The following is a 72089-nucleotide window of genomic DNA, read 5'->3' as shown; positions in this document are numbered from 1 at the left end:
ATATATGCTAGTCGCTTGCTGCAGCTCCACCTCATACCTTTACCTTACCCATAAGCTAAAATAGTCTTGATCGCGAGGGTGCGAGATTGCTGAGTCCCTGTGACTCACGGATACTTCCAAACCAGCTTGCAGGTGCCGATGATGCCATTCCAGGTGACGCAACCGAGCTCAAGGAGGAGCTCGATGAAGATCTTGTCCTTTGTGTTGTTTCCGTTTTCAGTTGATCAGTAGTGGAGCCTAGTTGGGACGATCGGGGATCTGTGTAGCATTTGGGGTAGTCTTCTTTTATTTTGGGTTCCATAGTCGGACCTTGATTGTATTTGGTTGATGTAATGCTTTATTCATGTATTGTGTGAAGTGGCGAGTGTAAGCCAAATATGTACCTTTCCCTTTATCGTATTACATGGGTTGTTTGCGAAGATTACCTCACTTGCGACATTGCTTTCAATGCGGTTATGCCTCTAAGTCGTGCTTCGACACGTGGGAGATATAGCCGCATCGAGGGCGTTACACACCATCACCAAGTTAGTAGAACTTCATGATGAACTATAATATGCAAGGGATAACAGAAACAATTCCCAAGCTTTTCGTGGTGCTGAAATCGACGAAGGTAGAAATCAAGAAAAACAGCAAGTGTTGATGGTTGACGAAACCACTAGTTTCAAGAAAAGGGCAAAGGGAAGAAGGGGAACTTCAAGAAGAACGGCAAGCAAGTTGCTTCTCAAGTGAAGAAGCCCAAGTCTGGTCCTAAGCCTGAGACTAAGTGCTTCTACTGCAAAGGGACTGGTCACTGGAAGCAGAATTGCCCCAAGTATTTGGCGGATAAGAAGGATGGCAAAGTAAACAAAGGTATATTTGATATACAGATTATTGATGTGTACTTTACTAGTGTTCGTAGCAACCCCTCGAAATTTGGTACTGGTTCAGTTGCTAAGAGTAGTAACTCGAAACGGGAGTTGCAGAATGAACAGAGACTAGTTAAGGGTGAAGTGACGATGTGTGTTGGAAGTGGTTCCAAGATTGATATGATCATCATCGCACACTCCCTATACTTTCGGGATTAGTGTTGAACCTAAATAAGTGTTATTTGGTGTTTGCGTTGAGCATGAATATGATTTGATCATGTTTATTGCAATACGGTTATTCATTTAAGTAAGAGAATAAATTGTTGTTCTGTTTACATGAATAAAACCTTCTATGGTCATACACCCAATGAAAATGGTTCGTTGGATCTCGATCGTAGTGACACACATATTCATAATATTGAAACCAAAAGATGCAAAGTTAATAATGATAGTGCAACTTATTTGTGGCACTGCCGTTTAGGTCATATTGGTGTAAAGCGCATGAAGAAACTCCATGCTGATGGGATTTTGGAATCACTTGATTATGAATCACTTGATGCTTGCGAACCATGCCTCATGAGCAAGATGACTAAGACTCCGTTCTCCGGAACAATGGAGCGAGCAACTGACTTATTGGAAATAATACATACTGATGTATGCGATCCGATGAGTGTTAAGGCTCACGGCGGGTATCATTATTTTCTGACCTTCACAGATGATTTGAGCAGATATGGGTATATCTACTTGATGAAACATAAGTCTGAAACATTTGAAAAGTTCAAAGAATTTCACAGTGAAGTGGAAAATCATCGTGACAAGAAAATAAAGTTTCTACGATCTAATCACAGAGACGGATATTTGAGTTACGAGTTTGGTCTTCAATTAAAACAATGTGGAATAGTTTCACAAACTCATGCCACCTGGAACACCACGGCATAATGGTGTGTCCGAACGTCATAACCGTACTTTATTGGATATAGTGCAATCTATGATGTTTCTTACCGATTTACCACTATCGTTTTGGGGTTATGCATTAGAGACAGCTGCATTCACGTTAAATAGGGCACCATCTAAATCCGTTGAGACGACACTATATGAACTGTGGTTTAACAAGAAACCAAAGTTGTCGTTTCTTAAAGTTTGGGGTTGTGATGCTTATGTGAAAAAATTTCATCCTGATAAGTTCAATCACAAATCGGAGAAATGTGTCTTCATAGGATACCCAAAGGAGACAGCTGGGTACACCTTCTATCACAGATCTGAAGGCAAGACTTTTGTTGCTAAATTCGGAAACTTTCTAGAGAAGGAGTTTCTCTCGAAAGAAGTGAGTGGGAGGAAAGTAGAACTTGATGAGGTAACTGTACCTGCTCCCTTATTGGAAAGTAGTTCATCACAGAAAACGGTTTCTATGACACCTACACCTATTAGTGAGGAAGTTAATGATGATGATCATGAAACTTCAGATCAAGTTATTACTGAACCTCGTAGATCAACCAGAGTAAGATCCGCACCAGAGTGGTACGGTAATCCTGTTCTGGAAATCATGCTACTAGATCATGATGAACCTACGAACTATGAAGAAGCGATGGTAAGCCCAGATTCCGCAAAATGGCTTGAAGCCATGAAATCTAAGATGGGATCCATGTATGAAAACAAAGTATGGACTTTGGTTGACTTGCCCGTTGATCGGCAAGCAATTGAAAAATAAATGAATCTTCAAGAGGAAGACGGACGCTGATAGTAGTGTTACTATCTACAAAGCTAGAATTGTCACAAAAAGGTTTTTGACAAGTTCAAGATGTTGACTATGATGAGAGTTTCTCACTCGTATCTATGCTTAAGTCTGTCCGAATCATGTTAGCAATTGCCGCATTTTATGAAATCTGGCAAATGGATGTCAAAACTACATTCCTGAATGGATTTCTGGAAGAAGAGTTGTATATGATGCAGCCGGAAGGTTTTGTCGATCCAAAAGGAGCTAACAAAGTGTGCAAGCTCCAACGATCCATTTATGGACTGGTGCAAGCCTCTCGAAGTTGGAATAAACGCTTTGATAGTGTGATCAAAGCATTTGGGTTTGTACAGACTTTTGGAGAAGCCTGTATTTACAAGAAAGTGAGTGGGAGCTCTGTAGCATTTCTGATATTATATGTGGATGACATATTGCTAATCGGAAATGATATAGAATTTCTGGATAGCATAAAAGGATACTTGAATAAGAGTTTTTCAATGAAAGACCTCGGTGAAGCTGCTTACATATTGGGCATTAAGATCTATAAAGATAGATCAAGACGCTTAATTGGACTTTCACAAAGCACATACCTTGACAAAGTTTTGAAGAAGTTCAAAATGGATCAAGCAAAGAAAGGATTCTTGCCTGTGTTACAAGGTGTGAAGTTGAGCAAGACTCAAAAACCCGACCACGGCAGAAGATAGAAAGCGAATGAAAGTCATTCCCTATGCCTCAGCCATATGTTCTATAAAGTATGTCATGCTGTGTACCAGATCTATTGTATACCTTACACTAATTTTGGCAAGGGAGTACAATAGTGATCTAGGAGTAGATCACTGGACAGCGGTCAAAATTATCCTTAGTGGAATAAGGATATGTTTCTCGATTATGGAGGTGACAAAAAGGTTCGTCGTAAAAAATTACGTCGATGCAAGTTTTGACACAAATCTGGATGACTCTAAGTCTCGATCTAGATACATATTGAAAGTGGGAGCAATTAGCTAGAGTAGCTCCGTGCAGAGCATTGTAGACATAGAATTCGCAAAATACTTACGGATCTGTATGTGACAGACCCGTTGACTAAAAATTATCTCACAAGCAAAACATGATCACACCTTAGTACTCTTTGGGTGTTAATCACATAAACTATGTGAACTAGATTACTGACTCTAGTAAACCCTTTGAGTGTTGGTCACATAACGATGTGAACTATGGGTGTTAATTACATGGTGATGTGAACTATTGATGTTAAATCACATGGCAATGTGAACTAGATTATTGACTCTAGTGCAAGTGGGAGACTGAAGGAAATATGCCCTAGAGGCAATAATAATGTTATTATTTTATTTCCTTATATCATGATAAATGTTTATTATTCATGCTAGAATTGTATTATCCGGAAACATAATACTTGTGTGAATACATAGACAAACTAAACATCACTAGTATGCCTCTACTTGACTAGCTCGTTAATCAAAGATGGTTATGTTTCCTAACCATAGACATGTGTTGTCATTTGATTAACGGAATCACATTATTAGGAGAATGATGTGATTGACATGACCCATTCCATTAGCTTAGCACCCGATCGTTTAGTATGTTGCTATTGCTTTCTTCATGACTTATACATGTTCCTATGACTATGAGATTATGCAACTCCCGTTTGCTGGAGGAACACTTTGTGTGCTATCAAACGTCACAACGTAACTGGGTGATTATAAAGGAGCTCTACAGGTGTCTCCAAAGGTAAATGTTGGGTTGGCGTATTTCGAGATTAGGATTTGTCACTCCGATTGTCAGAGAGGTATCTTTGGGCCCTCTCGGTAATACACATCACATAAGCCTTGCAAGCATTGCAACTAGTGAGTTAGTTGCGAGATGATGTATTACGAAATGAGTAAAGAGACTTGCCGGTAACGAGATTGAACTAGGTATTGAGATACCGACGATCGAATCTCGTGCAAGTAACATACCGATGACAAAGGGAACAACGTATGTTGTTATGCGGTCTGACCGATAAAGATCTCCGTAGAATATGTGGGAGCCAATATGAGCATCCAGGTTCCGCTATTGGTTATTGACCGGAGACATGTCTCGGTCATGTCTACATTGTTCTCGAACCCGTAGGGTCCGCACGCTTAAGGTTTTGATGACAGTTATATTATGAGTTTTGATGTACTGAAGTTAGTTCGGAGTCCTGGATGTGATCATGGACATGACGAGGAGTCTCGAAATGGTCGAGACATAAAGATTGATATATTGGACGGCTATATTCAGACACCAGAAGTGTTCTGGATGATTTCGGAGAAAACCGGAGTGCCGGAGGGTTACCGGACCCCCCCCCCCCCCGGAGAAGTAATGGGCCTCATGGGCCCTAGTGGAGAGAGAGAGGGGCGGCCAGGGTGGGCCGCGCGCCCCCTCCCCCTCTGGTCCGAATTGGACTAGGAGAAGGGGGGCGACGCCCCCCTTTCCTTCTCCCTCTCCCCCTTCCTTTCCCCCTCCTAGTAGGAGTAGGAAAGAAGGGAGTCTACTCCTACTAGGAGGAGGACTCCTCCTCCTTGGCGCGCCCTAGGACCGGCCGGCCTCCTCCCCTTGCTCCTTTATATATGGGGGCAGGGGGCACCCCTAGACACACAAGTTGATTCACATAATCGTTTTCTTAGCCGTGTGCGGTGCCCCCTTCCACCATACTCCTCGATAATATTGTAGCGGTGCTTAGGCGAAGCCCTGCGACGGTAGAACATCAAGATCGTCACCACGCCGTCGTGCTGACGGAACTCTTCCCCGACACTTTGCTGGATCGGAGTCCGGGGATCGTCATCGAGCTGAACGTGTGCTAAAACTCGGAGGTGTCGTAGTTTCGGTGCTTGATCGGTCGGGCCATGAAGACGTACGACTACATCAACCACGTTGTCATAACGCTTCTGCTGTCGGTCTATGAGGGTACGTAGATCACACTCTCCCCTCTCGTTGCTATGCATCACCATGATCTTGTGTGTGCGTAGGAATTTTTTTGAAATTACTACGTTCCCCAACAGCTCTATGAGTTAAGTATTTAAATAAAATGTTCTCATCTCTCATTTTTTTTACTTTAAAAGAATATAAGTTTCTATCGCCTGCTCCTCCTTCCGTCAACCTTAGGTACATCTCCTTCCCTCATTGTGTCCATGTTTTAATTTTGTTTCCATCAGTTTTTGTGAAAATTGCATAAACTACCTTGCCTCTTATTTACTTATGAATAAATTCTTTATTTTAATGGATAAGCCAATAAATCCTTATCAAATACTAGTAAGTGTTTATCACAACTCAAAAAATAAGGAGTGCTTATCAATAGGGAAACGCTAGCAATCTGCTGCTGGATAAGCGCACAACGTCCACCAGACATGCATCCTCATCCAACGCAACAATATCTGAAAGCTCATGTCCACTTGCTCTCTCTCGTTTCATTTCTTTTCCTCCCAGGATTTGGTCACTCTCTCCCCTTTTTCTCCATTCTTGTGTACTCACCGGATCGCACGCGGTGCACGACGCTCCTGCCATGAGAGACAGAGAGGGATGAGAGAATGATGAGGGCAAGGCGACCTGACTTTAGGTCCGGCGCTCGCCGATGGCAGCACGAATGAAGGGACTGGCGGCACCACTCCTCCCTCACCACCATGCGGCGCATCTCAAAATGCAGCAACACTTCCACCGTTGTAGGCGTCCTCGACCGGGGAGGGGGGGGGTCAGCTGCATCGTGCCCCAACAAGGGATGTTTTCGTTTTTGCAACAAAAGGCATGTTGCAATTGCAACAAGGCTCTTGTTGCAAAAGGGTCATGTTGTAAAAGGGCGATGTTTCAATCTTACAAAAAAATCTGCAACAAGACCTCTGTTGCAGAAAATACTACAACACCAGTCTTGTTGCAAGAAGGAGGGGGGTCGTGCGCATGAGCACATCAGACGGTCATTACGAGCTCCATCCAATGGCCAGGGAGACGACTGATTTTTCCCAGTTATCCACGGCTGACGCGTAGGGTCACCCTTATCAACATATAATCATATTTATTTTATGAAATGCACTCGTTGCACGACAATTTCTAGAGAAATATGGAAAACTCCTAACCCAGCACGAGGTGGGAAACCAATCTATTGGTCCTTAATGGGTGATGTGGACAGACAAGCCACCTTCCCCAAGTTACGGGAGCCGCGATCGGAGATGGACACCCACCTTCTCGCGAGACCGGCCCTGTCTCCCCTCGTGCGTGTGCTCTCTTAGAACCCCAGGACCCGGAAGCAGAAAGAAAACACTCTCCATCGATGATGTCATCGTGCAAACCCCAACCCAGTACCATCCAGGTGCCTTCCCCAAGTAACGGGCGCCGCGATCAGAGACGGACGCCCGCCTTGTCGCGAGACCCTGCATCCCCTCTCTTAAAACCCCAAGCCTCGAAGCAGAAACTTCTAGGCCATAGAAAATGTGACTTGCAAGTTGGGTTCAGTAATAGAATTATCAAAGAACCAAAACTGATGTTGATTGTACTTGGTTTGATTTGGCGCACATGAGATGTCCTACCGGTTTCTCAAATTAAAAATTGCATTGGTATAAACATTGAAATCTATTCATCATAGTTTTGATTATGATACTAAGACATCCATCATATCATAAAGAGAGACTAGTGCATTTGAATCAACTTCACGAGTCAGATTAGTTTGCCTCCGTATGGTATAACCTATTAGTATGTAGTAAGTTATAACCTATTAGTATGTGATGTAAACCTACGCTCCTGCAAACTAAAGCTCCATTCTTTTTAACAATCACCAGGGGAGAGCATCTCCACCTGAATATATTACTCAAAAAGCCCCAAGGAGCCAAAGTACACCAGAGAGTACAACGTGAGGAAAGAAACATGCGTCAAAGATAAGAAGGCATCTCTAGTTTGGTCTTTGAACCTATAGACCCAAAGCGTGAAATCATAGATTACATTTCGAAGAGTATCCAAAGTCGAGTGAGTCAGCGGGACACCTGGGCATTGCGAGATTCCCAATTTAGGCATTTAATAATTTTTAGATGTACTGTACTCCCTCGTTCCTAAATATAAATATTTTTTAGAGAATCAAATATAGGCTACATACGAAGCAAAACGAGTAAATTTAGACTCTAAAGTATATCTATATATGTAGTAAAGACTTGTATTTAGAGATGGAGAGAGTATGATTTACGGCGCCTGCTAGGCGTCATCCGGTTGATAACTTGCAGTTATAAGCCGCATTATCTACCGTCCGATATGATTAATCAAGGCCATCAGTTTGTATCCCCGCATCACAGCACGCCCACAGCCCCGCGACATTAACTGATACAAACCGTTCAATGGCAGACGCTACCGAGATCAGAGCGAGCAGCGCTTGCCGTCGGCCGCATGCAACACGGTCGGTGTCGTGGTGGAGCTGCAATGGAACATCGCCGGAGGTCGCCGCTGCTGTAATGGAGCATCACTTGGCTGACGGTGCCGTGGTGGAGCTGCAATGAAACATCACTGCGGGTCGTCGCTGCTACGGTGGAGCGTCGCCGGACTGTCGATGTCGTGGTGCTGTGATGAAGCATTGTCGAACCGCCGACGTCGGCGGTGCTTCATTGCAACCTCGCCGGAGCTTCCAACGACCGCCGCGACGCTTCACTGCAACCTCGCCGGAGCTTCACTGCAACCTCGCCGGAGCTCCAACAACCGCCGTGGCGCTTCATTGCAACCTCAGTCGTGCTCCATGGTAGCACCCCGACGGCCGTCGGCGAAGCTTCATTGCAGCGTCACCACCACCACGCGGCCGTGCTCCATCGCAGCACCGCTGCCCGCCTGCTCCGTCAAAGCTCCACTGCAGCACCAGACGGGTGCCGCGAAGCTTCACTGCAGCGCAACGCGATGGCGTCGAGGTGCTGCGGCGAATCAGGCGACCGCGATGGCGGATGTTGTGACACAACAGTGCGGCGAGCCGGCGATGGCGATGCTGCGATGCAGACGCGGTGGCGACAAAGCTCTCGAGGCCCGATGTTGTGATGCTCCTCTCCTCAACCTCCCCACTGCAGCATGTGCGGCGAGTGGTGACCCGCCTCCAACACCATCGTCTTCTGCAGCTCCGGTGGCCACACCGTACCCTCGCCCCCCTTTGGAGCAGCGATGCCCTGCGATGGATCTCTCACATGGGTCCTAGGATTTGTGTTGGAGCTTCGTCGGAGGGAGAGAAGGTGAGCAGGAAGGTTGTTGGCGCCGGCGGCATGGCTCCGGCGGTGGGTTGGACGGGATTGAGGGGTGAGAGAGAGGGGGAGGAGATGGAACAGAGAAGAGATGGGGATGAAGATAAGCGCTCTAGGGAAGACCAGATCCTTCGGCAAAGAGATAAGGTGGAGGACGCGTGGGCATGTGGGCCTGTGGGACATGTGGCGTGCTGTGAAGGAGGTTTACGAGAGATAGAAATCATCCGGTTGATTGTAAACGTTTTCCTTTACTAAAAATAGTAAGTATGCACGTACAACGCACCTCTTAATTGTCATCAAATAATTATTAAAATAGTTTATCATCTACTCCCTCCGTCCCATAATATAAGATCGTTTTTGAAGCTAACATAGCTTGAAAAAAGTTCTTATATTATGGGACAGAGGGAGTAGTATACATGTATTATTACTGATAATAATTTTTTTGGGATGGAAACACAACTAAATGACGAACAAATAAAGGGCATGCAAATAAGTTCAAGATCAATAAATTTATGTAACATATGATGCTAGTACCTAGTAATTAGGTATAAGCTATTTTTGTAGCCATATCATCTTGATTCTACCCTCTGCCCCATCATAAAAATTGACATCACACATGGCTGCAACAATTTCGACATGATGAGTACGTTGCCTCTCCTGTCTCATACATGCCCTTGTTTCGTCATATCATAGAAGAAAAACAGTTCCGTTATCAGTAAGATTGAAAAGAGTCAAGCCATATAGCAAATGGACAAGCTGATTTCTTCATCATGAAATTTTATGATTTGAAATAGTTACTAAATATGTAATGTTTAGTCCAGCAGCCAAATGTGCTTATACCCCTCAGTTGTATACATTTTTGCTTCACTCATGGTTCAGTGCCATGATGTCATAAAAGATATATTAGAAAAACTCGAATACATATATGTAGTAATGCAGCGTGTGGGAAGATGGATTCATGCATAATTAACAGATACCCAAAGCAATTATGAAAAAACATGAAAGGACGGATTAACCATTGTTACATCCCAAATTAGTGAGAATATTTGTAAATTGTAGAAGAAAAAGGTACAACTATCAAAATAAAACAAAACTTGAATCTTGGTTCATTAAAAAGTAACTTACCCTACAGTCTAATCATAGAACAACACATAAGTAAACAACTTCTTGTTTTCTAAAGAGGATGAATTTCATTGGCAGCATGTCTGAACTATCATAAGAAAATTAGTCTGAACTCCTAAAATTTGTTACTCAAGAAATCATCTGCAGGCCCCTGAAATTTTGCTATGCATTTTTTGGAAGAGAAGAGCACTATATCATATCCGCAGTACTGTGCAATAGTTTGTTTCTTGGGCCTAAACAAAAGCAAAACTTCCTCTAGACACTTGCCTGATGTAAGAGGGGAAGAAACTTTCATAATTTCAAAATGGAGGACAATTCACACTTGCCTTTTTTTGCAAACAAAGGGATTGTCTGTGTGGGCGGACTGGTGGAGACATCTTTGAAGAAAAACTCACCTCTATTTTTTTTACACAAAATGAAACTAACCGTGCACCTTAAATATGTGCAAGCTAGTTGTGTATTTCATCGATTGTTCAAGGAGAAGGCATCGAGGAAGGAACCTCCTTGATGATAATACAACCTAGTCAATCAGAAGATAATTCTTTTTTTATTTGGACAAGCCGCACTCACTCACAATTTCTCTCGTGAGTCACTGTCAACACGGAGTACGTGTATACAGTATTAACGAAAGAAAAACAATCTGGTCACTTCCCCACCGCCCCCTCGCATCTCCTTGCCGTTCCCCATTCTCCCATGGTCGCCCCTGCTCCTCCTCCCCTTAATGTCGAATCCGGTCGTGGAACTGGCCGTCGGAGGCGTGGGACTCGCACACCCCTGCTCTTCCCTGCTCCTTCATCGAATCCGGTCGCCGAAGTGACCGAGGCGGTGCTCGAGCTCGGCATGCTCGCCCGGACGCCGAGGCTCCTTTTTTTTCGATCAGAGGGGCCCCATGGCCCCCATTTTCATTACGAAAATGGAGTCACAACATACAAAGCAAGTTCCATACAAATTTAACATTTTTCGATGCCTAACATCTGCATCAGGAAACACTACTCATACATCTAGAGGCACTTCAACCGCACCTACAGGATGCTACAACAGAAGAACGCTCCAAAGCATCATCGCTACAAATGTTGCCTAATATTTTGCATCAGGGGAAATAAACTCCTACATCTGAGATACCAAAATCTGCACCTACAAGGTGCTATATCAAAAGAACAAGAGAGATAATCGTAAATGCTGCATCTGTCAACACTTGATCAACAGAGCCTCCGTACAGCTGGGCCCCATCCGTAAGCACGCTTGAAGACGTCCCTCGCTATCTGGGCCAACCTCTTGGTCACTTCCTTAAGAGTTTTTTCCACCCCTCTTTTCTGTAGCACACCCCAGGAATCCAACATATAACATAAAGAGACGATAATATCAGTAGGATCCCTAGGTAAAGAACTTTGAAAGCAGGATTTATTTCTTGCTTTCCAGATCGACCATAACAAAGCAGTCGTACCAATAGCTATAACCATTCTATCTTTCCCAGTATACTTAGGAAGCCAATTCTGGCAAAGGTCAAAGAATGACAGGGGTGTTTGGGGATTTCCCAAAGCACTCCCAACTACATTCCAAAGAAACCGAGCAAGAGAACAAGTGAAAAACAGATGATCAATATATTCATTGGCATCACAAAATTCACATTTGTTGGTGCCTTTCCAGCCTTTTTTACACAAGTTGTCCTTGGTCAGGATCCTTCCTTTGATAACTAACCATATAAAAGCTTTAATTTTCAAAGGTACCTTCAGTTTCCAAAGAAACTTAAAAGGGAACACTACTCTCTTTGCAATAATATATTGATAAAGAGATTTAACAGAGAACTGACCAGAGCTAGTCAAAAGCCAGTTGACTTTGTCAGGTTCCTCACTCAGAACAACCTGACTGCACATATCCAGAAGCTTATTCCACATATCCAGTGTCTCCCCATATAAACATCTCCTAAATCTAATGCAGTTAAAATCATGTTCAAATGCTTTAGCAACCGTAATGTTTTGATGAAAAGTAAGCTTGTACAAGCGAGGAAAAAGTTGACAGAGAGGCTTGTTGTGGATCCAAGCATCTTCCCAAAATCTAGTTTTATGCCCATCCCCAACAATTCTCTGACAACAGTTGTAAAAGATATCTTTAACACTCATGATACCATTCCAGAAATGAGAGTTGGCAGGAGATGACTCACATTGAGACAGAGTTTTCCTCTTCAAATACTTTGCTCTAATCATCTCCTGCCAATCCCCATCTTCATTCTCAAGTCTCCAGAGCCACTTACACAAAAGACTAATATTCTTGATATCTAGATTAGTAACACCCAACCCCCCTTGGTCTCTAGGTTGACAAACGTCAAGCCAGTTAACTAGATGATACTTCCTAACCCCCTCTCTTTCTTGCCAAAGCACCCGCGCTCGAAAGAAATTGATTCTTTTTCCTACTCCTTTTGGTAGACGGAAAAAGTTAAGTAAATGGCTAATGATGTTACTCAAGCAAGTTTCAGTGCGTATAAGCCTACCGCCCATAGATAAAAGACCCCCTTGCCACGCTGCAGCTCCTTTCTCTACTTTTTCTTCCGCTGATTTCCAATCCGCATTACAAAGTTTTTTATAATGAAGGGGAAGACCTAAATACCTAAAAGGGAAGCCCCCAATAGCGCAAGTAAAAATGCCGGCATAATCAGCTTGTTTCTCCAAAGCTTTACCGAAACAGAAAATTTCACTCTTTAAAAAATTAATCTTCAGACCGGTCAAATGCTCAAAAACACATAGAATAATTTTGAGGTTCCTAGCCCCCTCAAGGTCATCTTCAAAACAGAAAATAGTATCGTCCGCATATTGCAAAATATTTAGACCTCCTGCATACACCCTAGGCAACACTCCCTTGATAAATCCTTGTTCTTGCGCCCTTTGCACCAGGGTAGCAAGAACATCAGCTGCCAAATTGAAAAGCAAGGGGGAAAACGGGTCCCCTTGCCTCAAACCCTTCCTAGTAACAAAATACGGGCCGATAACATCATTAATAGTGATGGCAACCTTTCCATTACTAACGACATCTTTTGTCCATTGGACAAAACGTTCAGGGAAGCCTTTCATCTTTAGGACATCAAGCATGAAACTCCAATTAATTTTATCGTAAGCTTTTTCGAAATCAACCTTAAAAAGCACAGCAGAACATTTTTTTCTATGTAAAGAGTGGATAGCTTCATGAAGCATAAGTACATTGTCCAGGATGTAGCGCCCTTTTATAAACGCAGATTGAGCTTTGGAAATTGTTTTATCCGCAATTTTCATAGCTCTATTGTTAAGAACTTTTGTAAAAATTTTAAAAGGAACGTTCAGCATACAGATGGGGCGGTACATTTGAATCCTATCAGCCCCCTGCCCCTTAGCAAGCAAAGTGACTACCCCATAGTTAAGCCTTGAAATGTTAATCTTGCCCTCATAAAAGTCATGAAAAAGCCTAAGGAGATCGTTACAAATGAGGTTCCAGAAAAATTGAAAGAACTCGGCAGGAAAGCCGTCCGGGCCAGCCGCACTGTTGCGCTTCATAGAAAATAACGCATTTTTAACTTCATCCATAGTAAATTTGCAACTGAGCTCAACCTTATCCTCTTCTGACAACACATCATCAAGAGGGATACACAGAGATATAGGAGGTAAATCTACATGGCCAAATAAATCTTTATAAAAATTAGTTGCATATTTGAGCAAGTTATCATCCCCCTGGATGATCCCTTCATCCTGGATAAGTCGAAAGATTTTACTCTTACGCTTCCGACCACTAGCCTTAATCATAAAATACTTAGTGTTGCTATCCCCTTCTTTGATATCCCTCTCCTTCGAGCGTTGATACCATTTTATTTCTTCCTCTCTAAGAATTTTATTCAAATCATTTTGCAGACTATTTATATGCACATAGTCAGCTGCTGATACACCAACAAGCTCACACTTCTTATCAAGTATATCTAAAGCATTAATAATAAAACTCTTCTTTTTCCTGTAACTACCCTCAACATTAAGGTTCCAACCCTTGAGCCCGCTTCTTAATTTTCTCATAACAGCCTGCCACCAATCCAGGCTGTTTTTTTAGGAGCGATAGATTTCCAAATTCTAGAAACAACGGCCGGCAACTCATCTCTGAGAAGCCAGCATAGCTCAAATTTAAAAGGCCTGGTAGCTACAGCATTTACAACTCCAGTATGTACCAAAAGAGCAGCATGATCAGAGACACCTCTAACGAGTGTCCTGACCGTAACTAAAGGAAAATGTTGTTCCCAAGATGGGCTAACAAGAATCCTATCTAGTTTTACATACAAGGGATCGTCCTGGTTATTAGACCAAGTAAAGCTCCTCCCTGAGAGCTCTAACTCTTTTAGCCCCCAATGCTCAATGATGGAATTAAAGTAAAAAGACCAAACAGGGAGTTTTTTAGCTCTACTTCTCTCATTGATCCTCCTAATGATATTGAAATCACCACCAACAACAAGGGGTAATTTATCATGCCCTAACATATGAACAAAATCGATCAGAAAGTCCTTCTTGTCTTTGGTATGAGAAGCCCCGTACACATTGATCAAAGTCCACTTGAAACCCGATCTCTTATCCATAATGATCATTCTGGTAAAAAACCTAGTAGCAGTGCACGTGTCGACCTCAAACAGATCCTCTCTGACACCCATGAGGAGCCCACCCGAGGCTCCTATAGAGGGATGCCAAAGCCAGATGAAAGTAAATCTACCACCGATACTAGCTAACCATGGATCAGAAAAATCAGTTTTCTTAGTCTCCTGAATACAAATGAACTCTAAAGCATGCTCAGAAATGATTTCTTTAAGAAACCTTCTTTTTTCAGGTTCACCCAGCCCCCTAGCATTCCAGAAAACACCAGCCATAAAACAAATTACTTTTTTTTGGTACCACACTTGACCTTTGGCTTGACGCTGACTCCTCCAGCGCAAGTCTGCTTTAGTTTAGATTTATATAACGATGATAAAAGAATTAATTCATCTCTAAGCTCTTCATCGTCCTCAGATTCACATTCTGAGTCAGATACAAGGTTCCTAATGTTATCAGGGTCAAAACTTCCCAGTTTTGACTCCTCATCACTACCTTCCACATTAGTCTTCTTCCTCATATTTGCAAGAAATAAATCACTCCTAGTTTTTTCTAAGCTCTTGATCATAGAAATAGTGCTATCTATTTCCTCAGGAGTATTGCCTAAGCTAACACCAATGCATTGCGTAATGTGCGAAATAAAACTAGGTACTGTATTTAAAACAGTAGGTATATTGGGAGCAGTATTTAAATCTGTAGGAGCCATACCTGGGGTCTCCAGATTCTTCCTCCTCGCCATGTCAGTAGCTTTGTCCATAGTCTGCACCTCCTCTTTGTGTTTGTTCCTGACACTTCTTCTCCTCGCCGCCTCATCTAGAGCTGCCTTTTCTTTAGCCTTTTGAACCCTAACTTCAGCTTCCCTCAACTTTTGTTGCTTGGTAATATCAGCCTCCCCAAGATCTTGCAAACGCCGAGGCTCCTCCCTCCTCCTGATTTAGTAAACATCGCCGCCGCCGCCATGAGCCTCTCCACCCTCTCCCGCGCTCGTCCCAGTTCCAGGTTACTCTATCTCTCCGACCCCGCCGCCTGCTCCTCCCCGTCAATTCGGTTCATCAACAGGTGCATCACCTCACTCCGTGCAATGTTCGGACCCCTAGGGTTATCTGCTCGGGGGCCATGGCGTGTTCCACGCGGTGCTGCCTTCGCCGCCGCCGCCGATCGGCGGTGAGGGCGCTGGCTTGTGTCTCGTGGGTCGCTGCCTGACTTCCGGTCTGGGGAGACGGGCTTCATTGGCCAATAAATAGGGACGGGAAGGTCCGAGACTGGAGGTCCCTGGTCGCAAACTCGCAATCCCGGCAGCTATTCTACTACCAATCGAAAAAGAGTAAGCTTTCTTCCTAGTTTTGGGTTTCCTTTAATCCGCTTATTAGTTGGTGGCTGTGTTGACGATGCTATCCTTAATGGTTCAGTTTCATGAAGGAGAAGAAGAAGGCGCCGAAAGGGAATGGGAGCAACAAGTCTGAATGGACGGGTATGTTTTGATTGTGAGTTGCATTGCACTTTATTTTTATAGTTTGGGAAATCCTTGGGGTTGCCTATGGAACGTTTCCTTGATGTGATGGTTGGGCATATTTGTTTACTAAATCAAAGTTCCAGTTTACCTTCATCGACAACTCAAATATTTCTTACACGTCTTACCACAAGCATATATACTTCAAAAACATTTATTCTAAACCGGTTCATGATAGATCAACAAAACCTCGTTGACGCTCTCACCTAATAGGATATCTACATGAAAGAAGAATATCGTATAACTGCATAGTTCCAACAAGAAGACATTCAAATGCACCATTTTACACTCTGGAATCAGGAAGTGCAACTTCTTTAGTGTTTAGAATGGATCAGGTTACATGTTTTGTTTTCAATGTTAAATAAATAGTAAGCTTGCAAGTGCAACACATGTATTATCATGTGAAAACAATTAGCATTCATCATACAAAGATAATATATCAATAAAATGATGAAAATACATTGATGTACCAACATAAGAGAGGCAATAGAGATGTTTAAAAATGTTGTAACACACCAAAAAAAATTACACGGACTAAAACCCTAGTGAACATATTGCCAAACCTTTGTATTCAAGTTTTTCCTATCAAATAGGTAATGCCGAGAACCAATTTTTTTGTAATTACACACATGGGAAATTCGCAAAGAAGCGCATCATTCATCATAATCAACTCCATATTATTAGGGAAAATCTAAAAGGCTTGAAACATAAACCAATGCATCTATCCACAAAATAAGCTCTGCTTCATGACACCGACCAATGAGTACAAAGAATTGTTATGATCACACTAATAGGGCATCTTGCAATATAACAGAAAATCATTCAAGTCTATCATGTATATTTAGGAAAAAAGCAAATATTGCAATAACTTTTTGTGATGAAGTAATACAAAAGAGGTTCTGGAACATACTCCTTGGCTTCTTCTAAGGCTCAGTAGAAGCATGCTTGCTTGCATTCATTGCAATCAACCTTCCACTCAAATCCTTTTAACCAGAAGGGAGCTTGCTGCCCCAAACGAGTAGTAACAAACACTTTTCTGTTGGGAAATGTTTCACGCTGAAATATAATCTCAAGGAATCACTTTCATAGCAGAATTTTGTGTTCTAGTTTGATGAGGGATGCATTAGTTAAAATTTCAAAACAAGCTATTTCAGTTACACCAGTGTTCCATATTTTACTGTACTACTATTTTCTGCTATGTACTTTATTATAACGGTTTCCTTCACATACTTCCAGTTTGCAACTTCGGTTATACTAATGTTACAAACACAAACAAATAAAAATACTTGGTTGTACTTGAATTTTGTGTTGTTGTCCCTCCTTTTTCATTTATCTAAACTGCAATGGACTCCGTTATAAACACTGAAGCAGTGTACAAAGCTATCACTGAAGCACTATATAAAGCTATCACATTGCTATTCCATTTTTGCTGAAGTGTTTTTTCAACCACAACTTAGTTCTGTACTTCTTGTTAAAAATATCCACCCGGTGATTTTTTTTATATCTTCATAATAATACCTATCCTCTAATTGCTGGTGCGCTGTAGTGAGATTCAAATTTGGAGCAATACATCTTGCCCAGTTTCACCTGTGGAAACCCTCTTTTAAGGTCAAGATCCCTACAAAGATCAAAATGATAGAAGGTCCGGTGTGCTGGCGCTAATGCAGAGCGTGGCGCGGATGGGCTGGGTCCTCGGCCCATCATCCTCATTGTCTGCGCCTACATCACCTACTACATCGTTGTCCTCATCTCCGACTACTACCGCTCGCCGGAACCCATCCATGGCAAACGGAACTATACACCTGTACATGGACGCCGTCCGCTCCTGGCTCGGTAACAAATAATCCTGAAATTAACTTCTCCTGGCATGTATGGATGGACATTGGCAGCATGCATGCATGTCTATTGTTAGGCAGAATAAATGGGTCTCACACTCTTGATCATGTCCATGCAGGGCCTACAGATGTAGCTGTGTGTGGCAATGCACAGTACACAGTTGTCTATGCATCACAGTTGGCACGGGCATCATGTAAGCACAGGCAGTTTTACTATTTAAGCCTCTTTTGCTTCTGAATATCTGCAAATATTTTGTTCATAAAAGTCATGGACTGAAAGAAGTTCCTTGCCTTGAGAGTGCAGGTCTGTGGTGCCCAGCAACTGCCGCCATTAAAAGGGCCACGACGCGAACTGCAGCAGGATGGGGCGATGTACCTGGTGATGTTCCGCCTTGCCGAGGTCGTCCTCTCATAGTTCCCGGGCCTGGAGATCGGCCACCTTTGTCTCCATCATCGCCGTTATCATGTCCTTCACCTACTCCTTCATCGCGTTCTTCCTGAGTGTGCGACCTGCGCGCAAGGATAGGCCAGTGGCGGTGTACAGCCACTTGCATCGGTCGGCGGCCAAACGAAGGAGCGGTGGGTGGTGACCTGTGCGTAAGGAGAGGCCGGCCAGCGGCGGCGGGGGCGGAGGCCAACGCAGATCAATGGCGACAAGGGAAAAAAGGCAAGGCAAGTGTCGGCGGTGGCGGAGGAGGAGGGTCAGGCGGCGACCTGTGGGGCGGCGACCCTCGAGGGAGTAGGAGCATCCGGCGGGCAGAGGCAGGCGGCATGCGTCGCGGGGTAGTTGTTTTGAGGCGATCTGATTGCGATCAGTTTCCTGTTTTCATGGCTTGCGTGATCGTAGGGTTTGCAGAGGTGGGACGGCAGAGTTTTCGTCCGCCGAGGAAAATTGCTAAGCACAGTTTTGCCTGAGGGTTAGTCTAATCTTAATGGTTAGATCTAATTAAATAATCTGATCGTGAGGTTGTAATTGGTCCATGATGTTTTGTGTAGTTTAGGCTGGGTACATTTAGCAATGAATATGTTTGCTTGTTTAATAGTAGTATAGATAATTGTAGTTGGGGCCCTCCCAAGCCCCGGCCTATGGGCCGGCCCTGCGTGGACAGGCGGGCCACCTTCCCGGAGCCACGATCCGAGACGGACGCCGCCTTCTCGCGAGAGCCCCCGGCCTGCCGTCGTGCCTGTCCTCTCTTAAAACCCAACGCTCAAACCCTCTTCCAAAACATCGCTCCCACCGACGACGCCACCGCCCAAACCCCAGCCCTCCTTTTTGCCCTGAAATAGATCAAGCGTGAAAAACGTGGCCTGCTGTGCTGCAGGTTTGATTTCCCTGGAGGCGTATCCGTCCATCCATCGGCGCGTAATCTCGGATCAGCTTCTTCTCCTTCGCGCTTCATCCGCCCCTTCGTCGCTTGCTAGCTGATCCATCGGAGGGGACTCATGGACTGGAACTACGGCCCCGAGGAGCAGGTCCTGTGGCCGGCGTCGGTCCTCGCCGGCGTCCTCATGTGCGCCGCCGTAAGCTCTCCGCGCCCTCTCCTTTTTTGCTTTCTTAGTTCATCCGCTCTCCGTAGTTCAATCCTTGTGTTCATGGTTGCTCGAGCTCGGTTATTTGCGAGATTATTATTACCTACCTATATGCCGGTTGCTTTCCTGTTATCTGGGGGCCGTCCAGATCAAGTACCTCCGTCTTGTTAGGGGAAGAAGAGGCCGTTGGCGTCTTTGTTGCTGGCACAGTTAATGCAGGTTGCATCAGCGGCCCTGCAGTTTTGTCTGTAGCTATGCTTGCTGGTGAAGTTTGCCGCGTCAGTTGTAGCACTTGGCACAACTTACTAGTCAATGGTGCAGATACTTGTCAATCGTCGATGTCTCTTTTGGCAATCGAGACTGGCAGTGATGATACTGATACGTACCAACAGTTCAACTGTGCTAGTTGGGCAGACTGTGTTGAATACTTCCTTCTAGAACCGAGAGATATTTTGGATTTTAAAAAAAAAGACTGGGAAGTTCTAGCTCTTTTTTTTGCGTGGTTGCTATCTCGCATTGAATTTCTCTAGTTGGTCCAATGCAAATTACCAGTCAAGGGGAAGGTGCATCGGCATCAGATCAGCAGCAAGTGCGTGCGTAGACCGTGCTGTTTCGTGTTGCAGTGTTCTGGTCTGCTCTGCTCTGGCTCTTTGGTAACCAGGCCAGTATGTGATCAGTGCTACTACCTATTTGCAAAATTGCCCACAATTTGATGTTCTTGCCAGCCGATGGATTTCTTAAATTTTGGGTTTGTTGGAGAGATTGACAGTCTTGCACGTGTTCCAAAAAAAATACATTGAAGATAATCTGGGTCTCATTCTGTACAGGGGAAGATAATAAGTTTGGCATTGTACAGCATTTTGCAATAACAAAAACAAAAAAAGGAGTGCTAGAATTTGCTATATTAGACTCTCTCTCTCTCTCTCTCTCTCTCTCTCTTCCTGTCTTTTTATGCAGGACACCTTTCTTTTTCATGAACATTTGTACTTCCGTAGGTTATTGTGTGTACACGGAGTTGTTTCAGAAGTATTTGAATTTTTAAATATTTTTACTATCACGGTGGAGCTCGAAAGCCGAAATCCATCTCTCTTATTAGTACCTACTAGGCTACGTATCACAAAGTTTTGGCTTTTATTCCTGATGAAGCATACTGATTCTGAATTGAAAACTTTACTCCTCTAATTCTGAACTTGTCGTCTTACAACCTCTTATTTTTTGAAAGGATCTTACAAAAAACATTGTTCTCAGCTATTTAGTACATTGCATCTTGCTGCAAGAATTCATAATTTTGTCCTTGCAGGTATATAAGGTAACTAAAAAGGTTAGCTCATCGTGCTTCAAGTGTTATGATGGATTAAGTCCAATGCAAAAGCTTGAGTGGAATAATAGGTAATATTTACTTGGACACAACTTTATTGTTGTACTTGTACCTGTTCTTTATCACAGTTGACCTTTATTTTACTCAAGTCTAAATATGTGCAACTAACTGACAGGGGCTTCTCTACGGTCCATGCATTGGTTGCTGCTGCCGTTTCCTTTTACTTGGTCATGATATCTGGCCTCTTCAGTGAAGATGTCAATGGCATAATCATTGACAGAAAGTCATGGTTATCCGATTCCATGTTTGGGGTAAGCTACGCATTGCAACTGCATCTCCAGCTTTGCTTGGAGAGAGTCAAATTTGTTTCTCAGTCTGCAGTCTTTCAGAACAAATGGACATGAAATGCTCCTCTGCGTACATATTGATTTAACATACTGTATTACTTGTGCAGGTCTCGATCGGGTACTTTTTCACAGACTTGGCGATGATCCTATGGCATTTTCCATCTTTAGGTGGAAAAGAATTTGTAAGTTTTACACTATACTAGAGCACACATTATCTCTGAAGAAGATTAATGCGTGTTGGTTTCCTCCTAATCAGGAGTTTTTTTTTTTGACAAAGTTCCTAATCAGGAGTTGTTTCTATGTGATTTTGTTTCAGCTCTTGCATCACGGACTTTCCATGTACGCAATCTGTCTTGCTTTGTTCAGTGGGAAAGCACACATGTACATACTCATGGTCCTCTTCACTGAAGCCACCACTCCATTTGTGAACCTTAGATGGTAACATCTGATGCCACTAATACAGTCCTTCAAGAATTCAGGTTAAGATGTGTTGTTTCTGAAAGTTATTATGATTTGGTGCAGGTATCTGGATGTTGCTGGTCAGAAGGATCACAACCTTTACTTATACAATGGATTGGCTATGTTTGTCGGATGGCTGGTATGGTACTCGCTGCTCTCATGATTTAACATTATTGCTTTTCCTAAAGTCGTATGATTCATAAAACTTGCATGTTAGAATTCTCAAAAATCTAGTTAGTTTCGGTGTCGGCAGCCTTTACTGTCTCTGCCGTGCCACCGTACGCCCCTATCAACTTCGGCTCTGCCCTTTCTGTCTTTGTACAAGACTCAGATGCTCAGAGATATGTTCCTATTGAATGTCTCTGCCTTTTACCTTTTTGTTGGAAAATATATGCTTGATACGCTCCTCTTCATCGCAAGTCAGATGAAAATGCCAATTGTGAGCTGCAGGAGCGGCGCCCAGGCTAATGAGTTAACTTGAAGCATTTGTGACTAGATATGCCGCAAACTATTTATTCATTATCCTCTTTACTCTGGCATTAACACATCTTTTGTTGGCTTGCAGATTGCTCGGATAATCTTGTTCGTATATTTCTTCACTCATGTCTACTCCCATTATGATCAGGTATGCATGTCATCTACCCATGGACCAACTGAAATCGCACTTTTGCTAATATATATATATATATATATATATATATATATATATATATATATATATATATATAGCTTGAGATGTAGCTAAATTTGCTTGATCAGTATGATATACTGTATTAAAACATCATGAAAGTATATGACTGATTTAGTCTTCAGAAGATTCAGACAGTTCGATTGATGCAACTGAAACCGTTTGCTATTGCGAAAATTCAGACGGTTTGCTGATGACGTGCGCGCTGTACTTGTTTTTTCACAGGTGAAGTCCATCTTCGCCCTGGGATTCTACGGCATAATGACAGTGCCACCGACGCTGGCCGTGATGAACGTGTTCTGGTTCCGGAAGATATGTAGGGGGATGGTCAGAACCCTGTCGAAGATGAAGCAGCATACCGCAAACGGGAAGACGGATTAGAAGGAAGGATGATATAACTCTTCTTTTTTAGATCAAAAAAGATTGACTGTTGTTCCTTGTAGATAAAAGCTCGGCCGGTTAAATTTGAGGTAAAACCACGACACTTATTTTAAGATGGAGGAAATATGTTGGTGTCTGATTTTTTTTTTCTAGAGTATGCCCATGCAAAGAATTGTGGGATTGGTCATTGATGTGAGAGGTGATGCACATAGTATTATTCTTTTTACTTTCGTGGCTGCTCGCGGCCACGCGAAACCAACCCGTCGTCGTTGCTGAATCTGTGAAAGGGTATTCCTTTTTCCTTCGCCAACGTGAAAGGCTATTCAGAGGTGGGGTGTCGCACCAAGCACTCTCACATCGCCGGGCCGATTTTGTTCGTGCCGCGCAACGGACGCGTCGGGCTGGTGTCGACCGCGTCGTGGACGCACGCGAAAGCGTTCGTTTGCGCCGCGGACAGCGTTGCCGCCTTTGCTCTCCGTTCTTGGTCGTTTCCCCTCCAGATGGCACGCACTGCTCAGCAGAGCCCAAGGCCAACGGTTCTCACGTCACGCAACGGCCGAAGCAGTGCGGCGCACTCACGCAGAAACAACAACTGGATGCGCCATCATTCGGACGGTCTTTCACGTGCACTGCCATTGTTTTCCTCGTGCTCGGGGTCGAAGAAGACGTACCTGCCTGGTGCAAAATAACAAAAATCTGTTTTAAGTTGCACTTTTTACCAAAATAAAGTTGCACCTTTTAGTCGAGTATGTCTCTGCTATATTTTTCTATACTATACTCCCTCCGTCCGAAAATATTTGTCGGAGCATGGATGTATCTTGACGTATTTTAATTCTAGATATATCCATTTTTATCTCATTCCTCCGATAAGTATTTCTGAACGGAGGGAGTATTTAGAAAATAAGCCAGGCGAAACTTTTTGTCAATCTTTTTTTTTCTCCCACCACGTCCCTTCAGTTGGTTTTCTTTCAACCGTTTCATGTTTGGCTGGGACTTCCCGATACATCGTTCAATCACATTAATTTACTTATCTTTGAAACCAATTTCACCTTATCTATACTATCTCTACTATTTAAAAAGAACACAAGGTTTTCACTTCACCTTTCTTCCCATCATCATTTCGTCCAACCTTTCATGTAGTATATGATAATCAATCACCTTAATTTACTTACATTCTTAACCAATTGCATTTTAATTTACTTATCAAACTTCTAATCAAAATATAAGGTAATTCACGGGCAGAATTTGATGAACATTTATTTACACAATCGCATTATTATTGACAGGTAAATCACAAGCTAATGTATTAGAATATTTATATCTCGTTGCAATGCACCGGCATTGTTCTAGTTTTAGAAAAATATAAGTAATTTTCTTTTCCCGCGAACTCTTCATCAACCACTTTCCCCCTCTCACCATGTCCCTCCACAGATTGTTTATTATCCAGTCATTTTTATTCATTTCAATTTGACCGCACCATCCCAGTATGCCGCTCAATCACATTAATTTACTTACCTTTTGCACCAGTTTCATCTTAATTTAATTACCAAACTTCTCATCATACAATTTATTCAGACAATTTTTTATAAACATTTATTCAGACAATCACATTAATATTGGCAGGTAAATCACAAGCTAACGTATTAGAATATTTATATCATGTTGCAACGCATGAGCATTGTTCTAGTAAGGATAAAGAAAATAAGTATTTTTTGCAAATTAATAAAGCATGTCGTGATGGCATTCCCTAAAAAAGACATGGGCTATTTTTCAAAAGAAGAAAAGAAATTAGCACTTAATATGTAATTCTTCATGCTCGATATCTTATTATACGGTTGAAACATTGATATCAAAGTAGCTCACATAATACTAAGTAAACCCATACCTCCAAATTGACGACACAACTGCTTCAGACTGATTGCCTCCATGTTTTTGCTCCTGTCATCAGGACAGTAGACAAAGATGCAAATCACCCATATATGTACTTTTTTTGCGCAAACACCCATATATGTACTTAGTGTTAAAGAAATGGGCATATTGTTGCCTCCAAAGATAATCACTTTGTCATTTGACGACAAATGTAGTTTCCAAAATATGAAGGACGTAAATAAAACCGGGGGAGTGGTCATTCCATCTGAAGGCTTGACAAGTGTATGATTTTCATACTTGTCCATGATTTCAATGACAAGGTTTTGAACTACCCGCGTGAATTGTTCTACATATAATTGTTCTACAAATTTATAACATAGTTTTATAAGATACTTGTGCCATCGCCACCGCTAATCGACCCTCAATTCAGAGAAGAACCATTACTCTTGTATAACACCCACAATGCGGCTATATATCCCACGTGTCGGGGCACGACTTAGAGGCATAGCCGCATGGTAGGTTTGTCGCAAGAGGGGTAATCTTCACACAATCCCATGTACTGAATAAGAAAGGGATAAAGAGTTGTCTTACAATCGCCACTTCACACAAATACAAGTTAACCATACATCATCCAGAATACAATCAAGGCCCCACTACGAAACCAAAATAAAAGAAGACAACCCCAAATGCTAGATCCCGGATCGTCCCAACTAGGCTCCACTACTGATCAACCGGAAAAGACACAAATAACGATCAAGATCTTCATCGAGCTCCCACTTGAGCTGGGTGCATCACCTGCACTAGTATCATCAGCACCTCTAACTGTTTGGAAGTATCTGTGAGTCACGAGGACTCAGCAATCTCACACCTGCGAGATCAAGACTATTTAAATTTTAAGCTTATGGGTAGGAAAGGGGTAGTGAGGTGGAGCTGCAGCAAGCACTAGCATATATGGTGGCTAACATACGCAAATGAGAGCGAGAAGAGAAGCAACGGAACGGTCATGAACTAGAAGTGATCAAGAAGTGATCCTGAAACTACTTACGTTCAAACATAACACAAGAACCGTGTTCACTTCCCGGACTCCGCCGAAAAGAGATCATCACGGCTACACACGCGGTTGATGCATTTTAATTAAATTAAGTGTCAAGTTCTCTACAACCGGATATTAACAAATTCTCATCTGCCACATAACCACGGGCACGGCTCTCGAAAGTTTATACCCTGCAGGGGTGTCCCAACTTAGCCCATCACAAGCTCTCACGGTCAACGAAGGATATTCCTTCTTCCGGGAAGACCCGATCAGTCTCGGAATCCCGGTTATAAGACATTTCGACAATGGTAAAACAAGACCAGCAAAACTGCCTGATGTGCCGACAATCCCAATAGGAGTTGCACATATCTCGTTCTCAGGGCAACACCGGATAGGTCAAGCTACGAGTAAAACCAACCCTCAAGTTTCTCCGAGGTGGCCCCGCAGGCTGTTCGGTTCGGACCAACACTTAGAGAAGCACTGGCCCGGGGGGTTAAATAAAGATGACCCTCGGGAGCGCGACTCCCAAGGGAAAAGTAGGTGGTGGTGAGGCAAATGGTAAAACCAAGGTTGGGCCTTCCTGGAGGAGTTTTATTCAAAGCGAACTGTCAAGGGGTTCCCATAACACCCAACCGTGTAAGGGGCGCAAAATCAAGGAACATAACACCGGTATGACGGAAACTAGGGCGGCAAGAGTGGAACAAAACGCCAAACATAAGGTTGAGCCTTCCACCCTTTATCAAGTATATAGATGCATTAATTAAATAAGGTATATTGTGATATCCCAACATAACCATGATCCAACATGGAACAAACTTCAGCTTCACCTGCAACTAGCAACGCTATAAGAGGGGCCGAGCAAGAGCGGTAACATAGCCAACCAATGATTTGCTAGGAAGGTGGGTTAGAGGCTTGACATGGCAATATAGAAGGCATGATATAACAAGTGGTAGGTAGCGCGACATAGCGATAGAGCGAACAACTAGCAAGCAAAGATAGAAGTGATTTCGAGGGTACGGTCATCTTGCCTGAGATCCCGCAAGAAAGAAGAACGAGTCCATGAAGAAGACAAACGGGCGAAGTCGAACGAATCCTCACAAACGCGACGTTATCGGAACTAACCCGAAGAAGCAGCACCGGAAAGAAGCAAACAACATAGTAAACAACCATCACATAAGCATGGCATGATGCACAACTAAGTATGATGCATGTCCGGTTTAATGAAGCATGGCATGGCAATATGCACAAACAACACTACAAGTTAAGTGGAGCTCAATATGCAACGAGTTGCATATTGACGAAACACCACATGTCTTATTTAGTTCTCTCTCAGTTATGTACCCAACAATATGAAATGTTATTGGACATGGCAACGAGTGAAGCATATGAAAACTACCTATCTAGGCAAATTTAAATGAGGCCGGAAATAACAAACAACAATTCCGGAAAATCCTCATATGCAATTTATGGATTTGGTACTGTTCTGCCCTAAACCATATTTTTATTGTTGTTAAACATGCAAAGTAATTACACCATGTTAAACTAAGCATTTTTCTACCCCATATACATATAAAGTTTATTAAATTCGGAGCTATGGTTATTTAGTTATGAAATAAAGCATTTTAGCATGGCATTTGAACAAATTTAAACAAACAACAATTTAAACACTTCAAACATGCATGAAAGTTGGATATTATGAAACTAGACAAGATTCTAAGCATTTTTCATATATAATGTTTTTACAAAAGATGCATGGTTGGACTATAAATAGAGAAAAGCGGGAAATTTGGATCACCCGATCAAAATCGGACGGTCGAGAAAGAATAGACTATGGGAGTCCAAATAAGAAAACGAAGATGTTTTGTTGATGTTTGGGGATGATCCGAATCCAACGGTGACGACTGCCCGGGTCGGGTCCGGGACAGCTTTCGGACGCGCGCGCGAGGAGGGCCGCAGGCTGACGAGAGAGGTTAGGTTGGGCCTGGCGGTAGGTAGTGGACTGTGTAGACGGTCTAGGGAGGAAAGAGAGGGAAAACCCGGCAATAGTTTTCGGAGACCGAAAACGTCCGACGAGAAGACCGGCTATAATGCCGCTATAGTTTAACGGTTGGGCTATCAAACGAGCTCCGAATGCGATGGAACTTGGCAGGCGGCCTACTGACAATAAAACAACACCGCACGCCAACTTTCATCCCATTCTGAGAACATTTCCCGACCACTTATAAATACTATTTTGGAGGTGCCACGGGCACATGCAAGTGTGTCTGGGCTCAGAACGGACAACGGAAGGAACTGGGAGACCGGGACAGATGCAAGTTTTGAAAACATGTGGATGCAATATGCATGATGACATTGCAAGATGCAACACGCAAACGAATGACATGGCAACGACAGCGAAAAACTGGAAGACACCTGGCGCAACGGTCTCGGGGGCATTACAACACTCCACCGCTACAAGAGGATCTCGTCCCGAGATCTAGGACGGCACCGGAGAGAAGAGAAAGAGGAAGAGGTAAAACAAAGTGGCTTCTTAGACAAACGAGTGAAACCACGAACCTTGCGAGGTTGAACACTTGAAAGAAGAATACAATGGAGATGATCAAAGTTTAAAACACTCCGTTAGAAAAGAGAAACAAGGAACCTTACTAGAACCTTGTAGGTTGAAAGGCATAAGAAAAGGGTTGCAATGGACAAGAAGTACATGCAAGCACTCCGGTTGAAACGAGATGTACAAAGAATGATAAGGATCAATTACGACAACACTCCGGTTGGAGATGGAAGGCATATAATATGAACTTGGCAAAAGATGAGACGATACTTGATGAGATCAACAACACATTGCCTCCAGAACTACTGAAAGAATGGCACAATGGGTAAGAAATATTTCAGACAGCACTCCGGTTGAGAAGGGAGGTAAAACATGACAAAATGGGAAGAACTTGAAAAGAGGGCACGGCACTCCGATTAAATGATAAGCATGAAAAGAACACGATGCTCACAACTCGAGATGATGAGAGAAGAGAGCAACAGCACAATGCCTCTGAAAGAAATGAAAGAATGGAATGGAATGAATGGAGGGAAACAAGATCTTGAGAGAGCACACTTACAACAAATTCTAGAACGGAGTTGTTGGATTATCAACAACAAAAGGATAAGCTTGATGTGGGCTTATGGAAGAAAACTTCTCAAAATTGAGGTGAAATTCTGCCACAAACGGAAACAAGATTTGATTGCGAGCTAGAAAAGATAGAAAGCTTCTTCCACCGAGGTGCTAAGGATAAAACTTGGATCATAGATAATCACCACAAAGAGCAACATTCCCAATGGAAGGCTTTAGGTGGTATCTATACCAATGTAACTCCAAGGAAGAAAGTGATGGGTTTAAATACCTCATTCCTGACAACTTGCGAATCATGAAACACGAAAGAAATTCTCAAGAATGACATAACACCACCGCAAAAGATAAGGTAAAAAGAATTGCACTTCAGAATGCAAGATGAAGAATGCTTGAACTCCTCAAAACAAGACATGTGTTGAACACCATGTTTATTTTAGAGTATATCTTGGAGGATCTTAGCTTCGAGAGAAAACTTGAGGACAATTGAAGAATGAAAGGAATCCTTGATGAACCACCATGAAGAAACTCCCGAAGAACTCCGGTAATAAAAGAATAAACAAACGAAAGGGAAAGTTGAAAAGAACTCCGAGAAGGGATTTAACATTTGGATGAAACAAGAATACGAATTACATTATGCGTATCCTTCACCAATTAAATTGATGTCAAGCAACGGATTTGGCATACTACTTATTCTCGTAGAAAGGATTAAGATAGATATAGCGTCAACTTGGGAAGGTCTTCTATGAACCGCCGGTAGGATTGGAAAGAACGAACGAATTGATATGATAAACAAGGAAGAGAACTCTTGAACGAACCACCATAAGAATTGAAAAACGAACGAAGTAAAGGGATGAATCACCAGTAAGAATTTGAAAACGAACAAAGATACTTGGGGATATTTAGATACAAGAGAATGAAGAGATCATGAGCTGATTAGATAATACTTGAATGATGCATCAGTATGATTTGGAGGATGAGAGTTGAAAGCTGAGAATGAATAAACCCAAAATGATGGCCTTCGGAGAATCAAACTGAAAAGAATCTTGAATTGCTCCGGATGGGTGAAAAGAATTCTCACAATCAAAAACAATTATGAGAGGATGGCAGCAAGCTTGAACTATGCATCTCTGAGAGAACTGATAAGATATGGAGGAAAAACTCTTCTTCGGTCTTCAAAATCCGAGAATGGCGATGAGAAACACCACCATGAATTGTTGACATAATCCGGGATGAAAATTATAAAGGTTGAACCAATGATGAAAAGAATGTGAAAGATCTTGGAGAAGGCATTTGACTGATGATAACTCATTCTTACGTCAAACTTTGAAATGAATTTGAGAATCACTCCGAAAAGAATTAGAAGAGTCGGGTAAGATCCTGAGAAAAGACCTGTGGGTTAGGGCCCACTCAAGAGAAACACCGTTGAACGATTTAAAAGATAGATTGTGCCGGTTGAATTAAATGGCTTGAATAAGGTAACACCTCGAAACAGCTGAAAGGATTACGAATAGAAACACGCCGGGTTGAAAAGGATTGACATGACAATCTCGATGATCATGACGGATTAGCTTCCACATAGAAATATGAGAATACCGCTTAGTAAAAGGTATGGATTCAACACTTGACTTTGAAGCAACTCGAATACCACAACAAAAACAAAACAAGGATTGGCTTGCAGAATGAGCCGGAAACAAACATATGATAGACCCCATATCGTATCATATGTCTATTGGAAAGATATTCTAGGAGCTACTTGAATTCCCACTTATAAACTCCCAAAACTTTTTGGTTATGCAATCAGGTGTTGGGGATACAGGGGAAGCATAATATCTCACCCAAACTAACAATTCCTACATCCAGCTGTATCCATCCTTCAACACATAACCAAGAAACCTTCGGAAATCGTGTACCTCAACCTTCGAAAAGAATCCGTTATACAAGTTATGGCAATACTCTCGAACTCCCGCCCCAGTACTGGGTGGCGTCGAGGTTATCTCACCAACAACTGCATAAAAGAGATTTTCGATGTCGGCAAACTCAGGTATTCCAGAACTGCAATGATAAAATTGTGACGACGACACCTCGGAGCTCAACTCCCTGGGACACTGACACAACCCCTAAATGTTAGGAGGAACCAAGAACAATGTTCTCGTCACAAGACTATCAGAACGATTCCAAGATACCCGCGTGATCCAAAAAAAATCGTGAAATTTGAGGAGAGAAAAGTCAAAACTTCTACATCAGGAGGCCTCACCAGAGCGACGAAGGGACTGAGGAGTAAAAAGAATCCTACTCTCCAATATATATAATCCTAAGACTCAAAACATTTTGTTCTAGATTCAACAACATCAGCGATTCGATCAAGCAGGGGGCTCCTAAGTCGGGGATGGCTCTGATTACCAACTTGTAACACCCATAATGCGGCTATATCTCCCACGTGTCGGGGCACAACTTAGAGGCATAGCCGCATGGTAGGTTTGTCGCAAGAGGGGTAATCTTAACACAATCCCATGTACTGAATAAGAAAGGGATAAAGAGTTGGCTTACAATCGCCACTCCACACAAATACAAGTTAACCATACATCATCCAAAATACAATCAAGGTCCGACTACGGAACCAAAATAAAAGAAGACAACCCCAAATGCTAGATCCCCGATCGTCCCAACTGGGCTCCACTACTGATCAATCAGAAAAGACACAAACAACGATAAAGATCTTCATCGAGCTCCCACTTGAGCTGGGTGCATCACCTGCACTAGTATCATCAGCACCTATAACTGTTTGGAAGTATCTGTGAGTCACGAGGACTCAACAATTTCACACCCGCGAGAACAAGACTATTTAAGCTGATGGGTAGGAAAGGGGTAGTGAGGTGGAGCTGCAGCAAGCACTAGCATATGTGGTGGCTAACATACGCAAATGAGAGCGAGAAGAGAAGCAACGCAACGGTCGTGAACTAGAAGTGATCAAAAAGTGATCCTGAAACTACTTACATTCAAACATAACACAAGAACCGTGTTCACTTCCCGGACTCCACCGACAAGAGACCATCATGGCTACACACGCGGTTGATGCATTTTAATTAAGTTAAGTGTCAAGTTCTCTACAACCGGATATTAACAAATTCCCATCTGCCACATAACCACGGGCACGGCTCTCGAAAGTTTATACCCTGCAGGGATGTCCCAACTTAGCCCATCACAAGCTCTCATGGTCAACGAAGGATATTCCTTCTCCCGGGAAGACCCGATCAGTCTCGGAATCCCCGTTACAAGACATTTAGACAATGGTAAAACAAGACCATCAAAGCCGCCCGATGTGCCGACAATCCCAATAGGAGCTGCACATATCTCGTTCTCAGGGCAACACCGGATAGGTCAAGCTACGAGTAAAACCAACCCTCAAGTTTCCCCGAGGTGGCCCCGCAGGCTGCCCGGTTCAGACCAACACTTAGAGAAGCACTGGCCCGTGGGGGTTAAATAAAGATGACCCTCGGGAGCACGACTCCCAAGGGAAAATTAGGTGGTGGTGAGGCAAATGGTAAAACCAAGGTTGGGCCTTGCTGGAGGAGTTTTATTCAAAGCAAACTGCCAAGGGGTTCCCATAACACCCAACCGCGTAAGGGACGCAAAATCAAGGAACATAACACCGGTATGACGGAAACTAGGGCGGCAAGAGCGGAACAAAACACCAGGCATAAGGCCGAGCCTTCCACCCTTTACCAAGTATATAGATGCATTAATTAAATAAGATATATTGTGATATCCCAACATAACCATGATCCAACATAGAACAAACTTCAGCTTCACCTGCAACTAGCAACGCGATAAGAGGGGCCGAGCAAAAGCGGTAACATAGCCAAACAACGGTTTGCTAGGAAGGTGGGTTAGAGGCTTGACATGGCAATATGGGAGGCATGATATAACAAGTGGTAGGTAGCGCGACATAGCGATAGAGCAAACAACTAGCAAGCAAAGATAGAAGTGATTTCGAGGGTATGGTCATCTTGCCTGAGATCCCGCAAGGAAAAAGAACGAGTCCATGAAGAAGAAAAACGGACGAAGTCGAACGAATCCTCACAAACGCGACGTTATCGGAACTAACCCGAAGAAGCAACACCGGAAAGAAGCAAATAACATAGTAAACAACCATCACATAAGCATGGCATGATGCATAACCAAGTATGATGCATGTCCGGTTTAATGAAGCATGGCATGGCAATATGCACAAAAAACACTATAAGTTAAGTGGAGCTCAATATGCAACGAGTTGCATATTGACGAAACACCACATGTCTTATTTAGTTCTCTCTCGATTATGTACCCAACAATATTAAATGTTATTAGACATGGCAAGGAGTGAAGCATATGAAAACTACCTTTCTAGGCAAGTTTAAATGAGGCCGGAAATAACAAACAACAATTCCGGAAAATCCTCATATGAAATTTATGGATTTGGTACTGTTCTGCCCTAAACCATATTTTTATTGTTGTTAAACATGCAAAGTAAGTATACCATGTTAAACTAGGCATTTTTCTACCCCATATACATATAAAGTTTATTAAATTCGGAGCTACGGTTATTTAGTTATGAAAAAAGCATTTTAGCATGGCATTTGAACAAATTTAAACATTTCAAACATGCATGAAAGTTGGATAATATGAAACTAGACAAGATTCTAAGCATTTTTCATATATAATTTTTTTACAAAAGATGAACGGTTGGACTATAAATAGAGAAAAGAGGGAAATTTGGATCACCCGATCAAAATCGGACGGTCGAGAAAGAATAGACTAGGGGAGTCCAAATAAGAAAACGAAGATGTTTTGTTGATGTTTGGGGATGATTCGAATCCAACGGTGATGACTGCCCGGGTCGGGTCCGAGACAGCTTTTGGACGTGCGCGCGAGGAGGGCCACGGGCTGACGAGAGAGGTTAGCTTGGGCCTGGTGGTAAGTAGTGGACTGTGTAGACGGTCTAGGGAGGAAAGAGAGGGAAAACCCGGCAACAGTTTTCGGAGACCGAAAACGTCCGATGGGAAGACCGGCTATAATGCCGTTATAGTTTAACGGTTGGGCTATCAAACGAGCTCCGAATGCGATGGAACTTGGCAGGCGGCCTACTGACAACAAAACAACACCGCACGCCAACTTTCATCCCATTCCGAGAACATTTTCCGGCCACTTATAAAATACTATTTCGGAGGTGTCGCGGGCGCGTGCAAGTGTGTCTGGGCTCAGAACGGACAACGGAAGGAACTGGGAGACCGGGATGGATGCAAGTTTTGAAAACATGCGGATGCAATATGCATGATGACATGACAAGATGCAACACACAAATGAATGACATGGCAACGACGGCGAAAAACTGGAAGACACCTGGCGCAACGGTCTCGCGGCGTTACATCTTGATAGAGAGGGAGGATCCGCCTGCTTGAAAACTCTCCTCGTAAATGTGTGGTATTTTCCACTTCTTTTTACAGGGAAAATATGTGGTACTTTCCATAAGTTATTCATACACTCAACTTAAAACATATCCACGTGTTTAATAATTGAATATATTCCTTTTTCGCAAAATAATAACTTAATATATTCCTCACAATAATTTTGTCATATGTGATTTTCAATTTTAGGTTATCATGTGTTTCATTATTCACGATCGGAGCGAATACAACGCATGCATGTGAACCGACCCAGAAAGTTGAGAGAGAACATGTGTAGATAGAACTTTCCAGAACCCTCTCCCCCTTCAACACACACACACATACAAGAAAAGAAATTTACATTGACATCTTTAAGAAATCCTACAACTGTCATCGACATGGCTAACCTCCGCCGAATTCAGAGAACTATAGCTCGGGAAGTATGTTGTGGGTCAACAAAGAACCTTTACCGATGTGGCGTGTTGACCAAGGAACATATCCACCATCCTCAAATACGGGAGCCGTCATTAGTTTTCGGTATCGTTGAGTCCAAGAACGTATCTGTCATCATAAGTTTTGATCCGTTATTTGTGGCTAAATGAGAACCCCTTCCCGCATGCTACATTTTAGAATGTTATGTGCTCAGACATCACCGACTCTACTTTTTAAGGTTGAATCCCTGAGCACGGGTTGGGGAGGGAGAGAGAGTATTGTTCTGATAGGCTATAGTTGAAAAGTGAAAGGGTATTGGTCGAAATCTTACTTTTTTTAAACAGAAGAAAATGAAGTTCAAATCATTTTTGAAACCTCTCCTAGTAAATGTCTGGCATTTGCTTCTTCTTCTTGCGTGGGAATGTGTTGTACTTTCCATAAGTTACTAAGACTCCCACCCTAAAACACCTCCAAATGAGTAATAACTTTATATATACCTTCTTCGTGAATGGATAACTTAATATATTCCTCGCCATAATCTTGTTATACATGATTATAGGTTATATTGTGTTTCATTAATCACGATCAGAGCGGATACAATGCATACATATGAACCGACCTAGAAAGTTGAGAGAGAACATGTGTAGATAGAACTTTCCAGAACCCCTTGCCCCCTTCCCAACACGCACACACACAAGAAAAGAAATTTACATTGGAGTAGTTAGGAAATCCTACAATTGTCATCGACATCGCGAACCTCCACCGAATTTGGAAAACTATAGCCTGCGAAGTATGTTGTGGGTCAACTAAGAACTTTATCGATGTGGCGTGTTGACTAGGGAACATCTCCATCCTCTTCAAATCCTAGAGCCGCTGTTAGTTGTGTGTATCGTCAATGGCAAGTGCAGATGTGTCATCATATGTTTTAATTCGTTATCTGTAGCAAAAAGAGAATCCCTTCCCACACGCTACCATTCCGAATGTTATGTGCTCATACATCACTGACTCTACTTTTTAAGGTTGAATCCCTGTGCAAAGATTGGGGTGAGAGAGAGAGGGTGCAATCTTTTGATAGGCTATGTTCAAAAGTGAAAGGGTATTGGTGGAAAGCTTACTTGTCTTCAACACAAGAAAATGAAGTTCAAATTCTTTTTGAAAACTCTCCTAGTAAACGTGCGGTATTTTCTTCTTCTTCTTGCATGTGAAAATGTGTGGTACTTTCCATAGATTATTAAGACCCCCCTCCCCCCCTTAAAATACCTCCAAATGTTTAACAACTTAATATATACCTTTTTAGCGAATGAACAACTTCAAATGTTGCTGGCAATAATCTTTTTATACATGAATTTTGTTTTTAGGTTATCATGTGTTTCATTAATCATGATCAGAGAGAATACAACACATGGATGTGAACCGACAGGAAAAGTTGAGAGAGAACATGCGTAGATAGCACTTTCCAGAACCCCCTCCCCCTTCCCAACACACAAGAAAAAATTACATTGGCGTCGTTAGGGAATCCTACAACTGTCATCGACAACATTAACCTTCGCCGAATTCGGAGAACTATAGACCGGGATGTATGTTTTAGATCAAGGAAGAACCTTTATCAATGTGGCACGTTGACCATGGATCATCACCATCCTCATCAAATCTCTAAGCCATCGTCAGTTGTCGGTATCTTCAAGGCCAAGCGCAGATCCGTCAACACACATTTTGATCCATTATATGTGGCTAAAAGAGAACCCCTTCCCACACGCTACTGTTTAGAACGTTTTGTGCTCAGACGTCAACAACTCTACTTTTTAAGGTTGTATTCATGCACACATATTGGTAGAGAGAGGGGGGTGGCTATCTCACGCGCGCACGTTGCAACACTCGTTTTTCGTTAGGCTCGATTTGGAAAGTGGCTTCAATACGTGGACTAATTAGGGGTGGATTAATTAGGCACCCCCTGAAAATCAGGGGGAGGTGATTAGTGCCGATTTCAGGTGGGGCCGACTCCCATGCCTTCCCACCCTTCACATGTGTACGTGCACAAAAGCCTCATGTGGTGGGCCATAACAAAAAATCTTGTGGGCCGAAGACTTGCGCTGGATTGCCTTCGCTCTCTGGAGCGGTCGAGCGAGAAGGAGTCCTCTCGGAGAGAGAGGGAGAGAGAGAGAGAGAGCAATGTTCCGATAGTCTATGGTTCAAAAGTGAAAGGGTATTGGCCGAAAGCTTACTTATCTTTGACGAAAGAAAATGATGTTCAAATTCTTTTTGAAAACTATCCTCGTAAATGTGTGGTGTGTTCTTTTTTATTCTTCTTGCATGGGAAATGTGAAGTACTTTCCATAAGTTATTAAGACTCCCACCTTAAACACCTCCAAATGTGTAATAACTTATTATATACCTTTTTCGCGAATGAACAACTTAATATATTCTTGGCAATAATTTTGTTATACATGATTTTCCTTTTTAGGTTATCATGTGTTTCCTTAATCACGATCAGAGCAAACACAACGCATGCATGTGAACCGACCTGGAAAGTTGAGAAAAGAACATGTGTAGATAGAACTTTCAGAACCCCCTCCCCCCTTCCCAACACACACAGACACAAGAGAAAGACATTTATGTTGGAGTCATTAGGAAATCCCACAACTATCATCGACATCGCTAACCTCCACCGAATTCGGAGAACTATAGCTCAGGATGTATGGTGTGGCTCAATGAAGAACCTTTATCGATGTGGCATGTTGACCAGGGATCATCTCCATCCTCCTCAAATCCTGAAGGCATCGGCGGTTGTCAGTATCGTCGAGGCCAAGCGGAGATCTGTCGTCGTACGTTTTGATCCATTATACGTGGCCAAAAGAGAACCTCTTCCCACACGCTACCGTTTAGAATGATTTGTGCTCAGACGTCACTGACTCTACTTTTCAAGGTTGTATCCCTATGCACATATTGATAGAGAGAGAGAGAGCATTATTCTGATAGGCTATCATTCAAAAGTGAAAGGGTATTGGCCTAAAGGTTACTTCTCTTTGACGGAAGAAAACAAAGTTCAAATTCTTTTTGAAAACTATCCTTGTAAATGTGTGGTGTTTTCTTTTTATTCTTGCATGGGAACTGTGAGGTACTTTCCATAAGTTATTCCCACCTTAAAACACCTCCAAATGTGTAACAACTTACTATATACTTTTTTTGTGAATCAACAACTTAATAGACTCCTGGCAATAATCCTATTATATATGATTTTCATATTTAGGGTATCATTTGTTTCATTAACCACAATCAGAGCGAATACAACGCATGCACGTGAACCAACCAAGAAAGTTGAGAGAGAACATGTGTAGATAGAACTTTCCATAACCACCTCCCCACTCCCCCCCCACACACAAGAAAAGGAATTTACAATGGAGTCGTTAGGAAATCCTACAACTGTCATCGACATCGCTAATCTCCGCCGAATTCGGAGAACTATAATCGGGATGTATGATGTGGGTCAACGAAGAACCTTTATCAATGCGGGGTGTTGACCAGGGATCATCTCCCTCCTCCTCAAATCTCGAAGCCACATCAATTGTCAGTATCATCGAGGCCAAGTGCATATCCGGATCATACATTTTGATCCATTATCCGTGGCTAAAAGAGATCCCCTTCCCACACGCTACCATCTAGAATGTTTTGTGCTCAGACGTCACCGACTCTACTTTTTAAGGCTGAATCCCTTCGCATGGATTGGGAGAGAGAGAGATGTTTTGATATGCTATGGTTCAAAAGTAAAAGGGTATAGGTCGAATGCTTGCTTTTCTTTGAGGGAAAAAATGAAGTTCAAATTATTTTTGAAAACTCTCCTAGTTAATGTGTGGTATTTTCTTCTTGTTCCTACTTCAGAAATGTGTGGTACTTTCCATAATTTATAAAGACTACCACCGTAAAACACCTCCAAATGTGTAATAACTTAATGTATATATACCTTTTTCACGAATGAACAACTTAATATGTCCCTGTCAATAATCTTTTTGTATATGATTTTCGTTTTTAGGTTATCATGTGTTTAAGTAATCACCTCTGTAGAGAATACAAAGCAATGTATGTGAACTGGCCTGGAAAGTTGAGAGAGAACATGTGTAGATGGCACTTTCCATAGACACCTCCTCCCCCCCCCCCCCCCCACACACACACACATAAAAGAAAGGAAATTTACATTGGAGTCGTTAGGAACCGTACAACTGTCATCGACATAGCTAATCTCCGCCGAATTCGAAGAACTATAGCCCGGGATGTATGTTGTGGGTCAACAGAGAACCTTTATCGGTGTGGCGTATTGCCTAGGGATAATCTCCACCCTTCTCAAATCTCAGAGCCATCGTCAGTTGTCGGTATCGTGGAGGCCAAGCGCAGATCTGTCGTCGTATGTTTTGATCCATTATCTGAGCTAAAAGAGAACCCCTTCCCACACGCCACCATTTAGATTATTTTGTGCTCAAACATCACCGACTCTAGTTTTTTAAGGTTGAATCCCTATGCATGGACTGGTAGAAAGAGAGAGAGAGAAAGAGCAATGTTCTGATAGACTATGGTTCAAAAGTGAAATGGTATTGGTTGAAAGCTTAATTGCCTTCGACGGAAGAAAATGAAGATCAAATTCTTTTTGAAAACTCTCCTGGTAAATGTGTGGTGTTTCCTTCTTCTTTTTCTTGCATGGGGAATGTGTGGTAGTTTCCATAAGTTATTAAGACTCCCATCTTAAAAAGCCTCCAAATGTTTAATAACTTAATATATATATTTTTTGCGAATGAACAACTTAATATGTTCCTGGCAATAATCTTCTTATGCATGATTTTTGTTTTTAGGTTATCATATGTTTCATTAGTCATGATCAGAACGAATACAACACATGCGTGTGAACCAACCTTGCAAGTTGAGAGAGAATATCTGTAGATAGAACTTTCCATAACCCCACCCCCCATCCTATCACACACACACAAGAAATGAAAAGAAAATATACATTGTAGTCGTTAGGAAATCATACAACTGTCATCGACATTGCTAACCTCCGCCGAATTCAGAGAACTATAACCCGGGATGTATGTTGTGGGTCAACGAAGAACCTTTATCGACATGGTATGTTGACCAGCGATCATCTCCATCCTCCTCAAATCCCGGAGGCATCGTCAGTTGTCAGTATCGTCGAGGTTAAGCACGGATCTGTCATCGTAAATTTAATCCGTTATCTGTTGCTAAAAGAGTGCCCATTCCCACACGCTACTGTTTAGAATGTTCTGTGCTCTGACATCACCAACTCTACTTTTTAAGGTTAAATCCTTCCGCATGGAGAGAGAATGTTCTGATAGGCTATGGTTCAAAAGTGAATGGGTATTGGTTGAATGCTTACTTGTCTTCAATGGAGAAAAATGAAGTTTAAATTCTGTTTGAAAACTATCCTTAGTAAATGTGTGGTATTTTCTACTTCTTCTTGCATGGGAAATTTGTGGTACTTTTCGTATGTTATTAATACTCTCCCCATATAAGACACCTCGAAATGTTTAATAACTTAACATATACCTTTTTAGTGAATGAACAACTTAATATATTCCGTCAATAATCTTGTTATACATGATTTTTGTTTTAGGATATCATGTGTTCATTAATCATGATCTCAGTGAATAGATCACATGGATGTGAACCGATAAGAAAAGTTGAGAGAGAACATTTGTAGATAGAACTTTCCACAACCCCCTCCCCCTTCCCAACACACCCACACATTGACACAAGAAAAGGAATTTACAATGGAGTCGTTAGGGAATCCTACAATTGTCATCAACATGGATAGCCTCCGTCGAATTTGGAGAAATATAGCCCATGATGTATGTTGAGTGTCAATGAAGACCCTTTATCGATGTGACACGTTGACCAGGGATCATCGTTATCCTCCTCAAATCCTGGAGCCATCGTCAGTTGTCGGTATCGTCGAGGCCAAGCGCATATCTGGCGTCGTACATTTTGATCCATTATCCGTGGCTAAAAGAGATCCCCTTCCCACACGCTACCATTTAGAATATTTTGTGCTCAAATGTCACCGACTCTACTTTTTAGGGTACGTGGACACACTCCCCCTCTCTCGTTGTCTTAAGCAGAAGAAAATGAGGTTCAAATTCTTTTTGAAACTCACCAAGTAAATGTGTGGTATTTTGTTCTTCTTCTTATAGCACGGGAAATGTGTGGTACTTTCCATAAGTTATTATAAGACTTCCCCCTTAAAACACCTCCAAATGTTTAGTAACTTAATATATGCCTTTTTAGCGAATGAACAACTTAATATATTGCTGGCAATAATCTTGCTATAGATGATTTTGGTTTTTGGGTTATCATGTGTTTCATTAATCACGATCATAGTGAATACAACACATGGATGTGAACCGGCAAGAAAAGTTGAGAGAGAACATGCGTAGGCAAAACTTTCTAGAACCCCCCTCCCAACACACACACACACACAAGAAAAGAAATTTACATTGGAGTCATTAGGAAATGCTACAATTGTATTTGACATCGCTAACCTCCACCAAATTCGGAGAACTATAGCCCGTATGTATGTTGTGGGTCAACGAATAACCTTTATCAATGTGGCGTGTTGACCAGGCATCATCTCCATCCTCCTCAAATCCTGGATCAAGGTTAGTTGTCGGTATCGTTGAGGCCAAGGGGAGATCTGTCGTCGTACGTTTTGATTCATTATTCGTAGCTAAAAGAGAACCCCTTCCCACATGCTACCGTTTAGAATGGTATGTGCTCAGACGTCACTTCTACTTTCAAAGTTGAATCCCTATGCATGGATTGGAAGAGAGAGAGAGAGAGAGAGAGAGAGAGAGAGAGCAATGTTCTGATAGGCTATGGTTCAAAAGTGTAAGGGTATTGGTCGAAAGCTTACTTGTCTTCAATGGAAGAAAATGAAGTTCAAATTCTTTTTGAAAACTCTCCAGTAAATGTGTTGTATTTTCTTCTTCTTGCATGGGAAATGTGTGGTACTTTCCATAAGTTATTGAGACTCCCACCTTAAAACACCTCCAATTGTTTAATAACTTCATATATAGCTTTTTCCGCGAAGGAACAAGTTAATATATTCCTGGCACTAATCTTGTTATAAATGATTTTCGTTTTTAGGTTATCATGTGTTTCCTTAATCACGATCACAACGAACACAAAGCATGCATGTGAACAGACCTGGAAAGTTGAGAGAGAACATGTGTAGATAGAACTTTCCAGAACCCCCGCCCCCTTCCCAACACACACACACAAGGAAAGAAATTTACATTGGATTCATTAGGAAATCCCACAACTGTCATTGACATCGCTAACCTCCGCCGGATTCGGAGAACTATAGCTCGGTATGTATGTTGTGGGTCAATGAAGAACCTTTATCGATGTGGCATGTTGAACAGGGATCATCTCCATCCTTCTCAAATCCCGGAGCCATCGTCAGTGTCGGTATCGTCGAGGCCAAGCGCAGATCTATCGTCATATGTTTTGATCCATTATCCGTGGCTAAAAGAGAACCCCTTCCCACACGCTACCATTTAGAATGTTATGTGCTCAGACGTCACCGACTCTAAGGTTGAATCCTTGCGCACGGATTGGTATAGAGAGAGAGAGAGAGAGAGAGAGAGAGAGAGAGGGAGAGGGAGAGAGAGCAATGCTCTGATAAGCTATGGTTGAAAAGTGAAAGGGTATTAGTCGAAAGCTTGCTTGTCTTAAGCGGAAGAAAATGAAGTTCAAATTCTTTTTGAAAGCTCTCCTAGTTAATGTGTTGTATTTTCTTCTTGTTCCTGCTTCGGAAATGTGTGGTAATTTCCATAAGCTATTAAGACTCCCACCTGAAAACACCTCCAAATGTTTAATAAATTAATATATAGGTTTTTCCATGAATGAACAACTTAATATATTCCTAGCAATAATCTTATTATACATGATTTTTTAGGTTATCATGTGTTTCCTTAATCACGATCAGAGCGAACACAAAGCATGCATGTGAACCCACCTGGAAAGTTGAGAGAGAACATGTGTAAATAGAACTTTCTAGAACCACCCCCTTCCCAACACACACACACAAGAAAAGAAATTCACATTGGAGTCATTAGGAAATCCTACATCTGTCATCGACATCGCTAACCTCTGCCGAATTTGAAGAACTATAGCCGAGGAAGTATGCTGTGGGTCAATGAATAGTCTTTCGATGTGGCGTGTTGACCAGGGATCATCTCCATCCTCCTCAAATCCCGGAGCTATCGTCAGTTGTCGGTATCGTCGAGGCCAAGCGCTAGATCTGTCGTCGTATGTTTTTTATCCGTTATCCGTTGCTAAAAGAGAACCCCTTCCCACACGCTACTTTTAAGAATGTTCTGTGCTCAGACGTCACCGACTCTACTTTTTAAGATTGAATCCTTGTGCTCGGATTGGGGAAGAGAGCAATGCTGGCTATGGTTCAAAAGTGAATGGGTAATTGTCGAAATCTTAATTGTCTTTGACGGAAGAAAATAAATCCAATTTCCTTTCGAAAACTCTTTTCAAAATGTGTGGTATTTTATTCTTCTTCTTGCAGGGGAAATGTGTGGGTACTTTCCCCCAAGTTATTAAGGCTCCCACCTTAAAACATCTCCAAATGTTTATCAACTTATCAACCTATACCTTTTTTTCGCCAATGAATAACTTAATGTATACTACTTGGCAGGGGAAATGCGTGTTTTTTTGAGGCATGGTTTTATGGCATACTCTGCATTGTTCGAGTGAAAATGGAAAGGTGGTAAAAGCGGGCAGTAACTGCGAGCACGCGCAGCGTCTCCCTCCGCCATGCCACAGCTGTTTCCTTCCAAATATCAACCGCGCATTATTTCCTACCCTGCGACTGCGATCGCCTCCGCGCACGGCAAGGAAACCACCCGGAAACACGCGGCCCGCCATACATCGCCAAGAAAACCAAGCGAGAAAAAGGAATCCCACTGCCGCAGAAAACACACCGTAGAGGCAAAACCGCCCACGCGGAGCCGTCTCCCTCCTCCTTCGCCCGAGCCTTTCCCGGCTCGCCCTCCCCTGCCTTCTCTGCCCTCCCCGCCACACTTCCCGCCCCCGCTTTGACCGCCTCCCCCCATATCTCCCTCCGCCACCCTCCCTCCCCCCCCCCCTCCAACCCGCCCGCGCCTCGCGCACGCACGCACGCACCCCCGCGCGGACCCATGTCAATGTGGCGCTTCTCCCGCCCGCTCCTCCGCGCCGCCGCCGGCGCGGGCGCCCCGGCCTGCGCGCCGCCGCGCGCGCGGGCCGCCGTCGCCTCCGTGGTGTGCAGGCTGCCCCCGCCGCCGCAGACGCCGTGCGGCCTCTTCCAGCAGCGGTTCGGCTTCGCGTCGCTGCCGGCGGCGGAGGCGGCCGCGGGGAGGGACCCGGAGGCCGAGGTGACGGCGGAGGAGGCGAGGCGGCTCATGCGGATGGCCAACGTCGAGGCGCTCAAGCGGCGGCTCGGGGACGGCGAGGTGATCCCCTACGCGGAGCTGCTGCGCAAGTGCGAGGAGGCCGGCGCCGCCCGCACCCGCGCCGAGGCCACCGCGCTCGCCGGCGCGCTCGACGAGGCCGGCGTCGTGCTCCTCTTCCGCGACAAGGTCTACCTCCAGCCCGACAAGGTCTGCTCCGCCCCGCATTGCCGCTCCTCCCTCCCCCCACCACCTCTGCATCATCCATGACGTTTTTCACGAAAAATTACTAGTAGTACTATTCCTTCGGCTTTGCCATTTTCTGTTCGCGGTTTGGTTCGGCGACGTTTGTGTTCGGCCCGTGCTCTGCATCATCCTCTGACGTTTCTGAAATTTCTGAGCCATCTACGATGCATCCTAGGGAGATACATTCACGAATATCATCGCGCGCTCCCTGGTTCGGGCCCGGGAGCCGGAGGTACCCTCTTGATTCAGGCCATTGTGCGCGTGACTCGTGAGGGTCCTAGTACTGATCGATCGGCGCGTTCCTCTCTCCGATGGTGACCATCAGCTGTTCGGTAGATTTCCTCAAAGTACAGGTCTACAGGTGCACTTGTCGAATCGGTGGTCCAATGTCCAGGGTCTGGCACGTTGTTTATTCGTCAAATCCCCATCATTGGTCCCTCAGTTTCACTCGTCCAAATTGCGCGCAACACTTGAATTCATCGCCCACTTTGTTATACTCTGTTCGACCTCGTTAGCGGATTGGAGCTTTGGAACTGCCCAAACATGGTGCGGCCGGAGGATGGCGACCATGGCCAGACTGGTTAGCCTGTGGAACAGAACTAGAAGCGATGCACTTTTCCGTGGCACAGAAAAGCCGTCCGGTTGCTTCAGGACGCGGCTCCAAGTGGTGGGTGGCTCACTGCGTGCTCCTCCTGAGTGCGCACGCCGGACGCACCAGTGCAAAAGTTATCTCCGTTTTCTTCCATGGGGAAGAACTCTTCCGATTCAGTGGGTGATAAAGCAATCGATACCTTCTCCTCTAGCTTGCTTTCCTACGTCCTTTCTTGTCATACAGGATGGGTCATTTGCCGTGTGGAATCCGTTTTTTTTTCTTGTTTCAGTCTAGATAGATGGGTGGCTTGTTGTGCAGGGTGCCTATCTTGTTATCTAGTGGTTCGTTAGCGTACTTAACTACCAGTCCACCATGCATAAAGTTTGTCGTTTGATAGCACGATCCTTCTGTCGGTGACAAACAATGTGACTTGCCTAAAGGTTGGCGGTTTTTGGAATTACATTATCTGTTGAAGTAATTCATAATCGTGTTACCTGATTACTGTATATTGTAGCTTTCGCTTTTCTTGGACATACTTTCCTTAGTGAAGAAACCTCCTTGTGTCACATGCTGAACATCTGTAAACAATTGTTGCCAGGTGGGCAAAACAGAAAGTTTCCTCGGGTTGGTTTGATGGCGTTGCATGTGATCAGTTATCAAATTATGAGGCAAAAGCTTAGTTACACAAAAAGAGAGTGATGTCTTTCTCAGACATTTTTAATTGATTTGGTTCCATAATGTCTACTTTCTAAATAAATGTTTAGTTTGGCAGCTCTCATGTATTTATGTTTGGCTACAGTTTTGTTGTCATTATTCTAGAACTCTAAATTTAGTCTTCATCAAATACATATGCTGAGATTTCTTGCGGCGATTTGAAGGCTTTAGGTCTATCGCAGCAACATGAAATTAGCTGGCATTTAACATTGGCTGTAGCAGCAACTGGTACTTTACATGGGTAGTAGTAGTGGAACATAGGCTGATATTTTATATTAGCAGACGCTGATGCTTTTCTTGTTGCATACAGATTGTGGATCTTGCAAGAGAGCACTGTTCTTCTCAGACATTTATTTTGTTTATATTTGGTTTCATAATTTCTACTTTCTAAACGTTTATTACTTGGGCAACTCATCTGTTGTACTACAATTTTGCTGTCATTATTTTATAACAACTCTAAATTTAGTCTTCACCAGTACGTATATGCTGAGATTTCTTGGGGTCGGACTTGAAGGTCTATAGTAGTAGCGTGACATTAGCCGACACTTAACATTGGAAGTAGTAGCAACAGCTGGTACTTTGCATTGGTAGAAGTAGTGGAACGTCGGCTGATATTTTAATATTGGCAGAGACTGATGCTTTGCTTGTTGCATACAGATTGTGGATCTTGTAAGAAAAGCTATGCCCCTTGCACTGACACCTGAGGATGACCCAAGAAAGGAAGAGCTCAAGCAACTCCAGACACATTTGGAAGAAATCAACAAGCTCGCACACAAGCAAGTCCGGCGTATCCTCTGGTCTGGGCTAGGGTTCCTGATCACGCAGGTCGGGCTCTTCTTCAGGCTCACCTTCTGGGAGTTCTCGTGGGACGTCATGGAGCCCATCACATTCTTCACAACAGCGACGGGCCTGGTCGTCGGGTACGCCTACTTCCTCATCACATCAAGGGACCCGACATACCGGGACTTCATGGAGAGGATGTTCCAGTCCCGGCAGAGGAAGTTGATCCAGAGGCAGAAGTTCAACCTGGACAGGTACCTGGAGCTCCAGAGGTGCTGCAAAGATCCTCTGGAGAAGATCTGCGGCACCAGCCATTTCTCCAACGCCGACATCGCGCATCTGCACGAGCTGTCTGTCCACAAGTGACGGACGGCCCTCCCGTCGCTCTAAAACACTAATCTACAGTGCCCCCTTTTCATCTTTGATTCTCGTGGGATGATGATGAAGAAGAAAGTATTAACAAACGAATTTTTGTCAAAAGAGACCACATGTCGAATGAAATTGCCAAAAAAAAACCTCTCTGAGACGAAGTGGCAAAAAAGACCCCCTCAGCCGTGGCGGCAGGCCCGGCAGGCGACACGTGGCACCTGCCGCCACGGGGCGAGGCGGCAGGGCCTGGCGCCACGGGGCCAGGCGGCATTCTGGGCAGAACGGGATTCTCGCGCTCGCGACGGAACGGCAACGACAGTGGGGCCTGGCCGCCTCGTAGCACGGCGGCACGATTGTGCCGGCTGGGCCTTGCCGCCTCGCGGGCTGGCGGCAGTCCTGTTACTTCGCTGGATTCCCGCTCGCTCCCGCCGTGCTTTCCTATACGGGCCAACATCCTGTGCTGTTGCTTTGGCTTGACGGATGCGATGGGTCACTGATTCCCAATGTTTCGTCTTTTTGGCACTAATTGAAGACGGCAATGCACTGCGTGATTCCCACGATGCGACAGCATTAAGGCCAACTCCAGCACATGACTTTAAACAGACGTCCGTTTTGGCCTGCTTTTATCTATTTGGGGCAGCAATGGGGTCGTCCATGTCCGTTTGGGACCGTTGCCGTGTCGGTGCACCCAACACGCGGCCGAAACCCATATCATGTTTGGGGTGGACGTGATATAAAAAAATCACAAAAACTCAATAAAATGCCAAAAAAATTAAAATAAACGCAAACATAAAGATATAAGAACATAATTAAACATCAGGCCCCAGAATGACCCCGTTCAGCAGTTCACATAGACATAATTAACATAAAAAACAAAAGCAAAGCGCCGCCCGCGCGCTCCTGACGTGCCCGTCGATGCCGTGCCCGTCGCCGTCTCCTCACGCGTCGTTGTTGTCGTCCTCGTCGCCAATGAGGTCGATATAGGGCGGCGGCGTCCAGAGGTGGGTCGGTCCCTGTAAGGCGGGAGGCTCCTGGAAGGTGGGAGGCGCCTGCACCACCTCACCCCGTGGCGACGTCTTGCGCTCCTGGAAGGTGGGAGGCGCCAGCACCTTCTCCCTCACCTCCTCCTTGACGTCCCTCATCTCTAGCTCCGACACGGCCATGTGGCCGGCCGCAGAGTGGGCAATCATGGTCTCCAGGCCCTCCCATTTGGCGCTCATCGTGCGTGTTCATGGAGTATTCCATGACACAGTGAAGGAGCCGGGCCTCCTCCTCCTCTATCATGCGAGGAGGTGGTGGTGGCGACGGAGAGGGCAAAGGCAACGGCGTCGGCATGATGTCGCGCACCCGTGTACGCCCGCGCATGTGGGGAGGGCTCGGAGCACGCGCGGGGCGCTCACGTGGCCGCTGCGGCCCCGATGTGGTGCCGGCAAAGAAGGACCGGCTCCTTCAACATGTCATGGGCAGGTGAACATCGGGACCGGCGGGATCGGCACCCGGTCCGCGGACAAATGCCAGTTATTGGGCAGGTGAACATTTCTCCAGGGGAACGGCGTCCTCGTCTCCCAATAACGGTGGCAAACATCCGCGTGGATGTAGTGTGATAATAATCGGTTTGTTTTTAGTATCATTTTCTTAGACTATAAATATAATAGTGTGATAATAATATTTTAATATCATATGAGTAAGACATTTAATATCTTTCAATTTTAATATTTTTTCATACCATCCGATAATTATCGTTTACTTACAAATAATAATACGACAAATAATAGCAGCAGCAGTAACATCATTCACAACAATACATAAATACAAAAGATATTCACGACATTACAAGGCGTCATTTAGACCTTAGGTTTAGTATACATATTGTTTCGAATAAAATTAAGCGTCACAATAGTCCGAAAATATATCCATCAGTAATATATTAACGGACAATTTCTTCAATCACGTCATCTCCTCCTTTGCTTCTCAGATGATATTATTTTTACCTAATTACTCCCTCTGTTTTTATTTACTCTGCATATTAGAGTTGACTGAAGTCAAACTTTGTAAAGTTTGACCAAGTTTATACAAAACAATATAGACATCTATCATAATAAATCTATACGACGTGAAAGTACATTCAATAATAAATATAATGTTGTTGATTTGTTATTGTATATCTTAATATTTTTGTTTATAAACTTGGTCAAAATTTGTAAAGCTTAACTTTGACCAAAGCTAATATGCGAACTAAATAAAAACGGAGGAAGTACGTACATCATTAAGGATATTAGCATCTAATCTTAATATACAAAACTGGAGTAGCCGGCTAGGAATCAGTGGGCTTTCCGAATTAGTGCAGTTCTAGGAATCAGCGCGTGTAGAAAACCACGGCGGGTAGCGAGCGGGAATCCAGCGAGGGAACAGGGCTGCCGCCATGCTACGAGGCGGCCAGGCCTCCCGTTCTGCCCAGCACGCCGCCTGCCCCCGTGGCGGCAGGCCCTGCCGCCTCGTGCCGTGGCGGCAGGTGGCACGTGTCGCCTGCCGGGCCTGCCGCCACAGTTGAGGGGGTCCTTTTTGTCACTTCGTCTCAGAAGGGTTTTTTTTTGACAATTTTGTTCGGCAGGTGGTCTATTTTGACAAAAAATCTTAACAAACCGGATGTTTCTTGCGCTTGCGAGGTGGACCTTTGGCAAAACCTTTTTCGTGGTCTCTCTCCTTTGCAAATGTCTAGGCCAGCAAACCCAGTATAGCTATGTCTCTCTCTTTTGTACATTGCTGAAGCAGAAGCACTTGATCCTGATGCTTGTACTGCTCGTCTGTATTGAACTTACCAAGAGCTGTATAACCCTGCAGCCGCTGCTAATCAACCGTGTTATGGGATTCAGTAGTTTTTGCTTAAGTCTTGGTTGATTGATACCTAAGCTCTGACGTTTGTGGTCTATTGCTCCCTTCGAATCTTTATTTTATTGCATTGCACGTAGGAGTGTTTGACCTGCTGGTACTTCGTAATGTGCCTTCAGATAATGTATATTTTATTAGTCCATACTGATCTTTGAGAAAAGAAAACAGTGTCACCCTGGAGCATAAAGAAACAGGATGCCATGGCACGACCACGCAACTAGGAGTGCTCGTTGCCCAATTTACACGGGCATGACCGTACGAGCATGTGATAGTACCCACCCACACCATCACACACACGTACTCACACGACAGTCTATTCTATTGAAAACCAGACAAAGTCATCCACACACTCCTCATTATTGACGGAAACGTTGCCTCATCCATGCACTCCTGAGTGTCGACGGGAAACGCTCGAGGAGCGGAACCAGGGTTTGAGCATGGGCTGCCAAGAAGAAAATAACCGCACATGCCACACAAGATATATGATACATAACACATAAACATACCATATCGTGTGCTTTCGGTTTTAGCTTATTTGGAACCTGTACTCGTGCCAAATTATTGGGACTCTGATAAGTGCCACATGTGTATAAAGAAACATGTTTCAGTTTCTATTGTATGGCAAGTTTAGTTACGAAGCATGGAAACTTTCTATTGTATGGCAAGTTTCAGTTTTTTGGGGTTTCGTTTTTTTAGATGAAAATTTTAGTTGTAAAAACGTAAGGGTGGTGTTACTTCGTGCCACACGTGTGTCACTTATTATTTGAGAGCCAAAATCAGTATGTCCGCTCAATTACATTCACATTTTCAACTGTAGGGTGACACTAAATTATTCTCTCTTTATTCTTGAAGCATAACGAAACTTCAAAATATGGATAGAATTCCAATCCGTGTTCTATCTTTTCCCTTGTGCACCAGACGTTGAACGGAGTGACGAATAGCTAAGAACATAGGGCTCGTGTATTTCCTACTCTCCCTGAAAAGAACCCTCCCCCCCTCCCCGGACGGTAGGAGGGACCCGCTCTCGATTTTGTTAGGTCCAGTGTCTTGGTTGGGGCTATGTGGTGGTGGTGATGCCTCTCGGTAGGAATAATGTCTCCCACGTTCGACCTCCGTCTTGGCGGTGCGCCTAGCGTCGTCAGAGGGCGTGTAAAGGTGTGTCTCTGTCGGGTCTCGCAAGATTCGATCGGTGTTGGTCTTCGGTGGATCTGTTTGGATCCAATTTTTATTTGGATGTTTATTGGTTTGATCCTTTCGATCTATGACTTTCTTCATCGGTGATGGTTATTGCTCTGGTGCGCAGGTCCCATGGGGCCTTAGCATGACGGCTTCCTGGCTGTCGACTACAAGAAAGTTTGCCTGCCTTCGGTGTGGGAGGGGCAGTGATGGTGGTGCGCCTTCGGCTAGCTTAGTGCTTGTAGTCGTTGCTAGGTGGCCTATAGACCTGGTTATAATATTTTTTACCTCCGGTTTGTTGTATTGGCATGATTGATTATAAATCAATCAAAAGTTTCTCTCTCAAAAAAACTAACTTACACACAAACTAGATATAAAGTTTATAACCAATAGTTTGGTTTTGCTCGGTATTATCTAGGTTTATTTTTCTGCTTTTTGCTTAGACTTGTTCTTCTGCTTTTGGGGGTTTGGTGGTTTTCCTTCGGTTTTCTATCTTTCTTGGTTTTCTTTTTTCTTGATTTTTAAGTACAACTACATTTCTTTGCGAGGGCTAAATACAACTGTTGGAAATATGCCCTAGAGGCAATAATAAAATGTATTATTATATTTTCTTGTTCATGATAATTGTCTATTGTTCATGCTATAATTGTGTTATCCGGAAATTGTAATACATGTGTGAATACATAGACCACAACATGTCCCTAGTGAGCCTCTAGTTGACTAGCTCGTTGATCAATAGATGGTTACGGTTTCCTAACCATGGACATTGAATGTCATTGATAACGGGATCACATCATTAGGAGAATGATGTGATGGACAAGACCCAATCCTAAGCATAACACAAGATCGTGTAGTTCATATGCTAAAGCTTTTCTAATGTCAAGTATCATTTCCTTAGACCATGAGATTGTGCAACTCCCGGATACCGTAGGAATGCTTTGGGTGTGCCAAACGTCACAACGTAACTGGGTGGCTATAAAGGTGCACTACGGGTATCTCTGAAAGTGTCTATTGGGTGGCACGAATCGAGACTGGGATTTGTCACTCCGTATGACGGAGAGGTATCTCTGGGCCCACTCGGTAATGCATCATCATAATGAGCTCAATGTGTCTAAGCAGTTAGTCAAGGGATCATGCATTACGGAACGAGTAAAGTGACGTGCCGGTAACGAGATTGAACGAGGTATCGGGATACCACGATCGAATCTCGGGCAAGTAACACACCGATTGACAAAGGGAATTGTATACGGGGTTGATTGAATTCTCGACATCGTGGTTCATCCGATGAGATCATCGTGGAGCATGTGGGAGTCAACATAGGTATCCAGATCCCGCTGTTGGTTATTGACCAGAGAGATGTCTCGGTCATGTCTACATGACTCCCGAACCCGTAGGGTCTACACACTTAAGGTTCGATGACGCTAGGGTTATAGGGAAAGTTTTTACGTGGTTACCGAATGTTATTCGGAGTCCCGGACGTCACGAGGAATTTTGGAATGGTCCGGAGATAAAGATTTATACATGGGAAGTCCTCATTCGGTCGCCGAAAGTGTTCGGGGGTCTATCGGTATTGTACCGGGACCACCGAAAGGGTTCCGGGGGTCCATCGGGAGGGTCCACCTGCCCCGGAGGGCCTTATGGGCTGAATATGGAGGGGAACCAGCCCCTAGGTGGGCTGGGCGCCAAACCCCCCTAGGGCCCATGCGCCTAGGGTTGGGGGGGAAACCCTAAAGGGGGCGCCCCCCTTGGTTTGGGGGGCAAGCCTCCCCCCTTGGCCGCCCCCCCCTCTAGATCCATCTGGAGGGGGCCGGCCCCCCTTTCCCTTGCCCCTATAAATAGAAGGGGGGGGGAGGGCAGCCGCACCACATCCAAGGCGCAATCCTCCCCCTCCCCAACACCTCCTCCTCCTCCCGTGACGCTTGGCGAAGCCCTGCTGGAGTACCACACTGCTCCAACACCACCACGCCGTCGTGCTGCTGCTGGAGTTGTCTTCCTCAACCTCTCCCTCTCTCTCCTTACTGGATCAAGGCGTGGGAGACGTCATCGGGCTGCACGTGCGTTGAACGCGGAGGCGCCGTTGTTCGGCGCTTGGATCGAAATCAACCGCGATCTGAATCGCCACGAGTACGACTCCCTCATCCGTGTTCTTGTAACGCTTCTGTGTTGCGATCTTCAAGGGTATGAAGATGCACTCCCTCCTCTCTCGTTGCTTATTTCTCCATAGATTGATCTTGGTGATGTGTAGAAAAAAAATTAATTTCTGCAACGATCCCCAACAACAACTACGTTGCGAGGAGTACAAGTTGGGTTACTTTATAGAGTACACGCTGCATGATGGGATCACAGATGTGCTTACGCAGGGAGTATAGATTCTAGTGGGGGAGTACATTCTGTGTTGTGCTGAAAGCACAAGTTGTATTGTGAAGTGTACAAGTATTTTTTTCCTTCAAATTATAAGTGTCACACATATGACATGAAGCAACCCGGCCCTGATGTTTTTTACAACTAAAATTGCCATCCAAAAAGAAGAAGAAAAACTGAAACTTGCTATCCGAAAAAAAATTGCCATGCTTTAGAACTACAAATACCATCCTCATGTCACTAAACTTGTCATAAAAAAATGTTTGAATTTGCCATGTGTTCGTGCCACACGTGGTGCCACTTATTAGGGTCTTTTTTTACGGGTGAAGAGTACAAGCTGCACTACATGTGAGTACTTCTACCCTTTGAGGAGTACAAGTATGTTACTCCATGAAGCACATGTACGTGACCGTGAGGCGCACAAGTTTGTTATATTTGTTAGCACAAGACTACAAGTTACGTCAAAGAAAAAGGTATGTTGAGAAATATGAATATGGGGCCTAGTTTTGGAGGTCTCGACTTGAGAAACAAAATGGTGAAAACGTTCAAACATCTGTTCAAAGGATATTTATTTTTAAAAACAGGTAAAAATGTGGTAAGCAGCAATTCGAGTTCTACGACCAGCTCAATCGGAGCCGCCTCCTCCTCCCCTAAAAAAATTAGGGTTCCCCGCCGCCGCCGGTCCGCCTCGTCTCGGTGGCCTTAGGGTCATGGGGGCGCGGTGGATTCCGGCCCTTGCCGGTAGGAGGACTCCGTTTTTAGATGTGATTTTGAGTTTTGTTATGATTTGTGTCCTACTCAGGAAGGCGAGACGGCGGTGGCTCCCAGCAGATGGAATAAGGTTCTCTCCGTCTAGCCCCTCTCCCGATGCATCTAGCATTATCGGTGGGTGTGTGACTTAGGTGGATTTGGTCGGATCTATTCGTTGTTCGTCTACATTCGTGTGTCTTTAGGTTGGATCCTTCTGATCTACGCTGCTCCTAATCGGCGACGGTTGCTGTTCTGATGCGTTGGTCCTAAGGGGTCTTAGCATGATGACTTCCCTTTTGCCAGCTCTGGTGAGAGGGATGAGGGGGGGATGGCGGTGGTGCGCCTTCGGCCTTGTAGTACTCTCTCCGTCCCAAAATTGGTCTATGAATCTGAGTGTAACTTTTATTATTTCTAGCGTTCGTTGTACTATCATGATTGAAGATGAATAGATCGAATATTGTTCCGTAAGAAAAGAATACATGTAAAAATACATGATATGATTGGCGAGAATACGTGATAAAAATCAGATAATAACACGTAGAAACAACCTCCCATATTTCCTTTGATAGGAGAAGATCCAGTAAAACTGTCTGGCGACAACAAATGACGCATATGCTTTGCGTCAATTGCCACCACCCGAAGAGGGTTCGGGGTAATCTTTGCCAAATGTTGCCCTTAACCAACTGATGATTTCGTGGGGGCAAAAAAAATCAAGGTTGTGTTTTGTAACACGATCCCCGGCCGTACAGCTGACAAAAATGGGAAAACGATTCCCGTACAATGTGATCCTGAACGTTAAGATCACAGGGACGCGCAGTATTGTTGGGATGGACCCAAAGTATCGGGTAGGCCAGATAGGAAGTTGAGTAGATAGTGTCTAGGATCGACCTGGAACTTAGCATCGGTTAGGATCATCATGGTGGCACCAACGGCAAAGTAGAGTACTTGGCTGTCACCGGCCGAGACACCGAGCGATGGCATGGCAGTACGCCACGGCCACGCAGGGGGAGGGGCATGCATGGAGGAACAGGTCAAGAATAGAGGGAGACCGACCGCAGGCGGTGGATCCCGATAGATCGGCGAGCGGACGCGCGGGCGTTGCGGGCGCTGGAAGAAACCAACCGCACGCAGCCATGGCGCCTGGACACATATAAGCCGCGGGCCTCCTCGGCCTCCTGTGCCTCCCCCCGTCCCCTCCCATCTCCACCGCCGCATGCGCCCGCCGTCGCGTTGATCGATCCGCCGACCAGCCGGAGAGGGAGCGAATCCATCCGTACACGCAGGAGGAGCCGGAGAGACGAGGGGACGATGACAGCCGGGCCCAAGATGCGCGCCGCGGTGCTGGCGCTGGCGCTGGCGCTGCTCGCCGTGGCGGTGCGCGCCGAGGACCCCTACCTCTTCTTCGACTGGAAGGTGGCGTACGGGACCAAGTCCCCCATGGGCACGCCCCAGAAGATGATCCTCATCAACGGCGAGTTCCCCGGCCCCACCATCAACTGCACCTCCAACAATAACATCATCGTCAACGTCTTCAACCAGCTCGACCAGCCGCTCCTCTTCACCTGGTACGCCTTCCGTTTCTTCTTCTTCTCTCTTCTCTTGTGTTACTAGACTAGACTAGACTAGATGGAAGAGAGGGACCGTATCCGATCGATCATTCTGCATGCATGCATTGCGTCTGCATGTTTGCGTGCGTGCATGCAGGCACGGGATCCAGCAGAGGAAGAGCTCGTGGCAGGACGGCATGCCGGGCGACATGTGCCCCATCCTGCCGGGCACCAACTTCACCTACAAGATGCAGTTCAAGGACCAGATCGGCACCTTCTTCTACTACCCCAGCATCGGCATGCAGCGCGCCGCCGGGGCCTACGGGCTCATCAGCATCCACAGCCGCCCGCTCATCCCGGTGCCCTTCGACCCGCCGGCCGACGACTTCGGCGCCCTCGTCGGCGACTGGTACACCAAGGACCACACCGTGCTGGCCAAGAACCTCGACACCGGCAAGGGCATCGGCCGCCCCGCGGGGCTGCTCATCAACGGCAAGAACGAGAAGGACGCCTCCAACCCGCCCATGTACAACGTGGAGGCCGGCAAGACGTACCGCTTCCGCGTCTGCAACGTCGGCATCAAGACCACCCTCAACGTGCGCATCCAGGGCCACGTCCTCAAGCTGGTGGAGATGGAGGGCTCCCACACCGTGCAGAACGAGTACGACTCCATGGACGTCCACATCGGCCAGTGCCTCTCCTTCCTCACCACCGCCAACCAGAAGCCCGGGGACTACTTCTTCATCGCCTCCACCCGCTTCATCAAGGGGGTCAGCACCATCACCGCCGTGATTCGCTACAAGGGGTCCAACACCCCGCCGGCGGCCAAGCTGCCGGACGCGCCGGACGGATGGGCCTGGTCCATCAACCAGTGGAGGTCCTTCCGCTGGAACCTGACGGCCAGCGCCGCCAGGCCCAACCCGCAGGGGTCCTACCACTACGGCCAGATCAACATCACCCGCACCATCAAGCTCTCCCCCAGCCGCGGCAAGGTCGACGGCAAGGAGAGGTACGCCCTCAACGGCGTGTCCCACACCGACCCCGAGACGCCGCTCAAGCTCGCCGAGTACTTCAACGCCACCAAGGGAGTGTTCGAGTACAACCTCGTCACCGACACGCCGCCCAAGGAGGGCACGCCCATCAAGGTCGCCCCCAGCGTCATCACCACCGAGCACCGCACCTACATTGAGATTGTCTTCGAGAACCCCGAGAAGAGCATCGACACCTTCCACCTCGACGGCTACGCCTTCTTCGCCGCCGGGTAAGACTACTAACTAATTTCATGGAACTGCTAAGCTGCATGCATGCCTCATGGATCATCGATCGGGTCTGTCTTCTGACCGGACCATGGATGGATGGATGGATGCAGCATGGGACCGGGGCTATGGTCGGTGGAGAGCAGGAAGACATACAACCTCCTGGACACGGTGAGCCGGCACACCATCCAGGTGTACCCGAGGTCGTGGACGGCGGTGATGCTGACGTTCGACAACGCCGGGATGTGGAACTTGAGGTCCAATCTGTGGGAGAGGTACTACCTGGGCGAGCAGCTATACGTGAGCTGCACCTCGCCGGCCAGGTCGCTCAGGGACGAGTACAACATGCCCGACAACGCCCTCCGCTGCGGCAAGGTCGTCGGCATGCCGCTGCCGCCGCCCTACACCATCGCATAAACCACTCTCCCCCAGCTCCATTAATTCCACTCCACTCCACTCCATGAGAGCACGCTTGCATGGTGCTGTACACACTACGTACGTACAACGACAACAACAGGAAGAGCAGGAGAGTTTTTTCGTTTCTTCTTTTTTTTCGTACGCCCCCACGTCGGCTGTTCTTCTTGTCAGGTTCACTCTCTCTTTTCGAGGAAAATAAAACAACAACAAAAAAGGGGGCCTCATCGTCATGTGGGCGCCGCTTGTCATCGGAACGAGGAGGATGATGATTTCAGAACAAGAAGAAGAGAGATTGGCCGGATACGAGCTCGATCGGGACGCCCTCTCGAATCGTTTACGTTGTAATAGGAGTTAATTAATTCTATCTGATGATCATCATTTATCCAATAAGTCCTTTGGGCAAATTGGTTATTGTGTGTTTATAATCCGATACCATATGTATGTACATGAGCGCACCTTTGCGGTTTTTATTCCATCTTCTGTTTTCTCTAACTTCCCTGTGGAACTTAGTTAAAATCTGGTTCACTGTACCTTTGCAAAACTGTCTTTGGGTTCAGTGTACCTTTGCAAAACTGTCACAATGGATCGCAATAATAAAAAGCGAAAGAAAACACTAACATAAACTCATCAGAACCATATGAACGAATCATAAACCTCAATAAGTATGGCCAAACACACCAAACTTGTAAGCCACAAACTTTCTGATTCCATGGACTCCATGGCCTCGCCTGACAAGACTTTGGCACAACAGGAAAAGAACCATAGTATATTTATTCTTGCTGACACCACACCCTCTGCCAGAATGTTGCAGATGAAGACTGAAGGGATCACACGCTAAAAACTTTTGAGAACATCTACGAAGATGCAACATTCTCCTCACCTCGCAACACGACGATGTGAGGTGAGGGGAACTGGCGAAAAACATTTTTGTTTTTGTTTTTTTAAACACAAACTACTTTTTATCCAAATAGGAATGACACAACTATGGTATGACATAATGGACTTTGCAAGATAAAAAAATTAAAAACCCCTAACACCGATGAGCTGCCATTGACGAGAACCATCCACCCCAAAAGGAACATCTATGCAGCAAGGAACCAACAACGCTGACAGAGACTCCACCAAGGGAATCCTCTTTGAGGTTTTTTAAGCCTCATGAGCCCCAGAGCTATTCTGAATCTGAAGACAATCAATGCACCTTGCAAAGTCATTGGATCAGTGAGAACTTCATTAGCAAAGAAAGAAATCGTCGTCCACGCCCATTGTAAAGTTGTAAAGGAAGAAGGGCGTTATCCATCTTGCAGAAGAACCATACAACAAACAACAAGTTTTGAAGAATGACAACAGATTAAATCTGAGGACACAAACTTTCACCAACCATTCGTTGCGGCAAATCGGACGACGTTAAGATAAGAAGAGACCAGAGATACCTTACTCCAACACGCCATTGTTCCCCAACTCCTATTTGGCGCCTTAAGCGCCGGTTGGTGTGTATTTTGCTACACGGCGCATACCCCCTCCACAACACTGGTATCTAGATGGGCCGGCCCATGTAGGGTTTTTTTCACTGGATTTTCCCGTTTTGTTTCCATTTTATTCTTTTTTGTTTTCTTTTTCTTTATTTTTTCATTTTAGGTAATCAAATTCCTGAACTTTTCCCAATTCCATGAACTTTTTCTCAAATTTGAAATATTTTCCCATTTTTTGTGAACTATTCTTCAAGTTTGAAACTTTTAAATTTTTTGTGAACTTTTAATTTCAAATCCATGAACTCTTTCCCAAATTTCGTGAACTCATTCACATTATTAACTTTTTCCAAAAAAATCAGAACCTTTTTTAAAATTGATGCACTTTTTTTCTAATTTGCAAACTGTTTCTAATCATGAATTTTCCAAGACTTGAACTTTTAAAAAATATGTGATTTTTTCATTTTAAAAAATCATTTTTTTAAATGTCATGAAATTTTTACAAATTTGTTGAACTTTCTTTCAATCTTTTGTGATTTTTTCCATTTTTCAAAAGTCAACGATCGCCGGAGTTCCGGTCAAGGTCAATGATCGCAGGCCCACCAAAAGTTCGGTTGGTCCAGCCCATGTGGCCCTCAAATGCTGATGGCTACAGGTCTGTTTGCATCTGGGGGTCCTGCCTGGTCTGGGCCGTTCAGCTCAACGTATGGATTGCCACAAAAAAGAAAGAAAAACACAACGTATGGAGGAATCTCTGTTGGGGAACGCAGTATTTCAAAAAATTTACCTACGATCACACAAGATCTATCTAGGAGATGCATAGCAACGAGAGGGGAGAGTGTGTCTACGTACCCTCGTAGACCGAAAGCGGAAGCATTTAGTAACGCGGTTGATGTAGTCGAACGTCTTCGCGATCCAACCGATCCAAGTACCAAACGTACGACACCTCCGCGTTCAGCACACGTTCTGCTCGATGACGTCCCTCGGGCTCTTGATCCAGTTGAGGCCGAAGGAGAGTTCCGTCAGCACGACGGCGTGGCAATGGTGATGATGAAGTTACCGACGCAGGGCTTCGCCTAAGCACTACGACGATATGACCGAGGTGTGTAACTGTGGAGGGAGGCACCGCACACGGTTAAGACAAATCTTGGAGTGCCTTTGGGGTGCCCCCTGCCCACATATATAAAGGAGGGGGGAAGAGGAGGCCGGCCAAGGAGGGGCGCGCATATACGGGGAGTCCAACTAGGATTCCCAATCCTAGTTGGAGTCCCCTTCCTTTTCCAAGAGGGGAGAGAGAGAAGGAAAGAGAGGGGGGCGCCGCCCCCTCCCTAGTCCAATTCGGACTTGCCATGGGGGGGGGGGGGCAACCCTTGAGGCCCTTCTCTCCTTTCTTGTATGGCCCATTAAGACCCACTACTTCCCCAGCGAATTCCCGTAAGTCTCCGGTACTCCGAAAAATACCCGAATCACTCGGAACCTTTCCGATGTCCGAATATAGCCTTCTAATATATCGATCTTTACGTCTCGACCATTTGGAGACTCCTCGTCATGTCTGTGATCTCATCCGGGACTCCGAACAACCTTCAGTATATCAAATCACATAACTCATAATACAAATCGTCATCGAACGTTAAGCGTGCGGACCCTATGGGTTCGAGAACTATGTAGACATGACCGAGACACATCTCCGGTCAATAACCAATACCGGAACCTGGATGCTCATATTGGCTCCTACATATTCTACGAAGATCTTTATCGGTCAAACCGCATAACAACATACGTTGTTCCCTTTGTCATCGGTATGTTACTTGCCCGAGATTCGATCGTGGTATCATCATACCTAGTTCAATCTCGTTACCGGCAAATCTCTTTACTCGCTCTGTAATCCAACATCCCGCAACTAACTCATTAGTCACATTGCTTGCAAGGCTTATAGTGATGTGCATTACCGTGAAGGCCCAGAGATACCTCTCCAACAATCGGAGTGACAAATCCTAATCTCGATCTATGTGAACTCAACAAACACCATCGGAGACACTTGTAGAGCACCTTTATAATCACCCAGTTACATTTTGACGTTTGATAGCACACAACGTGTTCCTCCGGTATTCAGGAGTTGCACAATCTCATAGTCAGAGGAACATGTATAAGTCATGATGAAAGCAATAGCAATAAAACTAAATGATCATTTATTCTAAGCTAACGAATCGGTCTTTTCCATCACATCATTCTCTAATGATGTGATTGCTACGTCTTGAGCTTGCGTTGGTTTTCCCCGAAGAGGAAGGGATGATGCAGTAGAGTAGCGTAAGTATTTCCCTCAGTTTTTGAGAACCAAAGTATCAATCCAGTAGGAGACCACGCTCAAGTCCCTCGTACCTGCACAAAATGATAGCTACTCGCAACCAACGCGATTAGGGGTTGTCAATCCCTTCACGGTCACTTACGAGAGTGAGATCTGATAGATATAATATTTTTGGTATTTTTGGTATAGAGATGCAAAGTAAAAAGTAAAAGCAAAGTAAAAAAGCAAAGCAAGATTAAAGTGTTGGAGATTGATATGATGAGAATAGACCCGGGGGCCATAGGTTTCACTAGTGGCTTCTCTCAAGAGCATAAGTATTCTACGGTGGGTTAACAAATTATTGTTGAGCAATTGACAGGATTGAGCATAGTTATGAGAATATCTAGGCATGATCATGTATATAGGCATCACGTCCGTGACAAGTAGACTGAAACGATTCTGCATCTACTACTATTACTCCACTCATCGACCGCTATCCAGCATGCATCTAGAGTATTAAGTTAAAAACAGAGTAACGCCTTAAGCAAGATGACATGATGTAGAGAGATAAATTCATGCAATATGAAATAAACCCCATCTTGTTATCCTCGATAGAAATGATGCAATACGTGCCTTGCTGCCCCTTCTGTCACTGGGAAAGGACACCGCAAGATTGAACCCAAAGCTAAGCACTTCTCCTGTGGCAAGAACTACCAATCTAGTTGGCCAAACCAAACGGATAATTTGAAGAGACTTGCAAAGATAACCAATCATACATAAAAGAATTCAGAGAAGATTCAAATATTATTCATAGATAGACTTGATCATAAACCCACAATTCATCGGTCTCAACAAACACACCGTAAAAAGAAGATTACATCGAATAGATCTCCACAAGAGAGGGGGAGAACTTTGTATTGAGATCCAAAAAGAGAGAAGAAGCCATCTAGCTACTAACTATGGACCCGAAGGTCTGAGGTAAACTACTCACACTTCATCAGAGAGGCTATGATGATGTAGAAGCCCTCCGTGATGACGACCCTCTCCGGCGGAGCTCCGGAACAGGCCCCAAGATGGGATCTCGTGGATACAGAAAGTTGCGGCGGCGGAATTAGGTTTTTTGCTCCTCTTCTGATCGTTTGGGGGTACGTAGGTATATATAGGAGGAAGAAGTACGTTGGAGGAGCACCGAGGGGCCCACGAGGCAGGCGGGCACGCCCTAGGGGGGCGCCCCCCACCCTCGTGACCGCCTCTCCGATGCCTTGGCGTAGGGTCCAAGTCTCCTGGATCACGTTCGGTGAGAAAATCACGTTCCCGAAGGTTTCATTCCGTTTGGACTCCGTTTGATATTCCGTTTCTTCGAAACACTGAAATAGGCAAAAAAACATCAATTCTGGGCTGGGCCTCCGGTTAATAGGTTAGTCCCAAAAATAATATAAAAGTGGAAAATAAAGCCCAATATAGTCCAAAACAGTAGATAATATAGCATGGAGCAATCAAAAATTATAGATACGTTGGAGGCATATCAGTGATCCCGTTCATCAAATGACAACACATGTCTATGGTCAGGAAGCTTAAACATCTTTGATTAACGAGCTAGTCAAGTAGAGGCATACTAGGGACACTCTGTTTTGTCTATGTATTCACACATGTACTAAGTTTCCGGTTAATAAAATTCTAGCATGAATAATAAACATTTACCATGATGTAAGGAAATATAAATAACAACTTTATTATTGCTTCTAGGGCATATTTCCTTCAGTCTCCTACTTGCACTAGAGTCAATAATATAGTTCACATCGCCATGTGATTTAACACCAATTGTTCACATCTTTATGTGATTAGTTCACATCTCCATGTGAATAATACCCAAAGGGTTTACTAGAGTCAATAATCTAGTTCACATCGCGATGTGATTAACACCCAAAGAGTGATCATGTTTTGCTTGTGAGAGAAGTTTAGTCAACGGGTCCGCCACATTCAGAGCCGTATGTATTTTGCAAATTTTCTATGTCTGCAATGCTCTGCACAGAGCTAATCTAGCTAATCGCTCCCACTTTTAATATGTATCTAGATCGAGACTTAGAGTCATCCAGATCGGTGTCAAAGCTTGCATCGATGTAACTCCTTAGGACGAACTCTTTGTCACCTCCATAATCGAGAAACATTTCCTTATTCCACTAAGGATAATTCTGACCTCTGTTCAGTGATCCACTCCTGGATCACTATTGTACCCTCTTACCAAACTCATGGTGAGGTACACAATAAGTCTGGTACACAACATAGCATACTTTATAGAACCTATGACTGAGTCATAGGGAATGACGTTTCATTCTCTTTCTATTTTCTGTCGTGGTCGGGTTTTGAGTCTTTACTCAACTTCACACCTTGCAACACAGGCAAGAACTCCTTCTTTGACTGTTCCATTTTGAACTACTTCAAAAACTTGTCAAGGTATGTACTCATTGAAAAAAAATTATCAAGCGTCTTGTTCTATCTCTATAGATCTTGATGCTCAATATGTAAGCAGCTTCACCAAGGTCTTTCTTTGAAAAACTCCTTTCAAACACTCCTTTATGCTTTCCAGAAAATTCTACATTATTTCCGATCAACAATATGTCATGCACATATTGAGGGAGTCCGGGATTAGGGGGTCTTCGGACAGCCGGACTATGAAGATACAAGATTGAAGACTTCGTCTCGTGTCCGGACAGGACTCTACTTGGCGTGGAAGGCAAGCTAGGCAATACGGATATGGATATCTCCTCCTTTGTAACCGACCTTGTGTAACCCTAACCCTCTCCGGTGTCTATATAAACCGGAGGGTTTTAGTCCGTAGGACACAACAACCACAACATACAATCATACCATAGGCTAGCTTCTAGGGTTTAGCCTCTCTGATCTCGTGGTAGATCTACTCTTGTACTACCCATATCATCAATATTAATCAAGTAGGACGTAGGGTTTTACCTCCATCAAGAGGGCCCGAACCTGGGTAAAACATTGTGTCCCCTGCCTCCTGTTACCATCCGGCCTAGACGCACAGTTCGGGACCCCCTACCCGAGATCCGCCGGTTTTGACACTGACATTGGTGCTTTCATTGAGAGTTCCTCTGTGTCGTCACCTTTAGGTCCGATGGCTCCTCCGATCATCAACAACGATGCGGTCCAGGGTGAGACCTTTCTCCCTGGACAGATCTTTGTGTTCGGCAGCTTTGCACTGCGGGCTAATTCGCTTGGCCATCTGGAGCAGATTGAAAGCTACGCCCCTGGCCATCAGGTCAGATTTGGAAGTTTGAACTACACGGCCGACATCCGCGGAGACTTGATCTTCGACGGATTCGAGCCACAGCCGGGCGCGCCGCACTGTTACGATGGGTATGACCTAGATCTGCCGCCAAACAGTACCCCAGAGGCTGCGCCCGCATCAGCTCCGACCCTTAGCTCGGAGCCAACTGCGCCAATCGAGGACGGGTGGCTAGACACCGCCTAGGGGCTGCAGTCTCAACGGTGATCGAGCCGAACACCAGCCTAATCCTCTGCGAAGCCCGTGACTCCAAGGTGCCGGACTCTTTTCCGGACTCCGAACCGTCCGCGCCCCTACCAATCGAATCCGATTGGGCGCCGATCATGGAATTCACCGTCGCGGATATCTTTCAGCACTCGCCCTTCGGCGACATTCTGAATTCACTAAGGTCTCTCTCTTTGTCAGGAGAGCCCTGGCCGGACTATGGCCAACAGGATTGGGACGCGGACGACGAAGAAATTCGACGCCCACCCACCCCACTTCGTAGCCACTGTCGATGATTTAACCGACATGCTCGACTTCGACTCCGAAGACATCGACGATATGGACGACGATGTAGGAGACGAACATGAACCAGCGCCTATAGGGCACTGGAAAGCCACCTCGTCATATGACATATACATGGTGGATACACCCAAAGAAGGCAATGGCGACGAGATAGCGGAGGATGACCCCTCCAAGAAGCAACCCAAGCGCTAACGTCAGCGGCGCCGCTCTAAGTCCCACCAAAGCAAAAGTGGTGATACCGGCACAGGAGATAATAACACTCCGGATAGTGCCGAAGACAACAACAATCCCCTCCAGCAAGATTTAGAGCAGGAGGATGGAGGAGCCAGCCCTCCTGAGAGAGCGGCAGACGGAGAGGAGGAGGATGACAATTACATGCCCCCCTCCGAAGACGAGGCAAGCCTAGGCGACGATGAATTTGTCATACCAGAGGATCCCGTCGAACAAGAGCGCTTCAAGCGCCGGCTTATGGCCACGACAAATAGCCTGAAGAAAAAGCAGCAGCAGCTTCAAGCTGATCAAGATCTGCTAGCTGACAGATGGACTGAAGTCCTCGCGGCCGAGGAATATAAACTCGAGCGCCCCTCCAAGAATTACCCAAAGTGCAGGTTACTACCCCGACTGGAGGAAGAAGCGTATGATACGGCTGATCGGCCACCTCGTGGCCGCGATAGAGAGGCATTCCAGCCAAAAACTCAGCCTCCACCCCGACGCCATTCAAATAAAAAGGCATGGGGAGATACGCCAGACCTGCGAGACATATTGGAGGACAAAGCAAAGCATGCAAGATCGATCTACGGATCACGAGGGCGCACCACTCTGCGAGACGATAAACGTCACGCCGGATACAGTAAAAGCAAATCCGGCCGGGCCGAACACAGCGGGCAAGACCCATTCGAGCTGCGTCGCGATATAGCCCAATACAGAGGCGCCACACACCCCTTATGCTTCACAGACGAAGTAATGGATCATCAAATCCCAGAAGGTTTCAAACCTATAAATATTGAATCATACGACGGCACAACAGATCCCGCAATATGGATCGAGGATTTCCTCCTCCACATCCACATGGCCCGCGGTGATGACTTACACGCCAGCAAATACCTCCCACTAAAGCTCAAAGGACCAGCGCGGCATTGGCTTAACAGCTTGCCAGCAGACTCCATTAGCTGTTGGGAAGATCTGGAAGCCGCATTCCTCGACAACTTTCAGGGCACTTATGTGCGACCACCAGACGCCGATGACTTGAGCCACATAATTCAGCAGCCAGAAGAGTCGTCCAGGCAATTCTGGACTCGGTTCCTTACAAAGAAAAATCAAATCGTCGACTGTCCGGATGCAGAGGCCTTAGCGGCTTTCAAACACAACATCTGAGACGAGTGGCTAGCCCGGCACCTTGGTCAGGAAAAGCCGAAATCTATGGCAGCTCTCACGATGCTCATGACCCGCTTTTGTGCGGGAGAAGACAGCTGGCTGGCTCATAGTAATAACATATCAAAAAACCATGGTACCTCGGATACCAAGTACGGCAATAGCAGATCATGTCGCAACAAACATAAGCGCCGCATTAACAGCGAAAATACCGAGGATACGACAGTCAATGCCGGATTCAAAGGCTCTAAACCCGGTCAGCGGAAAAAGCCATTCAAACAAAGTACGCCGGGTCCGTCCAGCTTGGACCGTATACTCGATCGCTCGTGTCAAATACACGGCACCCCAGACAAGCCAGCCAATCACACCAACAGGGATTGTTGGGTGTTCAAGCAGGCCGGCAAGTTAATTGCCGAAAACAAGGACAAGGGGCCGCATAGCGATGACGAGGAGGAGCCCCGGCAGCCGCACACCGAGGACAGAAGAGGTTTCCCCCGCAAGTGCGGACGGTGAACATGATATACGCAACCCACATCCCCAAGAGGGAGCGGAAGCGTGCGCTCAGGGACGTATATGCGTTGGAGCCAGTCGCCCCAAAGTTCAACCCTTGGTCCTCCTGTCCGATCACCTTCGATCGCAGGGACCACCCCACTAGTATCCGTCATGGCGGATTCGCCGCACTGGTCCTAGACCCAATCATTGACGGATTTCACCTCACTCGAGTCCTTATGGATGGCGGCAGCAGCCTGAACCTGCTTTATCAGGACACAGTGCGCAAAATGGGTATAGACCCCTCAAGGATCAAACCCAGAAAACGACCTTTAAAGGCGTCATTCCAGGTGTAGAGGCCCATTGCATAGGCTCAATTACACTAGAAGTGGTCTTCGGATCCCCGGATAACTTCCGAAGCGAAGAGTTAATCTTCGGTATAGTCCCGTTCCGCAGTGGTTATCACACGCTACTCGGGCGAACCGCATTTGCTAGATTCAATGCGGTACCGCATTATGCATACCTCAAGCTCAAGATGCCAGGACCTCGCCGAGTTATTACAGTCAATGGAAACACATAGCGCTCTCTCCGAACAGAGGAGCACACCGCGGCCCTCACAGCAGAAGCGCAAAGCAGCCTCTCAAGGCAATCAACCAGTTCGGCGCTTCAAAGCCCGGACACCTTCAAGTGCGCTCGGAGTAATCGGCAAATAGACCGCCTGGCGCGATCTGAGCTCGCGTAGCAATACGGCGGCCACCCCAATCCCAGCCCAACGGCGAAACTCGTGCCACGCGTACATAATTACGCATTAAAAATACCATGGGCACAGGTGGGGAGGGGGGCACAACTGCGGCACGCCCCAAGACACGGCTTAAACCGCACTAGGGGCTTCCCGTTTGGTTATTTTTCTCTTTTTTTCTAGGACCTTAATCTCTGGAAACACTATCCGACAGCTCTATTGCCGAACACATGATGCAGCAACCAAGGAGGCAGACAGCTACGTCATACCACGGAATTCCCAGGTGGATTACAATAACGAGCGAAATATTCAATTTAATATCATTCCTCAGCTTGCCCTTGGAAGGGACATAGTCCTACTCTTTGCTTATCGCACTATCTGTATCACTCTACTTTAACGCAATTTTTTGAATAAACAATGCATGACATTACGACTATTATTGCATTCTTGTTATATATATATATATATATATATATATATATCTATGTGTTCATTAATGACGCCTTGCAACCATACACTTTGGTACGGCCAATACACCAGGGGCTTACGTACCCCACAATACGATGTGAAAAGTTCGAACACTTTCACAAGTGCGGCACCCCAAACTTATGGCATTATATTCATCAGCTCCGAATCATGTCTTTGGTCAAATGTTGGGTTTTCCCGGCTCCTATGTTTTGGTACCTTACGTTCCGCTCTATCGACTAAGGTAGCGCTAGGAGAACTACTGCGATTGTGCCCCGGTTCTGCTGGGTTCAACACCTCAGTAGAGAAAGCTAAAACTGACTGTCATGATAAGGCGAGAGACTGGTTGTTATTCGACGAGGTTTTCGAGTCCCTAAAGACTTATGCCGCTTAGAGTGAGGGGCCGGCCCTGTCCGGCTTAAATGCATGTATCGTGCCCCAAATTCGGCCTTCCGAATACCAGGGGCTTCGCCAAAATTTAAAATTATAGAATTCTATGGCTAAGTGAGAGTGATAAAGCATTATTAGTCCGGTTGCCTTGTTCGCTGTGCTGAGCACCTCCCTCGAAGGACCAAAACATGGGAACAAGGGTGCTCAGGTTTATCCCAAACACCCCAGCACTCGTGGCATGGGGGCAGAAGCCGAGGACTAGCCATCTTTCAGATTGGATAAACAACCAAATAGAAGGTAATATTTTAAATTCAAACAAGCGTTGCATAGCGCATATGAAACAAGTTTTCATAAATACAGGATAAAACAAGCAAGTCTCACTCAAATATTACATCTTTTGAACACTCGTCCGCTATGAGACGGCCACCCGGCAGAACACCCTCGTAGTATATCTCGGGGTGGCGGTGCTCCTTGCCCTCCGGCGGCCCCTCCTTGGTCAGCTTCATGGCGTCTAGCTTGACCCACTGCAATTTCACACGGGCGAAAGCCCGGCGTGCACCTTCAATGCAGACAAATCGCTTGACGACCTCCAGCCGCGGGCAGGCATCCACAAGCCGCCTCACCAGGTCGAAGAAGCTGTTTGGAAGGACGTCGCCAGGCCACAGCCAGACTATAAAGCCCTTCATGGCCTGATCGGCCGCCTTATGTAGCTCGACCATCTGCTTCAACTGGTCGCTCATTGGCACCGGGTGTTCGGCCTCAGCATACTGAGACCAGAACAACTTCTCCCTTGAGCTTCCACCCTCGGCCTGGTAAAATTGTGCGGCATCGGACATGCTGCGGGGCAAATCTGCGAATGCTCCTGGAGAGCTCCGGATTCGGGTAAGTAATCGGTAATTTACTTTTACATGCTTGCTTTGCATATAGAAAGCCTTACCCGCCGCTATCTTCTTCATTGCGTTGATCTCCTGGAGGGCCTTTTGGGCTTCGGCCTTGGCACTTTTTGCGCTCTCGAGGGCCGTGGCAAGCTCAGACCCCCGCGTCTTTGAGTCAAGCTCCAATGCCTCGTGCTTTGCCACGAGAGCTTGGAGCTCTTGCTGCACCTCGCCCACCCGAGCCCCATGCTTCTCTCGCTCGGTGCGCTCCTTGGCTGCTCTATCTTCGGCCTTGGTTAGCTCTTGCTTCAGGGTCGCCACCTCGGTCGTGGCCCTTGGCAAATATACGATGATCCTGTCATTTTGCAATCATTTATTCTTTTATATATACATATCTATAGACAGGGTATTACTTACCATTGTTCTCCTCGAGCTGCCTCTTGGCAAGGCCGAGCTCTTTCCTGGACCCCTCGTGGTCCTGCTTCAGTACGGCGACCTCCGCAGTCAGTGCGGCAGACGCCAGCAGCGAAGCCTGGATATGCATATTGACATACTTATATTAGACTCCTGCGATATTATTTGATCCTCTGTTCGGCTTTTCTTTGTGAACACCGAACAAAGCATCAAGGGCTACTGTCTATGCGGTAATATTTCTACTACATTTTAAAACACTTACCTCAAAGCCTGTTAGAAGGCTGACACGGGCTTCAGTCAACCCGCTCTTGGTGGACTAAACCTTCTGGACCACCGCACTCATAATAGTACGGTGCTCCTCGTCGATGGAAGCGCTGTGAAGCGCTTCCAGCAGATTGTCCGGCGCCTCTGGATGGACAAAGGTCACCGGCACAGGCGTCCTGCCCCTCTTAGAAGGAGGCCGCCCGCCCGATCCCGGAACCACTGGAGGTTCCCGCGCGGTGTTCGGCTGAGGGCCGAACTCGGAGCTCTCAGGGGCCCCATCCCCTCGGCTCCCGGAGTCCGGAAGGTCGCCTTGAGGTGCCTCTGGGACGGTCTCCCCTCGATCCGGTGCCTCTTGAGACAGCACCTCGGCGTCGTCGACAGGATGAGGGGAGGTGGCGGTCGGGACTGGATCGCTATCCATGTCCGACGAGCCCAGGGAGCCGTCCGATGATACATCGATACTGGCTTGTGGCGGCCTGCATAATTATGTTCGGCGTTAGGGAAAGCAGTGCGACAAAGGAATGCTATGAGTTACTCTGGTATCCGAATACTTATGATCTCCCCAGGGGCTTGGCCCTGGGCAACCACTCGTCTTCGCCTTCGTCGGCGGCGGTGGAACTGTCCAAAAGGAGAATCCTTCCCTTCTTGGACCCTTCGCCCCCCCAGTTGGGGCAGCCTTCCTTTTCTTATCTCCCCTAGCCAGAGGGGGAGCATCTTCTTCTTCTTCCTCGTCTTCGGGGGAGGAGTGCGTCGCAGAGTCATCGAACGGTGAGTCCGACGACGCCTGGCGTAGGGAACTCTTTCGGGTTCCCTTGGCCTTCTTGGTCTTCTCCGGCACCGTATAAGGAGCCGGAGTCAGCATCTTCGCCAGAAGAGCGTCTGCTGGGCCTTCGGGCAAAGGAGCCGGACAGTCGATCTGTCCGGCCGTCTCCTGCCAGTCCTATTAAAGGTACGGGAGTTTAGATCCCGCATGGAGTCAATCTATAAAAAATAAGTATCCTGTGAAAGGTAAAGCAGCTTACCGCACTGGCTTGGCGCTTCGCGCTGAATCCGCGATCCTCAGTAATGGGAGGGGGGACCTTGGTGCTTTTGAACAGCACCCTCCAGGCGTCTTCGTGAGTTGTGTCGAAGAGCATGTTCAGAGTTCGGTGCTGCGCCGGGTCGAACTCCCGTTGTTGGCACAGGAGGATCCAGCGGTGGAGCATGACCTGGACCATGTTGACAAGTTTGAGCTTCTTGTTCACCATGTTTTGAATACATGTTTGGAGTCCGCTCAGCTCTCCCGAACTACCCCAGGACAGGCCCTTCTCTTTCCAGGAGGTGAGCCGCGTGGGGATGCCAGATCGGAACTCGGGGGCCGCTGCCCATGCAGGGTCGCGCGGCTCCGTGATGTAGAACCACCCCGATTGCCACCCCTTTATGGTTTCCACAAAGGAGCCCTCGAGCCATGTTACGTTGGGCATCTTTCCCACCATGGCACCTCCGCACTCTGCCTGGCGGCCGCCCACAACCTTCGGCTTGACATTGAAGGTCTTCAACCATAAGCCGAAGTGGGGCTTGATGCGGAGGAAGGCCTCGCACACAACAATAAACGCCGAGATGTTGAGGATGAAGTTCGGGGCCAGATTGTGCAAATCCAGGCCGTAATAGAACATGAGCCCCCAGACGAATGGGTGGAGAGGGAATCCCAGTCCGCGGAGGAAATGGGTGAGGAACACTACCCTCTCATGGGGCCTGGAGGTGGGGATGAGTTGCCCCTCATCTGGGAGCCAGTGAGCGATGTCGTCGGGCAGGTATCCGGCTCTCCTCAGCTTCTTGATGTCTCCATCCGTGAAGGAGGAGACCATCCACCTGCCTCCCACTCCGGACATGGTTGGAGAAGGTTGAGGTGGAAAGTGCGGACTTGGGCGCTAGAGCTCGAGTGTGCAAAAACGGATGAGCAAAGGAGGAAGAAGGCGTGGATAGAAAGGTGAATCCTTATCCCTTTATATGGGCGGATGAAACTAAGCGTCCCCACTTGCCTGGTAAAACTCGCTTATCCCCCAAGCACCGTAATCGATGGCACGGTTGGGTTACCCATGCCCGTATTGATGAGAATCCCGTAATAAGGGGACACGATCTCTACTTTGACAAAGATGTGTCGAAAAACTGCCTCGCGTTATGTGCGGGGCTAGTTAAAGGAAATGGTTCGAATAATCACCGGGCCATGACATAACGTCACACTGTCAAGACAAGTCAGCAAATTAGATTTGTGAAAATATTATTCTCTCTACGGTGGTATGTGGAACTTATTTTGCAGGGTCGGACACTATCCTCGTATTCAAATTCTTCTGTGATGTATTCGGAGAAGGAACCCGCCTTGCAATGCCGAAGACAATACTGCACGCCGGACTCATCGTCATTGAAGCCTGGTTCAGGGGCTACTGAGGGAGTCCAGGATTAGGGAGTCTCCGGACAGCCGTACTATGAAGATACAAGATTGAAGACTTCGTCTCGTGTCCGGACAGGACTCTACTTGGCGTG

The 72089-nt window shown here is 45.4% G+C and overlaps 3 protein-coding genes across 7 annotated transcripts; all 3 read left to right on the top strand.

The window, feature by feature from the left end:
* The first annotated feature begins 15433 nt into the window (after positions 1-15433).
* LOC123062415 (TLC domain-containing protein 4-B) lies at positions 15434-22726 on the top strand. Of its 4 annotated transcripts, none has more exons than XM_044485913.1 (12): positions 15434-15836; positions 15932-15983; positions 17631-17855; positions 17977-18051; positions 18162-19378; positions 20688-20776; positions 20881-21016; positions 21160-21234; positions 21369-21490; positions 21575-21650; positions 22077-22136; positions 22425-22726. In XM_044485913.1, exons 5-12 carry the CDS (start codon positions 19301-19303, stop codon positions 22578-22580), a joined length of 792 nt encoding a protein of 263 aa, XP_044341848.1. In that variant the 5' UTR covers positions 15434-15836; positions 15932-15983; positions 17631-17855; positions 17977-18051; positions 18162-19300; the 3' UTR covers positions 22581-22726. The 4 variants fall into 4 exon arrangements, with proteins under 4 accessions (XP_044341848.1, XP_044341849.1, XP_044341846.1 ...); XM_044485914.1 differs by having other exon boundaries at positions 17569-17855; XM_044485911.1 differs by having other exon boundaries at positions 15922-15983.
* Positions 22727-43456: 20730 nt separating this feature from the next.
* LOC123062414 (calcium uniporter protein 6, mitochondrial) lies at positions 43457-49503 on the top strand. 2 transcript variants are annotated; one of them, XR_006429658.1, is made up of 3 exons: positions 43547-44108; positions 46108-46686; positions 49234-49503. XR_006429658.1 is itself a non-coding variant. In XM_044485910.1 (2 exons), the coding sequence occupies exons 1-2, from the start codon at positions 43668-43670 to the stop codon at positions 46594-46596; spliced, it is 930 nt and encodes a 309-aa protein (XP_044341845.1). In that variant the 5' UTR covers positions 43457-43667; the 3' UTR covers positions 46597-46717. The 2 variants fall into 2 exon arrangements, 1 of the variants encoding a protein (XP_044341845.1); XM_044485910.1 differs by lacking the exon at positions 49234-49503 and having other exon boundaries at positions 43457-44108; positions 46108-46717.
* Positions 49504-54940: 5437 nt separating this feature from the next.
* LOC123062413 (L-ascorbate oxidase homolog) lies at positions 54941-57487 on the top strand. The gene is made up of 3 exons (XM_044485909.1): positions 54941-55340; positions 55480-56583; positions 56692-57487. The coding sequence occupies exons 1-3, from the start codon at positions 55084-55086 to the stop codon at positions 56993-56995; spliced, it is 1665 nt and encodes a 554-aa protein (XP_044341844.1). The 5' UTR covers positions 54941-55083; the 3' UTR covers positions 56996-57487.
* The last annotated feature ends 14602 nt before the right edge of the window (positions 57488-72089 follow it).

This window comes from Triticum aestivum, chromosome 3A (genome assembly GCF_018294505.1).
Source record: "Triticum aestivum cultivar Chinese Spring chromosome 3A, IWGSC CS RefSeq v2.1, whole genome shotgun sequence".
Classification (NCBI taxonomy): Eukaryota; Viridiplantae; Streptophyta; class Magnoliopsida; order Poales; family Poaceae; genus Triticum; species Triticum aestivum.
This window is presented reverse-complemented; position numbering and strand designations above follow the sequence as displayed.

Excerpts from the sequence above, each read along its gene's own strand:
- LOC123062415 (XM_044485913.1), top strand. The coding sequence starts at position 19,301 with ATGGACTGGAACTACGGCCCCGAGGAGCAGGTCCTGTGGCCGGCGTCG. Across the intron at positions 21,235-21,368 it reads CTTTAGGTGGAAAAGAATTT|CTCTTGCATCACGGACTTTC; the intron begins GTAAGTTTTACA and ends ATTTTGTTTCAG. Across the intron at positions 21,651-22,076 it reads CTATGTTTGTCGGATGGCTG|ATTGCTCGGATAATCTTGTT; the intron begins GTATGGTACTCG and ends GTTGGCTTGCAG.
- LOC123062414 (XM_044485910.1), top strand. The coding sequence starts at position 43,668 with ATGTCAATGTGGCGCTTCTCCCGCCCGCTCCTCCGCGCCGCCGCCGGC. Across the intron at positions 44,109-46,107 it reads TCTACCTCCAGCCCGACAAG|ATTGTGGATCTTGTAAGAAA; the intron begins GTCTGCTCCGCC and ends TGTTGCATACAG.
- LOC123062413 (XM_044485909.1), top strand. The coding sequence starts at position 55,084 with ATGACAGCCGGGCCCAAGATGCGCGCCGCGGTGCTGGCGCTGGCGCTG. Across the intron at positions 55,341-55,479 it reads CAGCCGCTCCTCTTCACCTG|GCACGGGATCCAGCAGAGGA; the intron begins GTACGCCTTCCG and ends GCGTGCATGCAG. Across the intron at positions 56,584-56,691 it reads TACGCCTTCTTCGCCGCCGG|CATGGGACCGGGGCTATGGT; the intron begins GTAAGACTACTA and ends GGATGGATGCAG.